At 50.2% G+C, this 66,058-nt stretch overlaps 1 protein-coding gene across 2 annotated transcripts; it reads left to right on the top strand.

The window, feature by feature from the left end:
* The first annotated feature begins 13,506 nt into the window (after positions 1-13,506).
* On the top strand, positions 13,507-65,098 carry NR6A1 (nuclear receptor subfamily 6 group A member 1). 2 transcript variants are annotated; one of them, XM_068120282.2, is made up of 12 exons: positions 13,507-13,609; positions 13,728-13,786; positions 49,601-49,684; positions 50,222-50,336; positions 57,965-58,065; positions 60,222-60,277; positions 61,394-61,644; positions 61,876-62,112; positions 62,249-62,500; positions 62,745-62,866; positions 63,654-63,848; positions 63,999-65,098. In XM_068120282.2, the coding sequence occupies exons 2-12, from the start codon at positions 13,738-13,740 to the stop codon at positions 64,085-64,087; spliced, it is 1,551 nt and encodes a 516-aa protein (XP_067976383.1). In that variant the 5' UTR covers positions 13,507-13,609; positions 13,728-13,737; the 3' UTR covers positions 64,088-65,098. The 2 variants fall into 2 exon arrangements, with proteins under 2 accessions (XP_067976383.1, XP_078636098.1); XM_078779972.1 differs by lacking the exons at positions 13,507-13,609; positions 13,728-13,786; positions 49,601-49,684; positions 50,222-50,336 and adding an exon at positions 56,237-56,394.
* The last annotated feature ends 960 nt before the right edge of the window (positions 65,099-66,058 follow it).

Here is a 66,058-nt window from a genome sequence, read left to right as displayed (position 1 = left end):
GCTAGGAAGCAAACTGGAGGGAATAAATGGCCAAGCGAAAGGAATTAACGAGGGACAAAGCCAGGAATGAAGCAAGAAAGTGTGAGAGGGAGGTTAACCGCAGGTTGGGCGAGGGGGTCGCATTTGTGCACGACGAGGTAGCGCAACTCGAGGAGCGCGGGAGAAGCGAGTTGGAGCAAGGCACAGCCGGGGTGGGACCGGGACAGAAATCGCGACCCGAGGTATGGGGAAGCCGGCGACCGCTGAAGTAGAAAAGGAAATTTTATTCGAACCAGCGGTCTTCGAGGGAAAGGAAAAAGAAATCGAATCAATCAAAGCAATAATGTAAATTGGGTTGGAAGAGACGCCGGACTTAGAAAAGCACTCGTTGGAGGAAGGAATGGAAATGGCTCAAAGTCTGTATTCGCATTGTGATGCCGTGCTTAACCCGAATGAAAGTTTGCATGTGGTGTTGGAGCGAGGAAGAAAAATCCCGAAGGTGAGCCGGGTGATATATGGTGCGAAAAGGTTTTTTTGGAAAAGTGTTTTAGCGCGAAAGGATTTTTCGTGCGCTTGGGATCGCAAAAGCACCCGGGCGTTTGTGGAAGGTCCTTGGTGTGCTGCGGTATGAATGGCACGCGTGTGAGGAAAAGGTGTGTGAAGGTGAACGGCGCACGTTTGCGGATGGCGCCGGAGCATGAGTGTGTTACAGTGAGTGAGAATGAATGCACGACAGAGTGTGATTGTGACACCGGAGAGTGAGATGGATGGAGAGAGTGTGCGGGGATGCACACCTGAGTTGGTTGTGGAGCGCGTTATTGGGTGTGCAAAAGATTGCACACCCCTGGGTAGGTGTGCGCTGAGTGGGTGTATGCGGGAGTACACACCCGTGAGTGGTACGGAGTACATACCGGGAGTGTGTGCGCAAGCGTGTGCATGGGGAGAGAGTGCGGTGACGGAATGTGCGGAGTGCGTGAGGATGACTTGGTGTGCGAATGAGAATGTAAAAAGGAACGCGTGGTGTGAGCATGCCGGGGAGCATCGACGTTAACCGGGACAGCGTTTAAGCTGACGGATAGCCGACGCGAGCTCTCGGTGCGTGGTGTTCGTTGTGTGCTGCGGGAACCGGTGGGGATCGGTGTCGCGTCGCTCCTGCTCGGAGCACCGTGCACGATTCGGTCCGGGCTCCGCCCTGCACGGTTGAGTCTGCGCTTTGCCAGGCAAAGCGGGCGGCCTGGTTCGAGGGGAGGTAGGAGGGGCCGGCGCGGCGCCCCCTTGTGGTGGCGGCGCTTCCACCCGGGGCAAGGCTGGGCCATCACGCTTGCAGCGCAAGGCCTTGCGTAGGGATGGTGCCTTGAACCTTTGGCCCAAACCAAACCTCCTCCCCTGAACCGAAGGCCGGACGGACTCAACCTACAGTAGACCCAAACTACCCGTATGCATTGCTCGGCTTTGCGAAGCCGAGCTGTAAAGAATGCATGGACGTACCGAGAGGCTCATAGTACAGTGGACTGGATAGTGGTATTGATTGAAATTGACACCCGGTGTTGGGGGGTGGTATCTCTACCATCCCTCACATTTTGGGGGCAAAGGAGCTTTAGTTTTATGGGGTTACGGCGGTGAAAAACCTATCCAGGGAGGGCTTGGTTATTGTTAGGGATCTAGAGTGACCATAGGGGACAGTTAGATTTAAGTAGCGACATCATACCTGTAGAGGGGACGTAGAGAGATTAGTTGGATAATAACAACGAGGGAGTGCTTAGCATAAGGGAAGACGGGGAGCACGAGTTTCAGAAGGGAGTAGATAGCTTAGATGATGCTATGTGTTTGGAGTGAGAGTGATGAAATGAGAAATTGAATGCGAGTATTTGTGGTGAGCATGATGATTGGCATGATATTGAGTGAATGGTCCTGGAGGAAAGGAGGGTGCAAGTGCCACCAGGTGTGTGGGCACCAGGTGTGCAAGTGCAGTACAGGTGAATGGAGAATGGTTGCATGCAATAGATGGCATGGAATAAATGGAGTATGGAATGGATGGTGTGGAGTAAGTAGTGTGGAATATGTGGAGTGGAGTGCATGGTGCGGAAGAGTGGATGGGGGAAGATGGACCCCTTCACGAGTACCGGGGGAGGGTAGTTTAAATGTAGGTAGAGGGAGTAGGTAAATTGTGGTTGGATATTGGCATCTGTGGTGCGAGTAGTAGCACAGAAGTGTTGTGTTGGGTGCATTAGTGGAGTAAATTGGCTGCTCGTGTGGCCTGTTAGTGAGTGTGATTGAATGGGCACTCCGCCACTGTTAGTCTGTCGGCCAGGTGAGGCCGCAGGTAGGCTCTGGGAGCCAGTAGTGTTCAATGGGGCCCAAGGATCCGGAGGACGGACCCGGGTAGCCCGACGCCAGAGAGGGCGGTAGGGGGTGAGAGCGCCAGAGGGCCTTCGCCAGGTAGGTTAGGGTAAGGAGCAGGTAAACTCGGGAGGCAACTGCAGTGGCGGAGGTGTGCGGGTGAGCGGACCTGCTGGGAGCGCCACACGACCCAGCCCTGAAATTTTGCGAGGGCACAGTCTGTATGAAGTCTGTGCGTGGGAACGACCTTGGCGTGCAGCTCGCTCTTCCAGCTGCCGAGCCCAAAGCGAGCAGGCCACGCTCGTCCACTCGCCGTCTGTTCCACACCAGCACACACGTCTCCCAGCGCAAGAGTGCTATGAACTCTGACCACTCGCCGTGAACTCCCGAAGCAGAGCGAGATATCAAATTGTGACTGTTCACCACCAAAGCTAGAAGGTCAGAGCCAGCCACGAGAAGACGAAGAAGAGAGAGGCCAAAAGGAAGAGAACACGTGAACTTCTACCGTTCGTTGTCGAATCCTGAAAATCAGAGCCAGCCACGAGAAAATGTCGGGGAGACGACCTCTCACCACCAAACCCAGAACATGCGAGGAAATCAAGAAGCAAGAAGAGAGAAAATATCGGGCAGAGCGATCTTTTATACTCGGGGCTCTGAAGTCATCCGTGCCTGCTCCACCAATCCCATAGTCCCATCTTAGCAGTCTTTGCGCCAATCAATCCCCGGACCAATCACTGCTCTTCGGGGCGTGGCCGCACGGCCCTGCCTGATTGAGGTGGTGATGTAGCGGCTGTGGCACCAGCGGTAGTGTTCAATGCCTGGTTTCCGGTCGCTTTTTATTTAATGTGGTTAATGCGCGTTTTCTTGGCTAGGTGTGTGTGCTGCATGTATCATAAGGAACAGAGGAAAAACAAGCGTTACGCATAGGTCCGCCATCAGTGAAGTGATGTGAGTTGACAAAGTGGAAGATGCAAGGTGGCCATCTTGGATTTTGACATGGCGACCCAATTTGCAATAGCGTTCTTCCTTTTGCCTAGATACACCCACACACCAGATTAGAAGTTGGTACTTCGCTTATTTTTCAAGATATTTCGCTCACAATGTTCAGACATACATGGCGGCGGCCATCTCGGATTTTGACGTGGGTTGCACCCACACACCAAATTAGAATTCGTTCCTTCGCTTACACACGCACGCACGTACGCACGCACGCCTGCCCGCATGCACGGATGGACGCACGCACGCACGGACAGACGGAGGGGAAAACCATATTCCCCCTTTCGCTCCGCGGTGCAACAGGGGACAATAACAGAGGCCATTTACATATAGGGGATTTACCATTAATCCCTAACTAATTAACAAAACCCCACCCCTCATGATGGGAATGAAGATACGCTCTTCCACGACATGCGGTCTGCCAGATCCTGACTTATGATACATGAGGGTTTCTTCTTCGTCACGACAGTCGGAGCGCACTACCCATGCAATTATACCTGGACTAAGGTATTGCCTACCCCCCACAAATGTAACAATATATATATTGTTGCGGTTTTGAGTTTGTACAGTGAGTATAATAAAGGTTAAAACTTCCCCCTCATAGTTAGTTACACAAGCAACATGTAGCCTCGCGATAGTGTAGTTATTTCTAGTATTTGTGAGCTTAGTCCTTTTCCTACGTTAGTTCTGCGTTAAGTAGAGTCAGGAGAATAGGCCCTACTTCTACCGACTTTCTAGCTTCCCCTAGCCTCATGCCCCTTTGCGCTGACTTTGGTTCATTTTGGGCGAATTAACACGAGGCAGGCCTAGGAGGGTCGGGGCGGAGCCGAATGAGGAGCGGCAGAAGCTGACGGTAAGCACAAGCCGCCAATCAGGGCTCAGAGGTGGTGGCGGCGGCGCTGCGTCACAGGTTCGAGAAGGTTCGAGAAGGTTCGAGAAGGTTTGGGGGCCTACATATATAACCCATCGCACAAAGCCCCCAGGAGGACTAGCGCGGGAGGACTTGAGGACTTGAGGACCAGCTGATGAACGGATAACTCGCGCGCACTGACCAACCAAGAGGAATCGTTGAAGAGGAGTTGTGAGCGTCAGAGAACTGTGAGAGATACGCGGGTGAAGAGAGACGCGCATGAACCGGAATACGCGCTGTTATAAGTGACACTCGGTTGAGTTGGAGGCCGATCGATATACAGCGCATTAAGTCGCGCGAGTGATAACGGCTGTGTAATCGCCAGCCGCACTGAGAGTCCCGCATTTGCCGTTCCACCTCATCGGCTGCCTTTGTTCGGGAGACGCACTACGAGGTTCCTTCCACCGCCTGCTGCCATCTTCGCGGGACGTGCTGGGACCGTGGAGAGCCGGACGGGGCCGTTCCTGGACGACCACGTCGATGCGTCTGGCTGGGGCATCAATCCATCTGCAATTCCCTGTGTGAGTGTGACGGGCCCGAGTCCGGGGGATAAGATAAGACTGATTAAGTGCTGGCCTGTGTCTCTGCGTCCCCGATCATTGTATATACGTGTGGGAATAATTAAACCTGTGTTCTTCCTTTTTTCCCATTCGATCGTTCCTGTGGTTTCCTCATTGGCTAAGCGGGGTACGAATAGAACCGCTCGAATCGGGTTCCACTACTAAACTGCATGGACCACGTGGTACTCAATCCGCTCGGCATACCCAAACCACACGTGGCTCGTGCGAGGCTTGCTTCCTCGCTTCCGTGGCGGCGCAGGGAATTAGGTACGAGCGAGAGTTGGTCCCGAAACCCTACTCTGCGTTTGCCCGGAAGGGGCATTTCAAGTCTTGGTTCCGTCAAGCCCAGAAAGAACAAGGGGATTAATCCCCCCTTTGGTAAGGGGAAGAAGGGCGGCGTAGAACCGTAACAATATATATATATATATATATATATATATATATATATATATATATATATATATATATATATATATATATTGTTACGGACCGCGGATTGGATGTTATTTACTGAGCGGAGGTAACCGCGGCCGAACAGTTGCTCCCCTTTTCTTCCCTTACACTCACCCGATTCACCCAGACGTTGGCCAAATCACGCTATGCTAAATCAATGATGGAAAGGACACGACGACTGGGATAGATGAAACGACGCAAGGGGTACAGTTCTCAAGACCTCCAGAGGAGGGTATAATTACAGTGGTGGAGAAAAGGGGGTAGATTACAAGGCAGAGTGAGGTAAAGACACAGAAGAGATGGGCACTTAAATACAGTCTTATCTTTTCCCAGACAGACCACGGACAAACGGACAAGGTAGACTTACACAGGGATTGATGGCAGGAAGGGACAGGTAGGTCGATGGCACAAGGTGCACCTTGGCTCGGGGACAGGATAAACACAGTCCAAAGATGCAGGGAGGTGTCACAGCGCTCGGAGGGGACGTCTTGCTTTCTCTCAGCTCGGCGTGCATCTGACGTCACCTCCCTCTCACTGCGCATGCTCAGCGGGGAGTGACACGCCCTCGGCTGGTTGGTTCCGCCGCTTCCATTGGGTGCGGGGGTTACCGGGCTCTGCCCTTGACGAGGAGCCGACAGGGAGCTCCTGTTTGGTAACCCCGTCGAGCACATGTCCGATGGCGGCTCGTTGGGAAGGCCTGGTGCCCTCCCACCACCCATACCAACCAAGCCGGAGTGAGGACGCGCACTCCCTGCGCTCGTTGTTGTTGTTGTTGTTGCTGAACTGTGAGGAAGAGCTGCGGGGAGGTATTGGGAGGTCCTAAACTTCCTAACGGTGCCATACAATCACATTCTGGTGCAACGAAGGGTCAGAATTAATGGAAACGAATCCTTAACTGACATAGACTAAGAATAACTAGCAAGATGTCCTATAGTTGTCTTACATGAGATGCGGTGAACCTGGGTGCGACATTTAATGGGGGAAATAGGGGGAGGTCGGGTCTACAGAGTGTTGTTTACAGAAAATGGGACTAGGGAATGGGGGATTGGGGAGAGTTGGGAAGTATTGAGGAAATAGGGGAATATTTACAAGCGGATATGGATGGATGCAAATCCCATATCCGCAATATATATATATATATATATATATATATATATATATATATATATATATATATATATATGTATATATATATATATATATATATATATATATATATATATATATATATTATATATACTGTATATATATATATATATATATATATATATATATATATATATATATATATATATATATATATATATATATATATATATATATATATACTAGCCAAAAGCACCCGGTGTTGCCCGGGTTCTTTTTGAATGCATTTACTACTATAATTTAGCTTTTACTCGCGGCCGTAGAAGATTGACTACTATAATTCACCTCAGCTTTTAATTGTGAAATGGGCCCAGCTCGGCCGAAGTGGCCTCGATCGGCCTCGCCACCTAGCCTATAACCTTCCCGGGGCCCATCCCAACATTTTTGGTTCTTTTTGAATTAATTTACTGCCATAATTCAGCTTTTACTCGCTGCCGTAGAAGATTGATTACTGTAATTCAGCTCAGCTTTTAATTGCGAAATGGGCCCAGCCCGGCGAGGTGGGCCTCGATCGGCCTCGCCACCTAGCCTATAACTTTCCCGGGGCCCGTCCCAACATTTTTGGTTCTTTATGAATTAATTTACTGCCATAATTCAGCTTTTACTCGCGGCCGTAGAAGATTGACTACTATAATTCAGCTCAGCTTTTAATTGCGAAATGGGCCCGGCCCAGCCGAGGTGGGCCTCGACCTGTCTTGCCACCTAGCCTATAACCTTCCCAGGGCCCGTCCTGACATTCTTTGAATTGGAGGTTTCCTCCTATCTTTCACCGTTCAGGAGATTAGCTTGTGCAGACAAACAAACAAAAACTTTCTTATATATATATATATATATATATATATATATATATATATATATATATATATATATATATATATATATATATATATATATATATATATATATATATACACAAAGAATTAAGTTAAGCACCCCTACACAACGAATTAAGGTAAGCACCCCCTAATATATATTCTTTGTGTATATGTATACATTGGCATATATTCTAAGGTATGTGAGATCAAATAATGATTGGTATGACATTAGCAATTATCCATTGATGAAATTGAGTGATCAAAGTGAAAAAAAGTGATTGGTTGAGTCAGTGATCCGATCACGTGGGTCCTACACACGTTATTGACGCAAAGATCGCTAGAGGTCTTCTCAGAACAATGACTGTACGTTAGAAAACATAAACGTCATCCACACTGTCCGTGATGGACCTATAGCTCCATACTTAAATTGAGGTGAAAATATGCCTAAAATTCCCCAAAAATGTCACCTTAAATTATTCAGAATAAAATATTGAAAACGGCATGATTGTTATGTTTTTATGTGACCATAATATCACTTCTCCAGAAAATATAGCAATATCATGGGTATATTACACTGTTTTGACGACAACAAACTTGTAATGTGCGAGGTTGTAAAAAAACGGGGGGGGGGGGTGCTTAACTTAATTCTTTGTGTATATATGCACATCAAAGGTGGGCGGAGGTTATGTTTTCACCCTGTCTGTCTGTCTTTCTGTTTGTTTGTGAACAGGATATCTAAAAAAAAACGAGATGCTTTCATTTTGGTGAAGATTAAAATCCGATTCCGAGAACTTACATTCTTTAAGTGATTCTTTACCATTGAGTGATCGGGCGAAAAACGATATATATATATATATATATATAACATTAAAGCGCGGCGTTACGCGCGCTGCTTGCGAGCAAGGAGGAAGCGGACAAGCGGTAACTTATAAGCGTCTTTATTTCAGGAGCTCACTGTAACACTGGCGTGCTCCGGGCTGCGCGCCCGGTGTATAACATGAGGCCACGCCTACCCCTTGGGCGTGGCCACCGCCCACTTGGTGCGCGGAATGATGTCACCACGCCAGTGGGCTTTTGTGTCCGCCACACGCGCCCCCCCAGAATTCCCGCGCACCTCGAGGGCCAATTTGCGGGGCAGACGAATGACCCGGCCGAAGCGCCCCCTGGCGATCGGCGGCGTCCGGGGTGCAGGGATGCCAGGTGGGATGCCCCTGGCTGCCCCTGGGATGGGTGCAGGACCGGGGGGCGGCGTGGCGGCGGGGCTGGGTGGTGCCGGGGGTCCGCCCGCAGGGGGGCGGCCCCGACGTGGGGGTCGGGCCACTGGCGGTGGATGGTCCACGTCGAGGTGGGCCGGCTTGAGGCGGTCTACCGAAACGCGGTCAGGAGTACCGCCGATGTCCAGGGTGAAGTGCTTCGCCCCGGTCTCCAGCACGCGGTAAGGCCCGTCGTACAGGGGCCGCAGTGGTGTCCGGTGGGCATCATGGCGGACGAAGACGTACTCCGCCGTGCGAAGCTCCGGGGCGACGTGCATCGGTGGGTACCCGTGGCATGCCATTGGCACTGGGGCGAACCTCTGGGCGGTCTCTTGCAGAGCGGAGCGCTGCTGTGCCGCGGACCATGGTGCCGTGGAGTCGGGGAGGAACTCGCCGGGCACCCGCAGCGGTTGCCCGAAGACCAACTCCGCCGCGGATGCGCGCAGGTCCTCCTTGGGCGCCGTCCGGAGGCCCAGCAGGACCCAGGGGAGCCTGTCGACCCAGCCGCCGTCGCGGAGGGTGGCCCGGAGCGCGGCCTTCAATGAGCGGTGAAATCGCTCACACAGGCCGTTAGCCTGGGGGTGGTAGGCCGTGGTTCAGTGCAGCCGGACCCCGAGCCTCTGCGCGACCGCCCCCCAGAGCTCCGAGGTGAACTGGGGGCCGCAGTCGGACGAGATGTCTGAGGGGGCGCCGAACCGGGCGACCCAGGTGGCGATGAAAGCCTGCGCGACATCGGCTGCCGTTGTCGACGCCAAGGGCACGGCCTCCGGCCACCGGGTGGTGCGGTCCACCATGGTGAGGACGTAGGTGAAACCCCGCGAGGGGGGCAGAGGTCCCACCAGGTCCACGTGGACGTGGTCAAACCGGCGTTCCAGCACCGTGAACGGGGCCAACGGGGCCTGGGTGTGCCGGTGCACCTTGGCGCGCTGGCACGTGAGGCACGTCCTGGCCCAGCCGCTGACGGCCTTCCGGAGGCCATGCCAGACGAACTTGTTGGCGATCAGCCTTTGGGAGGCCCTCGCACCGGGTGGGACAGGCCGTGGATGGCGTCAAACACCTGGCGCTGCCAGCCCGCGGGCACGATGGGGCGAGGACGCCCGAGGGAGACGTCGCACAAGAGGGCCGCGCCCGCGCCGTCGAACGCCACCTCGGTGACGCGGAGGCCCGTGACAGCGGTCCGCAAGGCCTGGACGTCGGGGTCAGCGGCCTGGTCCACTGCCATCCGGGCATAGTCGATGCCGAGGTGGACTGCGTGGGCGACGGCCCGGGAAAGGCAATCCGCCACCGGGTTGTCCTTCCCCGCGACCTGCTGGATGTCCGTCGTGTACTCGGACACGGCCGAGAGGTGACGCTGCTGCCGGGCCGACCATGGCTCGGTGACCTTGCCCATCGCGAAGATCAGCAGCTTGTGGTCGACGAAGGCAGTGAACGCACGGCCCTCGAGCAGATGGCGGAAGTGCCTGACCGCCAAGTGAAGCCCGAGCAACTCGCGGTCGAAGGTACTGTAACGGCGTTCGGGCGGGCGAAGCTGCCGGCTAAAGAACGCCAGCGGTTGCCAAGCTCCACGCACCCATTGCTCGTGCACCGCACCCACCGCGTAGTCCGAGGCATCGGTGGTGAGGGCGATCGGTGCATCGGGCGCCGGGTGCGCGAGCATGGTGGCATTAGCCAAGGCGAGCTTCGCGCCCGTGAACGCCGTGTCCATCTGCTCGGTCCAGGTAACGTCGCCTTTGCCCGGCTTACCTCGGAGAGCTTCGTGCAGGGGGCGCAGGAGCTGGGCGATACGGGGCAGGAACCGATGGTAAAAGTTCACCATGCCCAGGAACTCCTGCAGCCCTCTGATCGTGCGGGGGCGCGGAAACCCCTTCACCGCCTCCACCTTGGCCGGCAGGGGGGCGGCTCCGTGCCTGGTGACACGGTGCCCCAGAAAATCTATTATGGTGGCGCCGAACCGGCACTTTGCAGGGTTCACAATCAGGCCATGCTGGCCCAGGCATTCGAAGAGCATGCGGAGGTGGCGTAGGTGCTCTTCGCGGGACGCGCTGGCGACGAGGATATCGTCCAGGTAGACGTAGACAAAATCCAAGTCACGCAGGACGCTGTCCATCAGTCGCTGGAACGCCTGAGCCGCATTCTTCAGACCGAAGGGCATGCGCAGGAACTCGAAGAGTCCGAATGGCGTGATGGCCGCCGTCTTCGGGACGTCCTCCGGCCTGACGGGGACCTGATGGTAGCCGCGTATGAGGTCCACCTTCGAGAAGAAGGACATGCCCGCCAAACGGGTGGAAAAGTCCTGAATGTGGGGGACGGGGTAGCGGTCGGGAGTCGTGGCGTCATTGAGACGGCGATAGTCCCCGCACGGTCGCCATCTCCCGCCGGGCTTCGGCACGATGTGCAGCGGCGACGCCCAAGCGCTCTCTGAGCGCCGAACGATGCCGAGTCGCTCCAGGGTAGCGAATACCGCTTTTGCCACCGCCAGCTTCGTCGGCTCGAGGCGGCGTGCCCGGGCGTAGACCGGTGGCCCGACGGTGGGGATGTGATGGGCCACCCCGTGCTTGACGGCCCCCGCCAAGAAGGTGGGCCGCATGAGGGCCGGGAAGCCGGCGAGGAGGCGGGTGAATGCGTCCGCTGCCGGAAGCGTACAGACCAACGTGGCCGGAACCGAACCGTTCGGCAAGCCGCTTGGCAAGCCGCTCGTTGAGCTGGGCAACGCACAAGCGAGCGAGCTGAACGTCTCGGCCTGGACAAGACGTCTGCGCTTGACGTCGACCAGGAGCCCATTAGCGCACAGGAAGTCCGCGCCAAGCAGTGCCATGGGCACGTCGGCGGTGACGAACGTCCATCGGAAAACCTGCCCTCCGAACCGCAGAGAGAGGCAGCGTTTTCCGTACGTACGGATGGGCGTCCCGTTCGCGGCAAGCAGCACGGGGCCCCCACCCGCGGTGTGCTTGTCTGACGTGCCGGCGGGAACGACACTCACCTGCGCTCCCGTGTCGCACAGGTAACGGCGCCCGGAGAAGGTGTCCGTTATGAACAGCAGGCTGCTCGAACGGCCGGCGCTCATCGCCACTATTGAGCGCCGGCCCGGGCGTTTCCCGACCTGTTGAAGGAGCATGGCGGATGACACTGCCGAGCTTCGTGGCCGAACTTGGCGTGGAACCAGCACCAGGTGGTGGAGCTGGAGGAGCGCGGCTGGCTCCGCTAGGCCGGTGGAGTTGGCGGGTTTCCCCGCGGTGGCGGTTTTCGCCGTGGCGGTGGGCGGGGCGTGGCGGCTGTCACGAGGTGCGTATCTGCATGCTGCGTATGCTGTATAAGCTGATGCTGTGGATCAGCAGCATCAGCAGCAGCATCAGCAGCATCAGCCACGAGGGCCGTGACAGCCACGCCGACTCTCGCCCGCGTGTCCGAAGCGGCGAAGTACTTGTCCGCCTCGGCTGCCAATGCTCGGGGTTCCGTTAGCCCGGTCCCGGCCAACGCGAGGCGAACCTGCGCTGGAAGTTGGCGACGGGAAAGCGCCCGGAATAGAGAACCGGGGGCTTCGTCGCCCAACAGTGACAGCATATAGTCCATTCGGACCGACGGGCGCGTGTCACCGAGCTCGGGGAGATCCAGGAGGCGGTCGGCCCGTGCGTCGTCCGTGAGGCCGAACGTGGCTAGGAGTAGCCGCTTGAGTGCCTCGTACTTGTGGCCGTCCGGTGGGTGGCGAAGGACGGACACAACTCGAGCGGCCGTGCCGGGCCCGAGGGAGGCGACGACGTGGCAATAGCGCGTGTCATCGCCGGTGAGGCGCCGAAACTGAAATTGGGCTTCGGCCTGGACGAACCAGACTTCGGCCTGAGCCTCCCAAAATTCGGGAAGTTTGATGAAGTTGGCCATGGCAATGGCGTCGCGTGTGGAAGGATCGCTCCGGCAGATCCAACGTCGAGGGGGTCACCAGTAAAGCGCGGCGTTACGCACGCTGCTTGCGAGCAAGGAGGAAGCGGACAAGCGGTAACTTATAAGCGTCTTTATTTCAGGAGCTCACTGTAACACTGGCGCGCTCCGGGCTTCGCGCCCGGTGTATAACATGAGGCCACGCCTACCCCTCGGGCGTGGCCACCGCCCACTTGGTGCGCGGAATGATGTCACCACGCCAGTGGGCTTTTGTGTCCGCCACAACATGATATTTCAAAAAGTTGTGGACGATTTATGACAAAACTTGTTGGATGAATTGGTTAGGTGACAAGAACAAGCCCATTCGATTTTGGTTCAGGTCCGAATCCAGATCCGGCCTATCAGTCTGATACAAAACGTAAACTGTTCATACCTGGCGGAGGTATGCTCTCTACTTTGTGCTGTCCTACTTTGGAACGGTATTTGTTCCTAAGTAAACTAGAACGGCACTCAGTAGAGACTGAGTCTCCACCTGGTTGGCCCGATCACTCAGTGGTGAAGAATAACTTAAAATTCTACTAGCTGGATCCGGATCCAGATCTTCACCAAAATCGAATCGAATCGTCCTTGTCAGACAACCAACTTGTCCAACAAGTTACGTCCAAATCCGTCCACAATTTTTTGAGATATCATTACGCGAAACTTTATTGAGAAATCTTTCGGAAATACTATCAATGTTTAAGCAGGTATCAATAAATGAGACATTTCCAGATAATGTCTTTAATCATTTCTTACCGTTGTTGGTTTCAGTACATTTTGTCGAAAGTGAAACGAAGTTGTATTGTTTTTAAACAATTTTGTCAATATTGGAAGGATATGTGGTCAGAATAAACAAACCGAGACAATTAACAAATGCAAATCGTAGAACAGATACAAGTTGAAGATATGAGCCTCTATTGGTATGATCAGCATTGCAAACAACTTGACACTAGAAGAGGGGGTTGGAGAGGAGGAAATAAAAGAAAGATTCCACGAAAGGGCCCAGAGAATGAGTGAAGGAGAGTTATCTCCACGTCAATCTTCTCTGACCCGCCCCCTCGGGCACTCCCCGCCCCTCAAGCTGCCCATCTCTCTCCCCCTCTCTGAAACCGCACACTGTATCTCCTCCTCCTTTCACCATCTCCCTTCACACTCCCGGTCAATCTTCCCACTCGTTTCCTTTTCGTTCCCGTTTCTTCCTTTGTTTTATCGCGTTTAGCCCCACACGGTTATTTTTTGGTCGAGGTTCGTGATATTGACCTGTACATGTATATACCTCTCACCTCCCCGCGATTCTTTCTCCCTCTAATCCCGAATCGTCCGCTCCTCACAATCCACCCTGTCCCTCTTTCTCCAACGCCAGCTTCCCTGCAATGGAACACGACGCGCAGTTTATGCAAACAACAGACGGTGCAACGTTCGGTCAGTTTGCTGTTCTTTCTTAATCGACACGGTGAATGATTGTTTTGATTTGTTTCGTCATTCCTTGCATTGTCATACGCCATCGGTCTTTTGTCTTTACTTCATTCGTCCTCAACCATTTCATTCCTTTTTTTTCAATCCCGACCGGCTGTCGCTCGTACCCCCATTCACTCGAGTCGATCGTGCCCCCATTCCCCCCCCCCCGAGTCTCTCTTGCCCCCATTTGCCCGAGTATGCTCGTGCCCCCATTCCCCCGAGTCTCTCTTGCCCCCATTCCCCCGAGTCTCTCTTGCCCCATTCCCCCGATTCTCTCTTGCCCCATTCCCCCGAGTCTCTCGTGCCCCCACTCACCCGATTCGCTCGTGCCCCCACTCACCTGAGTAGCTCGTGCCCCCATTCCCCCGAGTCTCTCTTGCCCCCATTCGCCCGATTCTCTCTTGCCCCCATTCGCCCGATTCTCTCTTGCCCCCATTCACCCGAGTCACTCATGCCCCCATTCACCCGAGTTGCTCGTGCCCCCATTCACCCGAGTTGCTCATGCCCCCATTTTCCCGAGTCTCTCTTGCCCCCATTCACCCGAGTCGCTCTTGCCCCCAATCGCCCACATTGCTCTTGCCCCCATTCGCTCGTGTTGCTCGTGCCCCCATTCGCCAGATTCGCTCCGGCCCCCATTCGCCCAAGTCGATCTTGCCCCCATTCGCCCGAGTTGCACATGCGCCCACTCACCCGAGTCGCTCGTGCCCCCATTCACCCGAGTCGCTCGTGCCCCCATTCGCCTGATTCTCTCTTGCCCCCATTCGCCCGATTCTCTCTTGCCCCCATTCACCCGAGTCACTCGTGCCCCCATTCACCCGAGTTGTTCGTGCCCCCATTCACCCGAGTTGCTCGTGCCCCCATTCACCCGAGTTGCTCGTGCCCCCATTCACCCGAGTTGCTCATGCCCCCATTCCCCTGAGTCTCTCTTGCCCCCATTTTCCCGAGTCGCTCGTGCCCCCACTCACCCGAGTCGCTCGTGCCCCCACTCACCCGAGTCGCTCGTGCCCCCACTCACCCAAGTCGCTCGTGCCCCCACTCACCTGAGTAGCTCGTGCCCCCATTCGCCCGATTCTCTCTTGCCCCCATTCGCCCGATTCTCTCTTGCCCCCATTCACCCGAGTCACTCGTGCCCCCATTCACCCGAGTTGCTCGCGCCCCCATTCACCCGAGTTGCTCGTGCCCCATTCCCCGAGTCGCTCATGCCCCCATTCCCCCGAGTCTCTCTTGCCCCCATTTGCCCGATTTGCTCATGCCCCCTTTCCCCTGAGTCGCTCGTGCCCCCATTCGCCTTTGTCTCTCTTGCCCCCATTCGCCAGAGTCGCTCTGGCCCCCATTCGCCCAAGTCGATCTTGCCCCCATTCGCCCGAGTCGATCTTTCCCCCATTCGCCCGAGTCGCTCATGCCCCCATTCGCCCGCATTGCTCTTGCCCCCATTCACCTGAATCACTCGTGCCCCCATTCGCCTGAGTCACTCGTGCCCCCATTCACCAGAGTCTCTCTTGCCCCCATTCACCTGAGTTGCTCGTGCCCCCATTCGCCCGAGTGGCTCTTGCCCCTGTTCACCCGAGTCGCACATGCCCCCATTCGCCTGAGTCGCTCATGCCCCCATTCGCCCGAGTTGCTCATGCCCCCATTCGCCCGTGTCGCTCTTGCCCCCATTCGCTCGAGTCACTCGTGCCCCCATTTGCCCGATTCGCTCGTGCCCCCATTCGTCCGCATTGCTCTTGCCCCCATTCAGCCATGTTGCTCTTGCCCCCTTTCCCCCGAGTCGCTCGTGCCCCCATTCGCCTTTGTCTCTCTTGCCCCCATTCGCCAGAGTCGCTCCGGCCCCCATTCGCCCAAGTCGATCTTGCCCCTATTCGGCAAGTCGATCTTGCCCCCATTCACCCGAGTCGATCTTGCCCCCATTCACCCGAGTCGCTCATGCCCCCATTCGCCCGCATTGCTCTTGCCCCCATTCACCTGAATCACTTGTGCCCCCATTCGCCTGAGTCACTCGTGCCCCCATTCGCCTTTGCCTCTCTTGCCCCCATTCACCCAAGTCGATCTTGCCCCCATTCACCCGAGTCGATCTTGCCCCCATTCACCCGAGTTGCTTGTGCCCCCATTCGCCCACATTGTTCTTGCCCCCATTCGCCCGTGTTGCTCGTGCCCCCATTCACCCGAGTCGCTCGTGCTCCCCTTCGCCCAAGTCGATCTTGCCCCCATTCGCCCGTGTCTCTCTTGCCCCCATTCGCCCGAGTCGCTCGTGCCCCCATTCGCCCACATTGCTCTTGCCCCCATTCGCCCGTGCCCCCATTCACCCGAGTCACTTGTGCCCCCATTCACCCGAGTTGCTCGTGCCCCCATTCACCCGAGTTGCTCGTGCCCCATTCCCCGAGTCGCTCATGCCCCCATTCCCCTGAGTCTCTCTTGCCCCCATTTTCCCGAGTCGCTAGTGACCCCACTCGCATGAGTCGCTTGTGCCCCCACTCACCCGAGTCGCTCGTGCCCCCACTCACCCGAGTCGCTCGTGCCCTCACTCACTCGAGTCGCTCGTGCCCCCACTCACCCGAGTCACTCGTGACCCCACTCACCTGAGTCACTCGTGCCCCCACTCACTCGAGTCGCACGTGCCCCCATTCACCCGAGTCGCTCTTGCCCCCATTCGCCTGAGTCGCTCATGCCCCAATTCGCCCGAGTCGCTCATGCCCTCATTCGCCCGAGCGATCTTGCCCGCATTCGCCTGAGTCGCTCGTGCCCCCATTCCCCCGAGTCGCTCGTGCCCCCATTCCCCCGAGTCGTTCGTGCCCCCATTCCCCCGAGTCGTTCGTGCCCCCATTCGTCCGAGTCACACGTGCCCCCATTCGCCAGAGACGCTCGTGCCCACATTCGCCCTAGTCGCTCTTGCCCCCATTTGCTCGAGTCACTCGTGCCGCCATTTGCCCGATTTGTTCGTGCCCCCATTCATCTGCATTGCTCTTGCCCCCCTTTCCCCCGAGTCGCTCGTGCCCCTATTCGCCTTTGTCTCTCTTGCCCCCATTCACCAGAGTCGCTCTGGCCCCCATTCGCCCAAGTCGATCTTGCCCCCATTCGCCCGAGTCGTTCGTGCCCCCATTCGTCCGAGTCACACGTGCCCCCATTCGCCAGAGACGCTCGTGCCCACATTCGCCCGAGTCGATCTTGCCCCCATTCACCTGAATCACTCGTGCCCCCATTCGCCTGAGTCACTTGTGCCCCCATTCGCCAGAGTCCCTCTTGCCCCCATTCACCCGAGTTGCTCGTGCCCCCATTCGCCCGAGTCGCTCTTGCCCCTGTTCACCCGAGTTGCACAAGCCCCAATTCGCCTGAGTCACTCATGCCCCCGTTCGCCCGAGTTGCTCATGCCCCCATTCGCCCGAGTCGCTCTTTCCCCCATTCGCTCGAGTCACTCGTGCCCCCATTTGCCCGGTTCGCTCGTGCCCCCATTCGTCCGCATTGCTCTTGCCCCCATTCACCCGCATTGCTCTGCCCCCTTTCCCTCGAGTCGCTCGTGCCCCCATTCGCCAGAGTCGCTCCGGCCCCCATTCGCCCAAGTCGATCTTGCCCCTATTCGCTCGAGTCGATCTTGCCCCCATTCACCCGAGTCGATCTTGCCCCCATTCGCCCGAGTCACTCATGCCCCCATTCGCCCGCATTGCTCTTGCCCCCTTTCACCTGAATCACTTGTGCTCCCATTCGCCCGAGTCACTCGTGCTCCCCTTCGCCCAAGTCGATCTTGCCCCCATTCGCCCGAGTCTCTCTTGCCCCCATTCACCCGAGTTGCTCTTGCCCCCAATCGCCCACATTGCTCTTGCCCCCAATCGCTCGTGTTGCTCGTGCCCCCATTCGCCAGATTCGCTCCGGCCCCCATTCGCCCAAGTCGATCTTGCTCCCATTCGCCCGAGTTGCACGTGCGCCCACTCACTCGAGTCGCATGTGCCCCCATTCTTCCGAGTAGCTATGCCCCCTTTCGCCAGAGTCGATCTTGCCCCCATTCACCCGAGTCGATCTTGCCCCATTCACCCGAGTCGCTCGTGCCCCCATTCGCCCACATTGCTCTTGCCCCCATTCACCCGCGTTGCTCTTGCCCCCATTCCCCCGAGTCGTTCGTGCCCCCATTCCCCCAAGTCGTTCGTGCCCCCATTCGCCCGAGTCGCTCTTGCCCCCATTCGCACGAGTCGCTCATGCCCTCATTCGCCCGAGCGATCTTGCCCCCATTCGCCTGACTCGCTCATGCCACTATTCGCCCAAGTCGCTTGTGCCCCCATTCCCCCGAGTCATTCGTGCCCCCATTCCCCCGAGTCGTTCATGCCCCCATTCGTCCGAGTCGCACGTGCCCCCATTTGCCAGAGTCGCTCGTGCCCCCATTCGCCCGAGTCGATCTTGCCCCCGTTCGCCTGAGTCGCTCGTGCCCACATTCGCCCGAGTCGCTCTTGCCCCCATTCACCCGAGTCGCTCTTGCCCCTGTTCCCCCGAGTCGCACGAGCCCCCATTCGCCTGAGTCGCTCATGCCCCTGTTCGCCCGAGTTGCTCATGCCCCCATTCACCCATGTTTCTCTTGCCCCCTTTCCCCCGAGTCGCTCTTGCCCCCATTCGCCCGAGTCGCTCATGCCCCCATTCGCCCGCATTGCTCTTGCCCCCATTCACCTGAATCACTCGTGCCCTCATTCGCTTGAGTCACTCGTGCCCCAATTCGCCAGAGTCTCTCTTGCCCCCATTCACCTGAGTTGCTCGTGCCCCCATTCGCCCGAGTCGCTCTTGCCCCTGTTCACCCGAGTCGCATAAGCCCCCATTCGCCTGAGTCGCTCATGCCCCCGTTCGCCCGAGTTGACCATGCCCCCATTCGCCCGAGTCGCTCTTGCCCCCATTCGCTCGAGTCACTCGTGCCCCCATTTGCCCGATTCGCTCGTGCCCCCATTCGTCCGCATTGCTCTTGCCCCCATTCACCCGCGTTGCTCTTGCCCCCTACCCCCGAGTCGCTCGTGCCCCCATTCGCCTTTATCTCTCTTGCCCCTTTTCGCCCGAGTCGATCTTGCCCCCATTCACCCGAGTCGATCTTGCCCACATTCGCCCGAGTCGCTCATGCCCCCATTCACCCGCATTGCTCTTGCCCCCATTCACCTGAATCACTTGTGCCCCCATTTGCCCGAGTCACTCGTGCCCGCATTCGCCTTTGTCTCTCTTGCCCCCATTCGCCAGAGTCGCTCAAGTCGCCCAAGTCGATCTTGCCCAAGTCGATGCCAAGTCGATTCTGATGTCGATGCCATTCGATGCCGTTTGCCATTCGCCCAAATAGATGCCATTCGCCCAAGTCGATCTTGCCCCTATTCACCCGAGTCGATCTTTCCCCTATTCACCCGAGTTGCTCGTGCCCCCATTCGCCCACATTGCTCTTGCCCCCATTCGTCCGTGTTGCTCGTGCCCCCATTCACCCGAGTCGCTCATGCTCCCCTTCGCCCAAGTCGATCTTGCCCCCATTCGCCCGAGTCTCTCTTGCCCCCATTCGCCCGAGTCGCTCGTGCCCCCATTCGCCCACATTGCTCTTGCCCCCATTCGCTCGTGTTGCTCGTGCCCCCATTCGCCCACATTGCTCTTGCCCCCATTCGCCCAAGTCGATCTTGCCCCCATTCGCCCGTCTCTCTTGCCCCCATTCGCCCGAGTCGCTCGTGCCCCCATTCGCCCACATTGCTCTTGCCCCCATTCGCCCGAGTCGCTCGTGCCCCCATTCGCCCACATTGCTCTTGCCCCCATTCGCTCGTGTTGCTCGTGCCCCTATTCGCCAGAGTCGCTCCGGCCCCCACTCGCCCAAGTCGATCTTGACCCCATTCGCCCGAGTCGCACGTGCGCCCATTCACCCACGTCGCCTGTGCCCCCATTCGCCAGTCGCTTGTGCCCCCATTCACCCGAGTTGCACGTGCCCCCGTTCGCCCGAGTCGCACGGGAAAGGATAATCAACATATTTTATGGCCTTCATAGGCATCCCACAACCAAGTTGAATCAATAAGAAATGTGTCCAATGGTAAAAGAATGAAAATGGAAAATGCGGGTAGCTTTTCAAAAAATATCTATTTTTTGCTGGCATGGGTTTCACATTGCAGGAACTTTTCTTTCCTTACTTTTTTTTTTTTCCACCCTCACTTTTGTACTCCTCCCATCCCTATTCATCTCTGAAGGGCTTCAGAGCCCTATGATAACGTGTACCGAAAGGGCGTACTCGATTTTCACTCCGTTTGTATTGTTTTCTTGTTGTACACCTTCCCTTTCCTATTCCATCTCCATGCGCTGCATGACGTCATCGCCGGGCACCGAAGGGGCCCTGGTGATGACGTGCACCGAAAGAGAGTACTCAGTTTTTACTCTGTTTGTTGTACTCCACTCCATTCCGTTTCCATCTCCAGGCGCTGCATGACGCGCACTGAAAGGGAGTAGTCAGTTTTCACTCTGTTTTCTTTCTTGTTTGTTTATCCGGGCGATATCTCAGCCATCCTTTGAGCTAGAAGCTGAAATTTCGGCACAATAGTGAAAAAATGCTTTGGCCAAAATGGTTTTATTTTTATTTTTTAATGAATCAATTAATTGATTATATTTATTTAATTCTTTGATTATTCACCTAATTAATTAATTTTTTTTAAGGTTACAGATTCGGCTGAAACGGTGGTGGTTTCAGTATTCTATTCACCAATTGATTAATAATTTAATTATTTTATGATTATTATTAATTTATATTCATTATTAATCACATTTATTTTCTTTCTCATCTGGGCAATATCTCGGGCACCTTTTGAGCGAGGAAGCTGTTATTTGGACATGACAATGACCAAGTGATTCGGCTATAAAGGATATTTTTGATTTATCAATTAATCAATTACTTGACCAGAGGGAGATATGACCATAAGCTACCAATTTCTCAAGGGAGCCAAGCTGGGCTTCCCTCTGTGGCGGCCATATTGGACAAATCCAAGATGGCCACCATCGAAAGTAAGGCGTTGCAATAACTAGAGAACCAAAAGTAGTAGAACCATAAATAACACCACTTTGTAGGAGTTTTCGAGTATGAGGAATCTATTTCTGGTGTTATTTTGCCGATTCGAGATGAAGATCATATGATGAGTCACAGTTAAGGTAAATTAAGGACCAAAATTAGGGTATTTTGAACCAGCAAATTATTGCCAGGAATCCGGTATTGATCACTTAGGCTAGGTAATGTTTGGTGAAGCATATGTAAATATATGTATATGTTATCCTGCCAATGATTAAAATGATTTTACTATTTGTATTATAATGTTTGGAATCAATATTAAAAGACGAATGAAATAGTCATATTGAAGGAGCTGTGCTCCAACTCGAATCGAAAGAATGGACGCGACAAAAAGCTGGAATTCGTCCGAGTTTCTTTATTGCATCAAATCAACTCGGGTACTTTGAAAAGCCCGTTTATCGGGCAGCATTATATACAAGCACTCGAATATCTCATGCCGGAGCGTTTGCCCTTAAAAGGCGCGACTGGGCATGTCCGGAAGACCTGGGCGAGTCTGGACATGCCCGGGAACGGCGAGACTGGGTGTCGCCGGACGGGCCGGGCGTGCCTGGACATGCCCGGGAACGGCGAGACTGGGTGTCGCCGGACGGGCCGGGCGAGCCCGGGAAAGGCGAGTCCGGGCATGCCCGGGAAAGGCGAGACTGAGCGTCTCCGGGCGGTCTGGGCGAGCCCGGCACAGCGATCGCTCCGTGGTTGCGTCCTCGGCAGGTGTAAGGCGATTGTGTATGTTCAGCGGCAACCGCTACACACGCCCCCCCAGAATCGACTTGCACCGGCAGGGTCAATTTAAGGGGGGTCCTGATGACCCAGCCGAAGCGACCCCTGGAGGGTCGTGGGGGGGGGTCCGGTGTGGGGGTGGGTGGTCGAGCGGGAGGCACCGTGAACGGGGGGTGGCCTCGCCGCGGAGGAAGGGCCAACCGAGGTGGTTGGTCGATGTCCACGTGCGCCGGCTTGAGGCGGTCCACCGAAATCCGGTCCGACCTGCCGCCGACGTCGATGACGAAGGACTTGTCGTCCCGTCGCAGGACCCGGAAGGGTCCGTCGTACGGCGGCCTGAGTGGCCCCCGGTGTGCGTCATGACGCACAAAAACGTACTCCGCTGTGCGAAGCGCTGGGGGGACGTAGGCCTGGGGGTCACCGTGGTGGGACGTTGGCACGGGGGCAAACCGTCGGGCGGTCTCCTGGAGGTCCGAGCGCTGGCGAGCTGCGGACCAGGGACTGGTAGCGTCGGGCACGAATTCGCCCGGGACGCGTAGCGGCTGGCCGTAGACCAGCTCGGCGGTGGATGCCCGGAGGTCCTCCTTGGGGGCCGCGCGGAGGCCCAAAAGGACCCACGGTAGCCGGTCGGTCCAGCCGCCGTCCTGAAGGCCGGCCATGAGCACGGCCTTCATGGAACGGTGGAACTGCTCGCACAACCCGTTGGCTTGGGGGTGGTAGGCCGTGGTACGGTGGAGCCTGACCCCCAGGTTGCGGGCGACCGTGCCCCACAGCTCGGAGGTGAACTGCGGTCCGCAGAGATGTCCGCCGGTGCACCGAAACGAGCGACCCAGGTGGCGATGAAAGCCTACGCCACGTCGGCGGTGGTGGTGGAGACGAGGGGAATGGCCTCCGGCCACCTGGTGGTCCTGTCCACCATGGTGAGCAGGTGTGTGAAACCCTGTGATGGGGGGAGGGGGCCCACCAGGTCCACGTTGACGTGGTCGAAACGCCGTTCGGGCACAGTGAAAGGTGCCTGCGGGGCCTGGGTGTGTCGGTGGACCTTGGCCTGTTGGCAGGCCGTGCAGGTGCTGGTCCAATCGCGGACATCCCGTCGAAGGCCGTGCCAGACGAATCGCGCCGACACCAGCTTCTGGGAAGCTTTCCGGCCCAGGTGGGAAAGGCCGTGGAGGGAGGGGAAGATGCGGCGTTGCCAGGTAACGGGCACGATGGGGCGAGGCTGGCCTTGGGAGACGTCGCAGAGCAGGACAGTGTCCGCGAAGGGGACGTCGGCCAGGCGGAGGCCCGTGTCCGCCACCCGGAGGGCTTGCACCGTGGTGTCGGTGGTCTGGTCAGCCGCCATAAGCGCGAAGTCCACGCCGAGGTGGACCGCGTTCGCGCTGGCCTGAGAAAGACAGTCGGCCACAGCGTTGTCTTTGCCGGCGACGTGCCGGATGTCCGTGGTAAACTCCGACACGGCGGAGAGGTGGCGCTGCTGGCGGGCCGACCACGGCTCCGTGACTTTGGCCATTGCGTAAACCAACGGCTTGTGGTCGACGAAAGCCGTGAAGGGTCGGCCCTCCAGGAGGTGGTGGAAATGGCGAACGGCCAGGTGTAGACCGAGGAGCTCGCGGTCAAACGTGCTATATTTGAGCTCGTTCGGCCGGAGTTGCCGGCTGAAAAAAGCGAGTGGCTGCCAAACCCTGTTCACCCATTGCACATGTACGGCGCCCACCGCGTAGTCAGAGGCATCCGTGGTGAGGGCGATGGGAGCGTTGAGCACCGGGTGAGCGAGCAGTGTTGCGTCGGCGAGGGCCCGCTTTGAGCTTGTAAATGCCGCGTCCATGGCTGCGGACCAGACGACGTCGTGTTTGGCCGGCTTGCCCCGGAGGGCTGCATAGAGGGGCCGCATGAGCTCAGCAGCGCGGGACACGAAGCGGTGATAGAAATTCACCATTCCGAGGAACTCCTGCAGGGCCTTGATGGAGCGGGGACGCGGAAATGCGGTGATGGCCTCGACCTTGGTAGGCAGCGGCACGGCCCCGTTCTTGGTGATGTGGTGGCCCAAAAAATCAACGGACGTCGTGCCGAAGTGGCATTTGGCCGGGTTGACGATTAGGCCGTGCTCGCTGAGGCGCCCGAACAGTGTTCGGGTGGAGGAGGTGCTCGGCCCGGGACACGCTGGCGGCGAGGATGTCGTCCAGGTAGACGAAGAGGAATGACAGGTCGCGCAGCACGCCGTCCATCAAGCGCTGGAACGCCTGAGCCGCGTTCTTGAGGCCAAATGGCATTCGAAGGAATTCGAATGAGCCGAACGGCGTGATGACGGCCATTTTTGGGACGTCGGCCGGCCTGACAGGTACCTGGTGGTATCCCCGTATCAAATCGATCTTCGAAAAAATGACCCGTCCTGCCAAACGGGCGGAGAAGTCTTGAATGTGCGGGATCGGATACCTGTCGGGGGTGGTAACGTCGTTAAGGTGGCGGTAGTCGCCACATGGGCGCCAGCCGCCCCCCGGCTTCGGTACGATGTGTAGTGGCGAAGCCCACGCGCTATCGGAGCGCCGCACGATGCCGAGGTGTTCCAAAGCGTCGAACTCGGCTTTGGCCACGGCGAGCTTGGCTGGGTCGAGGCGGCGGGCTCCGGCGTAGACCGGCGGGCCCGTAGTTGGTATGTGGTGCTCGATACCATGTCGTACCGCGACAGCCGAAAACGTCGGCCGCGTGAGGGCCGGGAACTCCGCGAGCAGGCGAGCAAACTTGTTCGCCGCCGGGAGGGCGCATGCTAGCTCGGTCGGCGCGGAGCTGCCCAATGTGCATGCCAGGGAGCTGAAGGTCTCGGCGTTGACGAGGCGACGCCATTTGACGTCAACCAGCAGCCCGTGTGCGCAGAGGAAGTCGGCGCCCAGCAGAGCCATGGGCACGCTTGCGGTCACAAAAGTCCAATGAAAGCGCTGGCTGCCGAAGCAGAGGGTGACGTTGCGTGGGCCGAAGGTGCGGATGGCCGATCCGTTGGCTGCCACCAAGGAGGGGCCGCAAACCACGGACTGCCTGTCCTGATCGGAGGCGGGTATGACGCTCAGTTGGGCACCGGTGTCACACAGGAAGCGCCGTCCGGACGCTTTGTCCCTGATAAAAAGTAAGTTGCCCGTGTTGCCGGCGCTCATGGCTGGTAATGAACGCCGGCCCAGCCGTTTCCAGACTTGCCGAAAGTGCACGGGGGTCGGCATGTCCGGGCCTTTTGTCCGAACCTGGCATGGTAGTAACACCACGCCTGGTCAGGTGTAGGCCCCGCTCGTCGTGTTGGAGGCGGTCGGCGCGGCGTAGCGGCCGCCAATTGCGCCGGCAGTTCGGCTGCCGACCGTGCCGGGTGCTCGGGCGCCATGGGCGTTGCTTCGGACGGCGGCGGGCTCCAGGTGGCTGCCCCGATGCGTTGGCCTGCCGAGGAGATCTTGTCGGCTTCCCTGGCGAGGGCACGGGGATCCGTGATCTGCGTGCTTGCCAGGGCGAGGCGTACCTGGCTAGGCAGCTGACGGAGGAACAGCTCTTGAAAAATAAAATCCGGGGCGTGCTCCCCGAGCAACGAGAGCATGTAATCCATTCGCTCGGACAGGTGCGTGTCGCCGAGCTTGGGCAGGTCGAGCAGGCGCGTGCGCGTTCCGCCGATGAGAGGGCGAAAGCGTCAAGGAGGAGCTTCTTGATCACGCCGTACTTGTCAGCGGCTGGCGGGTGCTGGAGGAGGCTGAGGGCGCGGGCCGCGGTGGCTGAGCCGAGTGCTGCTACCACATGATGGAAGCGGGTGTCGTCGGCGGTGATGCCTCGCAAGGCGAACTGGGAGTCCGCCTGGGCGAACCAAACCGCCGCGTGAGCCTTCCAGAAGGTAGGCAGTTTGAGGGCAACTGCCGTGTCCATGTCGGTAGGTCACCAATGAAGGAGCTGTGCTCCAACTCGAATCGAAAGAATGGACGCGACAAAAAGCTGGAATTCGTCCGAGTTTCTTTATTGCATCAAATCAACTCGGGTACTCTGAAAAGCCCGTTTATCGGGCAGCATTATATACAAGCACTCGAATATCTCATGCCGGAGCGTTTGCCCTTAAAAGGCGCGACTGGGCATGTCCGGGAGACCTGGGCGAGTCTGGACATGCCCGGGAACGGTGAGACTGGGTGTCGCCGGACGGGCCGGGCGTGCCTGGACATGCCCGGGAACGGCGAGACTGGGTGTCGCCGGACGGGCCGGGCGAGCCCGGGAAAGGCGAGTCCGGGCATGCCCGGGAAAGGCGAGACTGAGCGTCTCCGGGCGGTCTGGGCGAGCCCGGCACAGCGATCGCTCCGTGGTTGCGTCCTCGGCAGGTGTAAGACGATTGTGTATGTTCAGTGGCAACCGCTACAATATTATGAATATCACCATTTTTGAAGGAACCTCTCATTTGGTACAACTGGGAATGTAATCCAATTCAGATGCACAAACAAAACTTTATTCAAGAAACAGCAATGACAATATGTGTACATCGAATGCTAAAAAATAATATTAACCATTGTTTGGAAACGAAATCTGCAATAAGAAGAATATAATGGTATTTTTTATTTATTCACTTGTATGATCAAACAATGTCATCCAGCATTACCAGCATTTGTCTATCAGTATCCATCCACCCATTATTGTGCATTTCACTGGTTTGTATCTATATGTCATCATTGTTTATGCAGCCACCCTCGCACTTGCACAGTGCTGAACAACGAAGGCCTGCCCTGCAGCATTTACAATTCCCCCTACATGCTTTCGTGCATCCACAGTGCAGGAGGATGGCACAAGCCTTACTTGCATCAGCGAGGGTGGTCCAGAAAGGGATCCATTGCTTGGTTTGCTCATCCTGTTCCCATCCCCATTGATCAAATACAGGGATTGCCTGGTGACAAGCGGTTGACTGCTTCCAGATGAAACTAGCTTGAAGCAATGATCTCTTGACATGTTGGAAGAATGCTGCCTGGGTTGGCGGAATACTATCGAGCGAACGACTGCCATTGGAGAAGAGATGGTGCCTAGCATCGTTGACAGTTGCCGAACCACATGTCTTGCTGTACATAAGGACAACAAAACGTTCAATGTACTGCATGTGGACAGATTCCAGTGTGAAAGATCCTGGATCTTCAGTAAGCATGATCATTGTTTCTGTTAGGGCTGGTATGCTGTTCCATGCAGTCCATGCTGTTTTCTTGCCACAACGAAGAAACTGAGAGGTCGTATCGCAGCCCGTTAGGGTATGAAAGAGTGGTAGAACTAACGATTTTGATGGACCGAGCTGTGACTGGATGCTGTGGACTGGGATATCTCTGTCGTTTTTGCCACTGCTAAAGCCAATCCAAAGCTCTGAAAGTTCAAGTTGTTCAAAGAAACTGATGGTGAGAACAACTATGTCACTGTCGACAGTGCACACGAATGCTTTATCATGACCATGAGACGAGGCATGAGCCAGATGCAGGATGATACGCGTATCTGCTTCTGCATGGTTGCAGGGTTGGAGTGCTGATACATCGAATGGCTTGTTGGAGAGCACTGTCTCAGACTCGGTGCTGAGGAGGAGTCTTCCATCCATGTCTGTCTTGGCCAGTTGTCTCCTGACAAAGGAGAAGAGCTCCTTTTTATTTTCTACATTATTCAGGTTTGATTGCCAGTCCCGTTTGGGGATAGGTGTGTTGCCGTCTCCATCTGGTTTGAGTTGAGTATGTGCACCTGACCCACGCCGCTGCTGTGTCTGTGATTTCAGGTTTTGCTCAGGGTAGGTGTCCCAGATTGCATCAATACGTTCAACTGTGGTAGTCATCTGAGCTTTCAAGAAAGGCACAATGTGCAGGGGTGCATACTCAGCAAATGTTATCGGTCATATGAGACAGACAGCCCAAGGCGATGGGAATTCTCGATTTGGTGCTTGGGCCTAGCGTCTCCATGCAGTTTGATACCATGTGTTATGTGCTCCTCCCCGACCCCCTGGTCACAGTGTACCTCCGAGCCCCGAGAGGAGTCACGGCAGAAAAATGTGGTATTCTGTATGTCAAAGATCAATGGAGAAGCCACCCCAATTGTTACTCACAAACAAATACTGTATTAAGATCACACAAGAATAACGGTACAACACTAATAGTAATCAAAAGTACAATCAATATCCTATGATGGTACCATCAGTTTTGTAATATATAACTCACTGCGCTCCAAGTGAGTGAACCAAGAACATTCCCAATGTCTCTTATTCCCGGCTCCAAGCGAAAGTTGATGTGCTCCAGCGATCGCCAGAACGATGTCCCATCGAGACCAGAATCCTGTTCAGATGGCAAGAACAGTCCCGCTGCCAACACGGGGCACAGGCGCCCTCAAGGCGACTGGGAAATCCAAAGGCACCCTCCAGGCGACTGAGAGATCACACCCTCGGGTATGGACGAATTAACCTTCAAAAAGCCACGTCACACACACACCCTAGATCGACGTCTGAATGCGGTGAAAATGGTCGAAAAGAGACGAAACCGTGAGCGAAGCACAAGTCCTGCACGAGTCAAAATGGCCGACGACACGCTCTTGAGACGTAACGGCCCGGCGATAATTCTCCTCGGAATCCACCGCCAAAAACCTGACATGCAGGTTGATCGGTCACAGCGATGACAACTCTGTCGCAGGAATCCATTTCCCGGAAACCCGAAAGTTCGCTAGTGACTCTTGCTCGCCAACATTCGCTTCCCAACTCGGAGCAACTCGGCAGTCCGACTCCCTCGCTCCACCTTCTTTCTCCCTCTTCTTCTTCTTCGTTGTCCGGTTCCCGATCCGGTTTCCTGTTTCTTTTAACATTAACTTTTTTACCTTTTGAAAACAGTTCATGAACAATAAACCTTTTGAACACAATAATAGTACATGGAATCAGAAATATTTACAGTGGATGCAAACCACCACAACGGAAGTGACTAATCCGTAACACATAGTAGAGTGGATTTCGTGTTTCACGATCCTTACTGTGGCGGATTAAGGTGTTGTCTGAGGAAGATGCATACTTGACAGTGTTAAATATCAGAAGTTGGGAAAGAGTGCAAGCAATCTTTGCTCTAGTACCCAGTGCAGCATCGCTGCCAGATTGAACCCGGCTAGAATGATCTAGGTTGGCCTTTATACCCTGAAGAACAACATTCATGAAACTAAACACTGTTTCTTCTACAGGTGAACTGAGGCAATGGGATGAGAAGGAACCATTGAATGGCTCTTGTTTCACAAGGATTCGCTTTCTTAGTGCCATAGTGGCCCGGATCAATAAGAGAGCTTCATCTTGGTCGATCTGTGAGGAATGATAGGTTTGAGCGAGCACGGCTCCCACCTTCCTCTTGTGGCTAATGAAGACATCCCGCCCTTGAGCAAACTCCGACCACTCAGGAAGATGATTAAGCATATGATCTTTGAATCTAGTAGCATGCGGCTCTCTACCTGAACAGGGACACCCTTTGCCTGACATTGTCTTGTATAAGTCTCGTAATGCAGACAAATTGAACACTTCAGTACGAGAATCATCAACATACAGTCACGTGAAAAAGTAAGTACACCCCATGTAAAGAGTACACCCCTTTTTCCCTTTTTCAAGGGAAAGTACACCCCTTTTTCAACATATTTCAACATACAGCTATTTGATCTTCATTTCAACAATATTGATAGATAAAGGTGATATAAGAGAGATAAAGGTGATATAATATAACAAATATCATGAAACATTTACATTTTGTAGTCCATTGTATAATTTAAATAAACATAAATGCAAATTTCGCATGTGGAAAAAGTAAGTACACCCCTGCATTTATCAGTACTTCAAATACCTAAAATTAGAATCAGGTGCACCAGCTCAGGTGCAAATGATTAGAACATCGTCAGAGAGGATCTTGGAGGAACCTGTCTTATTTAAACCTCAGACATTTAGTTTGGTTTGCTCTTTGTTGTTGAAGTGTGTGGCGTCACCATGCCTAGATCAAAAGAGCTCACTGAGGCCTTCAGAAAGAAGGTTATAGATGCCTATGAGTCTGGGAAGGGATTTAAAAAGATCTCCAAACAATTTGAAATCAATCATTCAACTGTCCGGAGATCATTTACAAGTGGAGAAGATTCCAAACAACTGCCAACTTGTTCAGGCCAGGCCACCCCAGCAAGTTCAGCCCAAGAGCAGACCGCAAGATGCTGAAAGAAGTCTCTAAGAACACCAGAATGTCATCACGGGACCTACAGGTAGCTCTTGCCACTGTTGATGTCAAAGTCCCATGAGATTACCATGTAGTTACCATGAGTAACTTAAAAAGTAAAGTAAGTATCATTACCATGAGTCCACCATGCACAAATTTGATCTACATGGGAGGTGTGCCGGGAGGAAACCTTTGCTGTCCAGAAAGAACATCAGGGCAAGACTAAAGTTTGCCAATGAACACCTAGGCAAAGACCAGCACTTCTGGAACAATGTGCTCTGGACAGATGAGTCAAAGGTCGAGCCATTTGGCCACGGTACCAGAAGACATGTTTGGCGAAAACCAAAGACAGCATTTAACCACAAGAACCTGATACCAACTGCAAAGCATGGTGGTGGAAATATTATGGTTTGGGGCAGCTTTGCTGCATCAGGGCCTGGGCAGCTCACCATCATAGAGTCCACTATGAATTCTTCATTGTACCAGAGGGTGTTTGAGGATAATGTGAGGCCATCTGTCGAAAAGTTGAAGCTCAACCGAAGGTAGACCTTGCAACATGACAATGACCCTAAACATACCAGTAAATCCACCAAGGAATGGCTGAAAAGAAAGAAATGGAGGGTTCAGGAATGGCCAAGTCTAAGCCCGGATCTAAATCCCATCGAGATGTTGTGGGGGGATTTGAAACGAGCTGTGCATGCAAGAAACCCCTCAAACATCGCACAGCTGAAAGAATTCTGCATGGAGGAGTGGGCAAAAATTTCTCTCAGTCGATGTCAGAGACTGGTAGATAGTTATAAGAAACGCCTACTTGAGGTTGTTTCTGCCAAAGGGGGCAATACCACCTATTAGAGCCAAGGGTGTATCGTATTTTCCGGTGTATCAACCGCGGTTTTTTACCGACGGGAAAACCCTAAAAAAAAGGGGGTGCGGTTGATACACAGTAACAGAACAATTTGTGCATTGAAAAACTGTCATATCAACGGGACAACAACAACAACAACATGCATTTTAAGGCCATTTTCCCTGCTAGAGCGGGGGTTAGCCTTGCGGTCCCCATGACAATCTTCTCCATTTTGCCCTATTTTCTGCATCTCTCCTTGTTAACCCCCTTGCCCGCATTTCTTCTTCCGCCATCTTTAGCCAAGTCTTTCTCGGTCTTCCCCGTCCTCTACTTCCTTCTACATTAATTTCCATCACTCTTCTCAACCAGTCACTTTCATCCTTCCTCAACACATGACCAAACCATCTCAACCTGTTCCCTTTCACAGCATCAATCACAGGCAATATTCCCATCATCTTTCGCAATTCATCATTTGTCTTCCTCTCTCTCAACGATACTCCGCACATCCATCGAACCATTCGCATTTCCAGCCTTTCCAGCCTTTGTTGCTGCTCTACGTTCATTACCCATGTCTCGCTCCCATAAATCATAACACTTCTCACACATGCAGCATACACCTTTCCCTTCAGCTTCAGCGACACTCTCCTCCTCATCAGCACGCCACTCAGTTCCCGAAACTTCTTCCATGCACATCTCACTCGAGCAACCGTTGCCGAGTCTGATCCACCTTCTCCATTCAGCATGTCTCCGAGGTAGCAAAATGTTTTCACACCTTCCAGCTTCACGCCGTCTCCAAGATCCAACTCAACATTTCCTCCATCTGCAGCTCCCTCTGTGCACACCTTACATTTGAATGTAGCTGCCACACTGGTAAATGACCCTCTCAGACCACTACATTTTTGATGAACCCACTCAGCGCACATTGTACATTGAATGGAGTTCACTCCGACACCCTTCCTGCACATAGCACACGGCCACTTCCCAGTTCTTTCCACCTCACCACATGCTTTACCACTTGCCATCACCTTCGTCTTTCCTATATTCACCTTCAGACCTTTTGTCTCCATACATTCCTTCCACTTGTTCATCTTTTCCTTCAGTCCATCCATACTTTCCGCAATCAACACCAGATCATCTGCATACAACAACTCCCACGGTAAACCCTCCTTTACGTTCTGAGCCAGCACCTCCATCACAGCTACAAATAGTAGTGGACTTAGTACCGACCCCTGATGCACTCCCACCTTCACCTCAAACTCACCACTGTTCCCATCCTTCGTCCTTACAGCTGTGCGCGCTCTTTTTACATTGCCATCACTACTCTGATCAACCATTCCTCCACTCCTAACTTCCTCAATGCCCATGTCAATACTTTGCGTGGAACCCTATCGAATGCTTTCTCCAGATCAACAAACCCAAAAAACAACTTTTTCCTCTTCTCCATGTACTTCTCCTGCAACTGCCTCACAATGAAAAGCGCATCTGTCATTCCTCTTCCTGGCATATATCCAAACTGCATTTCGTCGTATCAGTACTGATAAATGTAGGGGTGTACTTACTTTTTCCACATGCGAAATTTGCATTTATGTTTATTTAAATTATACAATGGACTACAAAATGTAAATGTTTCATGATATTTGTTATATTATATCACCTTTATCTATCAATATTGTTGAAATGAAGATCAAATGATTTGAGGTTTCCGGTCTTGCTGGCGAGGGTTCGTTATTCTCAGCTCTCCATGCTATCCATCGAAATCGAAGTTAAGTAATTGTTCCCATTTGTATTTTCGTTATAACTATTTATTTTATGGTGTATATATTGTCTCCCGACGAAGATTTTCGGTGCAAATCTTTCATACCTGTATTGAAAATCGTGTTAATTCGGGTCGTGTTTAGAGGCCTTGTAGTTGTACAGTGAACACTGTACAACCTTGAGGCTTTGTTTTTCTCTCAGCGGTCCGTGTTTTTGTGATCCAATAACTTTCGTTCTCTGTTTTCCCAATCTTTTCACCCCATAGCCCTCTTCCTTGTGTAAATCACAACTCAAAAAAATCCAAAAAAAAAACATTTCCTTCTCTGTTCTCATTCGTTTATTCATTCTTATTCGTTCGTTCGTTCGTTCTTCGACCACGTGTTTCTCCCCCATTTCCCCAGATAGATTGTCAAATTTCAACTCGTTATTTTATCGTCCATGCGTTATTGTTTTGATTATAGTTACTTTTGGTTTGAATTTCCTGTAACTTGTAATTATTTAATCGTGTTCTGCTCCTTGTGTGCGGCCTTGTAGTTGTACCCCCGTCGGTGTTTGTTATCTTAATCGTGTTTTGCTTGGCTCTTAGTTTTTTTCCCTTCTACCCCGAACATAATACTCTGTCTAACGTTCTAAATCCCCACCTCCCCCCCTCCCCACCCCCAAAAACCACACAAACAGAAAAGAAAAAAAAAACATTTATTTTCCTTTCTCCACGTGTACTGTTGACTCATCCTGTATTTTCTGTCCAGGTGTGCTGTTCGCCCCGCCCCCATTAACTCCTTGCCATCCACCATTTGCCCTTCACGTGACTCGTGGTGGTCCCTCTCGGCTCTCCCCCGTTGGTATTTTTGTGCACATAAGATTGTTCACGGTTCTGTTTAAATATTATTTAAATATGTATAACCTTTCCCCTTCAGTGTTTTACTCAGTGGTATTTTACAACACGCTGTTTTTCTTCCTATTTAAAAGGCTTTTCTCAATTTCCTCTCCAACTCATTCCACCTCAAAAAAAAGAAATTCAATATCTTATACGTCTCCCTCACTACATGGTCTAAATTCACATTCATTCCATCCCTCCTCCATCATTCTGAACCGGATTGCTAACTTGAAAATCACAACAAACCCAATTTGTTTTCAATGTTCGTCTTTCATTAATCATCCACTTTCTAAACTCCCCTCTTGCCCCTCCCATCCAAATCCCTCCCCTTGCACCTACACTCCTAAACTCCCCCCTTGCCCCGCCACTCTTAAACTCCCCCCCTGCCCCTCCACTCCTGAACTCCCCCCTTGCCCTTCCACTCCTGAACTCCCCCCTTGCCCTTCCCCTCCTAAACTCCCCCCTCACTCCTCCCCTTCAAAACAACCCCCCCAACCCCTCCCATTCAAATCTCCCCCCATACCATTCCTCTCCAATTCCCCCTCCTCCCCACTTCGTCTCCCTTCTATCTCATACCTCCACCCCCCCCAACCTTCTTCTTTCCTCTGCCCCCCCTCAAACAACCCCTCACTGTGCCTCATCCCTTCACCTTCAAACCTTTCATCCTCCTCATCCTTCCCTTTCTTGGAACTCTTCTGCAATCGCTGACACACTAACAACTGCTCTCCCTACCTCCCCCTCTCATCCTTCATCTTACCCTACTCCTCCCCTCCCCTGTCCTGTACCCGATGCTCCCCCTCTCTCTTCATTAACGGTATGGACCTCAAACATCCGGGGCCTTCGCTCAAACCTGACTGATCTCTCCATACAGGTTGCTTCTGACAATCCAGACTTGATCTGCTTAACAGAGACTTTCCTCCTTCAAGATGTCTCTGATTCCTTAATATCTCTTCCTGGTTACTCCCTCCTCCGGTATGATAGACCTGAGCCTCGGCCTGGTGGTGGGGTGGCTATCTTTATCAAAAACTCTCTTCCTCACTCTCCTTGCACTGCCCTCTCTCCTCCTCACCCCCAGGAGTACCTCTGGCTACGGCTTCCTCTCCGCTCCCACCTTTTGTTCATATGTGTTCTGTACCGTCCCCCAAACAGTGATGACTCCATCTACATTTCACTGTCCGACAACATGGACCAACTTCTATCCACTCATCCCAACTCTCTCTTCCTCATATGTGGTGACTTCAATTGTCATCATGCCACCTGGTTGGGTGTGGGTTCCTCTCTCACCAGTCATGGCACCTCAGCAAAGGACTTCTGTGACTCACTGGGATTGACACAATCTGTCAATTTCCCGACCCGGATCTCAGCCAATGGAGTATCTTCTCTTCTAGACTTGGTTATGACTAACTTCCCTGCTAATGTCTGCTGCTCTTCTTCTGCTCCAATCGGTTCTTCTGATCATGTGCTTGTCAAAGTGGACATCTCACTGGCCATTCTCAGAGAGCCTCCTCAGCGTCGACGAGTCTGGCATTTCACTCAGGCCGACTGGGACGGTCTTCAAGCAGCCATCAATCGTCTGGATTGGTCTCCCATCTCCACTGCCTCTGACATCAATTCTTCCTGGGAATTCTTCCAAAGCAAACTGATCTCTCTCATGCACAGATTTATCCCATCTCGCCTTCAGTTGTCTTACCCTTCCTCCCGTCCATGGTACACTGAATCTTGTGGTGAGGCAGTTGCCCTGAAACAACTTGTAGACTAGGCTAAATTTCCAGAAATGCATCTAATACAAGTTATAGGGGCATTTCTGAGTAAAAGTTGGTAACAAGTGTTTTTAACCTATTTTGGGGGTGCTGATCATGAAAACATAGGATACCAAGCTGAATTTTTGGTATTTGATGCTCAAATCTGGAAAAAACTAAATGGCCGCCAAAATATTTAACTTTTAGCCGCTGAACTCAGAATCACACAGGAAGACATTTCAACAAGTACACTTTACGTGAAACAAGATGAATATTTCCGGGCAATCAAATTTGTATATACTATTTTAGCAGAAATCGATGTTTCGGCCATTTTCCAAGATGGCCGCCATCAAATCTTATATTGACGATATCTCCAGTTCTAGTGAACATAGAATCATTATTTTGATGTCTAGCCCCAGGTTATCGAGGTCAAGGAAGCATATGAGCGCACTATTATTAGTGTTGGACCAAAGCTATATACTGAAACAGGACACATTCAAGGTGGTTGCTCACAAAATAGCTCTAAATATCGGCTAACTGCAGCTAAAATGATATCTACAGACACTTACACATGGACCCTTGTGCCACACAGCTCATATAATAAACAACACGATTACAAGGCAATACAACTTTACTTTTGATCTTCATTGATTAATACGATTACATGCAGTGAACAATCACATATGAACGTTTAACTATATACAGGTAGCACAGTCATGACGTCTTTTACGATATGCAGGCTCGACGGTAAGTTGAATAATGTCGTTAACACATTACACATTGTCATTAAAGCAACCGTCCTGGTCAGTTTCTTGCCGACATACACATGCAGCTGTGCAGCCAAGTTTTGCTTTACGGCAGCTACAGCGCATGGTACGACACCGTGACCTGCAACTGCAAGAAACAAGTTCAAGACACGACTCAGGAATTGGATGGAGTGTCATCAGCACTGGTTGCAAATTGGTAGCGACCCTTTTCCATCCCAACTCCGTGACATTCGGCAGGTTCGGAAGTGGGCAGTGTGCCTCCTTCCATATCAGAGATTGGTAATGCACACGCTGGATGTGGAATTTGAGAGCATCGCTCGTGGGTGGCATCGCTTCTGGTTTGCAGGCCTTCTCAAACATGACCCGACGAACGCTATCTGTTGTCTCCAGATTGTTCATCCCGTAGATTTTGCAGACAAATATTTCTGTCGATTTTGACACTTCAGGGGTCAAATTCCCTACTCCCAAACCCACAAGAAGGTGGTGATACTCAAGGAAGACTTTCCATGCTGAACGTTTCGTGTGTCCACAGATGTGCGATGTCGTGTCCGATCCCGTAAGAGCGTGAAATGGCAGAAGTGATTGGACTGAATTTGATGGCAAGTTGTGATATAATGGACCTATGGGTATGTACTTTCTCTTCTGGGCAGTACCAGCCATCATCCATAGATTTCTGCAACTGACACGCGGAAAATGTGCCACCAACAACAGCATGACATCAGTGTCTCTCGCACATACAACTACAGTGTCCAGCCGACTATCTATGACATGTAGAATTATGCGTGTGTCCGCTTCTTCGTGTGTTGCTTTTAGTGGAGTGAGGTCAGTATTGCCACGTGATGACCTGATTTCACGCTCATCGTCAAACCCCCCTGCAACCACAATCTCTGTATCACCAGGAGCATGTGCCAGAAGTTCTTCCGAGAGGAAGCGAGCAAGGGCTGCCTTGTTTTCTGGAAGGGCAATGAAGTTTATCCAGGAGTTAGGCAGTGGCACCTCCCGTCCTTCTACAATACGACGTATTGGACGACTTGTCTTTGTTCGTTTGGTTCTTGTTCCTGCTTTGATCGACTCATCTCGGTATCTGTCAAATACAACGTCTATGCGAAGATATTGCATTCCTGACTGGAAGATTGATCTTGTGAAAACGTCTGCCAAGTCTCCAAATGTCTTGGCAGCAACCGGTTTCCCAATGGCCACGACTCGAGCCTGTCCATCTATAACAAGACAAGCTGATTTCCCGTGCAGATCGAGCGTAGCAGGACATGGAACATCTGCTGTCAACATATCAGCCAGCAACGATTTGTTTCCTGTCCTTAAATTGCCATTGAGCTCTGCCAGCGAGACTGGTACTCGAAGAAGTTCGTGGTTCAACACGTTGTCCAAGTTGATCGTGCGGCCAGATGCATATGCCGTTACCAAACGTTGGAGGAAGTTTTGATCAGCTTTCAGAACAGTGCGTTTGTTCTTTTCGGCACTGTGTTGTACTACCTTATAAAGATCGTCGAATGTTGGAGCATTGTTCTTCTTGATGGTGTCATACAATGAGTGCTGAGGCACTGAGGTTTCTGCGTCTCCAACAAGTCTATCCTCCACAAATTCATCCAGTTGTTTCTGACCCATGACTCGTGCGTTCAGTAGCGATGTTTGGATTTCTTCGCTAGCAACGTCTTTTGTTGCAATGTTTTGCAGCGCAGCGTGATGCGTATCAGGTGCAAACACATGGAAGCGTTCCAATATGCTGAGCAGAATGTTCTCGTCTGCATTGTCACGTTGTTGTCTTGCTGGTTTCGATTCGTTATGGCTGAGCAAGTCTTTTGGATATATCTGCAACATTTCACGCGTATCTGCTGCAATATGTGCTCTCAGGTTGTAAGACAATGCCCATCTGTTCAAGGCTGTATTGGTTTTGGTGATACCAACGATTCCTCCGGCCCTTTTACCAGTTCCATTCAACCACTCTTGTGCCTGGTCGGGATCAACCTGATTGAACTTACGCGCCGACCGTTTGACCACAAAATTTCCTTTTTTGAATTCTTCGAGAACTGACTCTGGTAGGTTTCTCATTTCAGCCAAGTAGACAGGACCCCAGCGTCCATAGTTTACATGGTCATACCTGAGAAAGAAAGGTAGCATGCAGGTGAATGAATGGATGTGAAGGTCCCAAAGTCCATCTCGTTGGGCTCTTGTGAACATAAGTAGAATTGCTACCATTTCCAGGTATCCCCACCAGAAAGAGAAGTTGACATTGTCCTCCTTTCTGCGTTCCAGGAAATCTGACATCAATGATGAAAACGTTGGGTTTGTCAGCAAGGTGACAAGGATCTCAACAGCTGCCAGGTCGGATGCAGCCTTGGATATTTGAATATGCAGTTGCTCGTCGGCTTCTTTCACATAGTCTAGTAGATTGGGTCCTAATAGTCGCCATAGGGCCTGGCATGTAATTTTGTGTGCTCGCATGGCTTTGTTGAACTTTTTGCCAGCCAATGCTGCTTCAATGGTGTTCTGTCCCATTAGACCAGCTTCAACCCAGGCCTCTGCCAATCCAGATCCGTGCATGTGTTCTCCAATAACTTTTTAAAAGTTCATTGAAATGTGTAGCCCTCCTAGACGTGGAATGAGTCTCTTCTTGTACTCCGGATTGCACCACTTCAACTCCATGAGCTTGCAATAAAGTGCTTGATCCACACTCAGTACCGTGTATTCTTGTCCGAAGCGAGATGAAACTTCCAAACATCGCTCCACGACTGTTTTGAGTGTATCAAACTCGTGCGCTGGTGCCAGGATTATGGGCATATAGCCAACTGTAGTTTGTGGAGGATCATTTTGTGTCAGGGACTCATTGAATACTGTCCAACTGGTTTCCGTTGTTGAGTTGAGTCGCATGAAATTGAACGCTAAATCCACCGATTGGGCCCTTGCTGCACAATCAGTGTCCTTGGACGGTTGATGATACCAAGTTTTTTCCACTTGGCCACTGAAAGATGGTTCGGCCCTGACGGCAGGCATAGTTGCAGCATTTAAGGTGTCCATGACCTCTGGGACATGCAGCATTCGGTCTTTAGAAAGAACCATGCTGTCCCACTTCACGTCTGCGGATGGTCCTCTCTGCCACGCTGCCAGCTGAGTGGCATGGAAGGTTTCTTTTCCGTCCAATGTCTCATCCAGTATGTCGATATTGTCAGCAGTGTAGAACAGAAAGCGGTCAGGAGCTAGATTAGGTGGTATGACGGCACCGGTGTTTGGATTCATAGACTTAATTGTGGACTTGGCTAAGGTTGTGTCCAACTGCAACACTTGATGGTAACTGAGGGTGTGTCCTGCCTTATGGAACATTTCCACCAACTCCTTAGATCGTGTAGTTTGGTGCAGGGTGCTGCCGAGCCCTATATGTTTCGGCGTCAGTTTACTGCCTCCGCTCACTCCATATACCATGTCCTGAGCACTGCTGAGGACTTGTTGTTCTAGTTTCGTATCATCTTCTTTGGCAACGCATGGTTCTATTTCAAGCTGACACGGACCACCATATAAGAGCTTGAGGAACATGTAGACAGTCTCTGGTACGCAACTTAGTGCGTTTCCGATGCTCATTTCAAATCCCACGTGGCCAGGCTTATCAAGCAAATCTCCTCGAAGTTTTAGGGCAACATGCACCAGCGACAGGAAGATGTCCTCTTCAGGCCCGAACCTAGGCATTGTTAGTTGTTCGTCTGCTTCATCCGTCAGTCCAGATACAGCATTGCCGGTATACTTAGATGGTACCAACAACGTTTCTCTCTGAGATGTCCCACCATCAGGTCGAACAAAGAGGATGGTATCACCTACTCGAGATTGCAGTTTTTCCCTGAATGTTGTCCGACGACTTACAAAGGACTTCGGAATAACTGTGTTAGCTTCCTCTGAAAGATTTACATACCGATCCCAGACGTCACTTAGCCTCAGCACATGACCCTTTTGGGCTGCATACATAAGTTCTGAAGAAAGCCATATCAAAGGTAAGTCTTGACTGGTGTGAAAATCTTCTTTGACTTTGGATGTACTTCTTTTGAACGAACTTAAGCAAGGAAGGTGATATTTACCTTCTGCTGCGATGAGGTCACTAACGCCTGCCAAACTGAAGCATAGCTTGTGATGTAATTTAGATGCCTCTAAAATATCTTTGCTGACATTGAATGTCATAACTGAACTTAATCGTTGTTTTGACGTACGATCCTGACAAAACATGCACAGCGTCCAGTCAACTGGCTTGACAGAGCTCCGACGTATGACACGACCTTGGGTAGACCCAACAACTGAGCTGCATGTTGGTACATTTTCTCGGTCCTGATGATGATCTTCCAGTCTTTCTAGGCGAAGAAGTTTATTTTTATCGGTGAATTGGACATAACAGTTTTTGTGCCATACGATTGAGGTGGTATTCGAACCCAACGCCAGATCCAGACGCTCAATTATATTGCGGTTTTTTGGGTCGCGTAATTTCTTTCTGGTTTCGTAAGCCTTAGCGAGTGTGGCTAGACCTTGATTGCTGGCAGATCGCAAATCCCCATCTGTTTGGCATAAAATGCATAAGGCGAAGTCAATCGATGATGGTCGTTTCAGAGTAGCAACAGGATCCATCTTGATTTAGTCTGAAAATAAAAGAAAGAGAGGTTGCATGTCACCGTCCCGGTAAATAAACCGTCCTTAACTAGACATGATAACAACCTTAACTAGAAAATACAGTTGACAGTGATCTGAAAGCAATGTAATGCCAATCAAGGTAAAACGGCAATAAAAGCCAATATGGTGTATGAAACATCTTCCATTGAAAGCCTGCAATTCAGCTTGGTATCCTATCTTTTCGTGGTCAGCACGCTCACATACAGCTAATAAGCATAGATACCAAGTGCTACTATGACATTCCTATTTTTAAAAGAAAATTAGAAATGTCAATATCGCGTATACTTTTTTTGACGGCCATTTTGTTTTTTGGCTGATTTAAGCCCTAAATATGTAATATTCAGCTTGGTATTATTTTTTATCGTGATCAGCACCCTCATATACAGCTAATAAGCATGGATACCAAGTATTACTACGACATTCCACTTTTCTGAAGAAAAAAAACAAATATCGCATAAACTTTTTTGGCGGCCATTTTGTTTTTTGCTGATTTAGGCCCTAAATATGCACATTTCAGCTTGGTATCCGTTTTTTTCGTGATCAGCACCCTCATATCCACCTAAAACGCCCGGATACCAACTTTTACTCAGAAATGCCTCTGCCAAAAAAAAATCAGAAATTTAGCCTAGTCTATTGCCTTTGCCTTTTGGAAGGCTAATCCAACTGAAGGAAATCTCAGTTCCTTCCACCAAGCTCGGAACAAGTGTGTGTCTACCCTCAGGAGTGCCAGGAAGCACTATCTCTCCTCACTCAAGAATGAACTCTCAAACCTGTCTCCTTCCTCCAAATCCTGGTGGCGTCTGGTCAAATCCGTTTCTGGTGTTTGTTCCCCCTCCATCCCCTCCCTTACCTCAAATGGCCACACAGTTGACATCGCACGTGACAAAGCCGAATGCCTCAACTCTGTGTTTGCCTCAAAATCCTTAGTCCCAAACCCATCTCTCTCTGTTCCCACCTTTCCCAGTCGAACCAAACTGCTCCTGGACTCTGTGACCTTCTCTCCTGACAAGGTGGAGGAGTTTTTGTCAAACCTCGACTCTGATTCTGCAACTGGACCAGATGGCATCAGCCCACGGGTCCTAAAATCCTGCTCTGCCGCTCTATCTCACCCTCTCTCTGTTCTTTTCACCCTATCTTTTGCTCAAGGTCATCTGCCAGCATCCTGGAAATCAGCAAACATTACCGCTTTACACAAAAAAGGTGCAAAAACAGATCCTTGCAACTACAGACCAATCAGCCTGCTCCCAATTATCAGCAAAGTCATGGAATCCATCATTGCTTCGGATATGAAATCTTTCCTCTTCTCCAATGGCTTGATCTCTGATCATCAATTTGGTTTCAGACCAGGTCACTCTACTCTGGACATGCTGCTTCAGCTGTCTCAACAATGGATGGAGGTCCTCAATGCCAAACAGGAAATCAGAGCTGTCTCCCTTGACATATCACGTGCCTTCGATACGGTCTGGCACCCAGCTCTGCTCACCAAACTCTCCTCCTATGGTATCCATGGAAATCTCCATGCATGGCTTGCGGACTTCCTCTCTGGTCGTAGTCAACGTGTGGCCCTGAATGGATTTCTCTCATCTCCCCTTCCCGTTCAAGCTGGAGTTCCCCAAGGCAGTGTGCTGGGCCCTGTGCTTTTTCTGGTCTTTATCAATGATCTCTCCGACTCTCTGGAAAATCCTCTGTATCTCTTTGCTGATGACTCCACTCTCTGCCGCTCCATTCCTCTTCCCTCAGATCGGCAGTCTGCAGCCTCCTCACTCTCTGAAGACCTGGACAAAATCACAGACCGGTCAAACATGTGGAACATGTCTTTCAATCCTGACAAATCTCACACTCTTACTATGTCTCTCGGAAAAGATCGACTGGACAACCCTCCCATCTACTTTCTCAACAATCCTCTCCAAGAAGTTCTGTCGCTCAAGCTTTTGGGTCTCACCATCTGCCATGATCTTTCTTGGGAAAACCACATTTCCAAGCTGGCCTCCAAAGCCAGTCGCCGACTGGGCATCCTCCGTCGTGCGAAGTCCTTCCTAGGCACACCTGAGCTCCTCACCACATACAAGGCTTTCATCCGCAGCTCAATGGAATACTGTTCTCCCCTATGGGTTGGTGCTCCTGCCTCACACCTGGCTCGGCTTCACGCTGTTGAATCCAAAGCTTTCAGAATCATTGGAATCTCCCGCGATGAAGCTATCTCTGAGGGCCTTTCACTCACTCACCGCAGGCAGGTAGGTGGTCTTTCTGTCTTCTACCGACTCCTCTCCGGCCTTGCTCCCCCAGCTCTCTCTGTGCTCTGTCCCCCAAATATTCCTACAGGTCGCACAAGATCTGCCAGCCACCCTCTGATGGTTAAACTGCCGAAATCTCGGCTCTCTGCTCACCTTCACTCTTTCATTCCTCTTTTCTCCCGCCTCTGGAACAAACTCCCACACTCACTTCAATCACACTCCTCCCTCCAGGTCTTCAAAACAGCTGTTCACCACCATCGTAAATCTCAACTCAAAAAAAAAAAAAAAAAAAAAAAAAACATTTCCTTCTCTGTTCTCATTCGTTTATTCATTCTTATTCGTTCGTTCGTTCTTCGACCACGTGTTTCTCCCCCATTTCCCCAGATAGTTTTCACTCATTAACCTTCAATGTTTACACTTTCCCCTCAAGTTATGTATTCCGTCATATTTTATAACACCTTTTTCTTCTTCTTCTTTAAAAGGCTGCTTTCGACTTGCTCACCAAATCAATTCATCCCAAAAAAAATATCCATCTCCTATAGTGCCTTTTTTCTACATTCCCTAAACTCTCCTGCACTCCATCCTCCATCCAGCGTCCTTAAACGTATTTTTAACTCGAAGGTCACAAGAAACTCATTTTGCAATAAATGTTCGTTTCCCATAAATCGTACACTTTCAAAAATCCAATCTCACCCCTCCCCTCCAAATCTTCCCCATTACCCCTCCCCTCCAAATCTTCCCCATCACCCCTCCCCTCCAAATCTTCCCCATCACCCATCCCTTTCAAATCTCCCCCCTTGCCCCCTCCCTCCTAAACTACCCCCTCACCCCTCCCCGCCAAGACGCCCCCTCGCCCCTCCCCTCCTAGACTCCTGCCTCACCCCTCCCCTCCAAATCTCCCCCATATCCCATCCCTTTCAAATCCCTCCCCTTGTCCCTTCCCTCCCAAACTCCCCCCTCACCCCTCCCCTTCAAATCTCCCCACCCTCATTGCTTCTCAATTTCCCCCCTCTCACTCCCCCTCCTCAAAGCGTCCTCCCCGCTTCTTCCCCCTTCAAACTCTCACCTCCATCTCCCCCAACCTTCTGCCTCGCTCTCCCCCCTCCTCAAATAACACCTCATTGTGGCTCACCCAATCACCATCAAACCTTTTGTCCGCCCCATCCTTCCCTTTCTCCGAGCTATTCTGAAATCTCTGACACACCTTCAACAGCTCTCCCTATCTCTTCCACCTCTTCCACATCTTACCCTACCCTCCTCCCCCCTGTTCTGTATCTGATGCTCCCCCTTCCTCTTCATTAACGGTATGGACCTCAAACATCCGGGGCCTTCGTTCAAACTTAACTGATCTCTCCATACAGGTTGCTTCTGTCAAACCAGACGTGATCTGCTTAACAGAAACTTTCCTCCTTTATGATGTCTCTGATTCCATAGTATCTCTCCCGGGCTACTCCCTCCTCCGGTATGATAGACCTGAGCCTCGTCCTGGAGGCGGGGTTGCTATCTTTATCAAAAACTCTCTTCCTCACTCGCCCTGCACTGCACTCTCTCCACCTCACCCCCAGGAATACCTCTGGCTACGGCTTCCCCTTCGCTCCCACCTCTTGTTCATATGTGTGTTGTACCGTCCACCAAACAGTGATGACTCCATCTACATCTCGCTGTCTGATGATATGGACCAACTTCTATCTACTCATCCCAACTCTCTCTTCCTCATATGTGGTGATTTCAATTGTCACCATGCCAGTTGGCTGGGTGTGGGTACCTCTCTCACCAGCCATGGCTCTTCAGCAAAGGACTTCTGCGACTCACTGGGACTGACACAATCTGTCAATTTCCCGACCCGGATCTCAGTCAACGGAACATCTTCTCTTCTGGACTTGGTTATGACTAACTTCCCTGAAAATGTCTGCTGCTCTTCTTCTGCTCCGATCGGATCATCTGATCATGTCCTTGTTAAAGTGGACATCTCTCTGACCATCCTCAGGGAGCCTGCTCAGCGTCGACGAGTCTGGCATTTCACTCAGGCCAACTGGCACGGTCTTCAAGCAGCCATCAATCATCTGGACTGGTCTCCCATCTCTACCACCTCTGACATCAACTCATCCTGGGAATTCTTCCAAAGTAAATTGCTCTCTCTCATGCACAGATTTATCCCATCTCGTCTTCAGTTGTCATACCCTTCCACCCGTCCATGGTACACGGAATCTTGTGGTGAGGCTGTTGCCCAGAAACAACTTGCCTTCGTCTCCTGGAAAGCAAATCCAACGGAAGGAAATCTCATTTCCTTTCACAAAGCCCGAAACAAGTGTGTGTCCACCCTCAGGAGAGCCAGGAAACAATATCTCTCCGTTCTCAAGACCGAACTCTCTTATCTGTCTCCCTCTTCCAAATCCTGGTGGCGTCTGGTCAAATCCGTTTCTGGTGTTTGTTCCCCCTCCATCCCCTCCCTTACCTCAAACGGCTACACAGCTGACTCCGCACGTGAAAAAGCTGAATGCCTCAACTCTGTGTTTGCCTCTAAATCTTGTGTCCCAAACCCATCCCTCTCTGTACCCACCATACCCAGTCGTACCCTGCTGCTCCTGGACTCCGTGTCCTTTCCTCCTGACAAGGTGGAAAAGTTTCTGTCAACCCTCGACTCTGATTCTGCAACTGGACCCGACGGCATCAGCCCACGGGTCCTAAAATCCTGCTCTGCCGCTCTATCTCACCCTCTCTCTGTTCTCTTCACCCTCTCTTTTGCTCAAGGTCAACTGCCATCTGCTTGGAAATCAGCCAACATCACCGCTTTGCACAAAAAAGGTGCAAAAACAGATCCTAGCAACTACAGACCAATCAGCCTTCTCCCAATTATCAGCAAAGTCATGGAATCCATCATTGCTTCGGATATGAAATCTTTCCTCTTCTCCAATGGCTTGATCTCTGATCATCAATTTGGTTTCAGACCAAGTCACTCTACTCTGGACATGCTGCTTCTGCTGTCTCAACAATGGATGGAGGTCCTCAATGCCAAACAGGAAATTAGAGCTGTCTCCCTCGACATATCACGTGCCTTCGACACGGTCTGGCACCCCGCTCTGCTCACCAAACTCTCCTCCTTTGGTATCCATGGAAATCTCCATGCATGGCTGGCGGACTTCCTCTCTAGTCGTCGTCAACGTGTGGCCCTGAATGGGTTTCTCTCATCTCCTCTTCCTGTTCAGGCTGGAGTTCCCCAAGGCAGTGTTCTGGGCCCCGTGCTTTTTCTGGTCTTCATCAATGATCTCTCTGACTCTCTCGAAAATCCTCTCTATCTCTTTGCTGATGACTCCACTCTCTGCCGCTCCATTCCTCTTCCCTCAGATCGGCAGTCTGCTGCCTCCTCACTCTCTGAAGACCTGGACAAAATCACAGACTGGTCAAACAAGTGGAACATGTCTTTCAATCCTGACAAATCTCACACTCTTACTATGTCTCTCCGAAAAGATCGACTGGACAACCCTCCCATCTACTTTCTCAACAATCCTCTCCAAGAAGTTCTGTCGCTCAAGATTTTGGGTCTCACTATCTGCCATGATCTTTCTTGGGAAAACCACATTTCCAAGCTGGCCTCCAAAGCCAGTCGCCGACTGGGCATCCTCCGTCGTGCGAAGTCCTTCCTCGGCACACCTGAGCTCCTCACCACATACAAGGCTTTCATCCGCAGCTCAATGGAATACTGTTCTCCCCTATGGGCCGGTGCTCCTGCCTCACACCTAGCTCGGCTTCACGCTGTTGAAACCAAAGCTTTCAGAATTATTGGAATCTCCCGCGATGAAGCTATCTCTGAGGGCCTTTCACTCACTCACCGCAGGCAGGTAGGTGGTCTTTCTGTCTTCTACCGACTCCTCTCCGGCCTTGCACCCCCAGCTCTCTCTGTGCTCTGTCCCCCAAATATTCCTACAGGTCGCACAAGATCTGCCAGCAACCCTCTGATGGTTAAACTGCCGAAATCTCGGCTCTCTGCTCACCTTCACTCTTTCATTCCTCTTTTCTCCCGCCTCTGGAACAAACTCCCTCACTCCCTTCAATCCCACTCCTCCCTCCAGGTCTTTAAAACAGCTGTTCACCACCATCTCTTATCTTCCCCCATCCAAAACCTTGATCTTTTCTACCCCCGCTAATTCACCCCAGATCCACCTTGTTTGAAATTCCAACTTCTTTCCTGGAAGTCCTGGCAGTGTCCATATGTTTTATACCTCTCCCACCGCCCCCTTCCCATGCCCCACCCCCCAAAGCCCTCGCCCTCTCTCAGATCTCTCGATGTCTCCATGTCTCTCGGTCCCTGCTCTCAAATGTTGTGTTTGTGTCCTTCCTCCTCTCTCCCCATCTTGTCTACCGCTCCCGATGTTATATGTTTTATGTGTCGGTTTGTCTTTCTGTGTGATTAATGTTCGCTCTTTCACGAGCCTCGATCTTGTATACAAAAAATAAAAATAAAAAAAATCTCATCTTCCCCCATCCAAAACCTTGATCTTTTCTACCCCCACTAATTCACCCCAGATCCACCTTGTTTGAAATTCCAACTTCTTTCCTGGAAGTCTTGGCAGTGTCCATATGTTTTATACCTCTCCCATCCCCCCCCCCCCCTTCCCATGCCTCCCCCCCAAAGCCCTCTCCCTCCCACAGTTCTCTCGATGTCTCCATGTCTCTCGGTCCCTGCTCTCAAATGTTGTGTTTGTGTCCTTCCCCCTCTCTCCCCATCTTGTCTCCCGCTCCCGATGTTATTTGTTTTGTGTGTCTGTTTGTCTTTCTGTGTGATTAATGTTCGCTCTTTCACGAGCCTCGATCTTGTATACAAAAAAATAAAAAAATAGCTGTATGTTGAAATATGTTGAAAAAGTCAAAACTTTACACGGGGTGTACTTACTTTTTCATGTGACTGTATATTACTGCAATGCATTGATAATGATTAAGTTTGGATAACATAGCATGGCACTGTATTCATTGATCCAATATGGACGAAAAACATGTATTGTTGTCAAAAAATGTCTTTAAATGCGACCTTATGACATGGTCTTCATCTCGAATCGGCAAAATAACACCAGAAATGGATTCCTAATACTCAAAAACCCATACAAAGTGGTGTTATTTATGGTTCTACTACTTCTGGTTCTTAAGTTATTGCAACGCCTTACTTTCGATGGCGGCCATCTTGGATTTGTCCAATATGGCCACCACAGAGGGAGACCAGCTTGGCTCTCTCGAGAAATGGGTAGGTTATGGTAATATCTCGCTCTGGTCCAAAAATTGTGCTTGTGGAACGATGTGAACAATTATGATTATGCCCCCTGACTAATTAATTATTTATTGATTAATCAAGTAATCAATTGTTTTTTTTTTATGAATCAATTATTTAATTAATTTACTAAAAGTTACAGCTTCATATGAAACACGAGTGATTTAGGTATTCTATGAGCCAATTGATTAAGAAATTAATTATGTTATTATTATTATTTATTTATTTCAATTAGGCAATTAATCAATCAATTATTGTACACCTCTCCCTCCCAATTCCATCTCTAGGAGCTGCATGACATCATCACCGGGCACCAAAGGGGGCCCGGCGATGTCACATGCTGAAAGAGAGTTCTCCGTTTTCACTCCGTTTGTTTGTTTGTCCGGGCGATATCTCAGCCATCCTTTGAGCTAGGAAGCTGAAATTTGGGCACAATCGTGAGCAAGTGCTTTGGCAAAAACAGTATTTTTAATTTTTGATTAATCAATGAATTACTTAATTATTATCGATTTATTAATTACTTATTTATTTCCTTTCTCATCTGGGCAACATCTCAGGCATCTTTTGAGCTAGGAAGCTTATATTTGGACAGGACAGTGACCAAGTGATTTGGCTATAAAAGATAGTTTTGATTTATTGATTAATCAACTAATTGATTGGTTAAAGTATGCTATTAGCCAATTGATTAATAGATTAATTATTTTACGATTATGCTTTATTTAGTGTATTTACGCAATTAATCAATCAACTAATTTACACCGCTCCCTCCCAATTCCGTCTCCATGCTCTGCACGGCGGCACCGCCGGGCGCCGAAGGCACACTGGCAATGTCGCGAGCTGGAGGATAAGTTATTTATTTATTTAGCATGGCGGTGTACTTTGAATGTAACTACACTTGTTTCACATTTATTTGCTTTTTTTTTTTTCCACATCTGCTTCAGGGATTGATGGGGAACTTTCAGCGCAGCAGTGCTTACCCATGGATACTTTTTTTTAAACAAAGTTATATGATGATGAAATGGAAAATGCAGCCGGCGTTCCAAAAAAAATCAATTTTCTTTAGGCAGGGATTGCAGGGTGTTTCACATACTCTGAATAAACGGCCTTGATCTCGCTTCGCTCGACCTCAGTTGAATTAGGTTTACCGGCCGCGGCCATGACAAATGCAGTGAAGTATCCATGACTAATACGGCTACTCCAAGTAGGTTAAAGGCCCCAATTATTCCCACATTATTGTGGTGTTTGGCTGGGGAGAGTATTTGACCCAAAATTTTCATGAATCGACAACTGGCCTCACCTGATGTTTCACTGAAGTTGATTTTGGCAGGAATTTGTTCAGGGTACTGGCTATAACTCACACATTTATCATGAAAGGCACTGTGGGATCTTTAAAGTCCACCAACGAATGCAAGCTGACATGACATCCAGCCTAGCGGCCATCCGAGGAACTCTCAGCAAGGTGACACGTCCATCCGAGGTTTGTCTGCGAAGCAACACCCTATCAGCGAAGCACCAATCTGACAGTTTACAATCGGGTCGGGAATTGAAGCTGGATGAGACAGCTCAGGGGCAAGTGTGCGACCTCTGCACGATCTTGTCGGACAAAATGCAGCACTGTATTTGCCAATTGAATGTAACATAACATAGTATAAAGTGCATGTTGCATGTATTTTAAATAATTTCTTTCATCTCTCCTCTTTTCAACAGCACTTCCTGCACCTTTGACTCCTCTCTCTTCCCCTCTCACTCCTACTGCAGAACCACAGGACCACAAACCTCCAAGCTCTCCATGTAGGATTTATCTGTTTCTTTTCTCATAACTTTTATGTCCTCTTCCCCTACAAAACCAAAGCAACACATCAACTGGATAACTAATGACCAAATGATGATGGACTGTAAAAATGCCTACTTTTTGGGTTTAACATTGGATGTGTTGAGAAGCATGTTGTATCTTGGCAGAAATGTACCCTTATCTCCCCTGCCCTCTTATCGATCACTGATGCCCCTATACCCCCTGGCTCCACTGTGTCTTGTAAGAGCAGGCAACAGTTAACCCCATAACCTCATAGACTGTTTGCAGAGTTTATAGCTATAATTAACATTCCTCTTTCATGCTTACTCTGTTTTCCTCTCCTTGTTCGTTCTTTCACCTTTCATTACATCAAAGCAAGCTTTAAACCCTGTAAAACTCATTCCTTGCTCTCTTATGTACATGTACATACCTTTTCAACACAGTTTTTGATCTTCATTGTGTTGAACTTTGACCTTTATGTAATGTGTCTGCATCTGCCCATTTACCTTAACCCTCTCGATCATTCTTTCCTCCAGTAAGGCTATGTTTGATTTGTGGTGATCGAGCTACTGGCTTGCATTATGGCATTGTTTCCTGCGAAGGATGCAAGGGATTTTTCAAACGTTCAATCTGCAACCGCAGGGTATACAGGTACGTATATCTCCGATGTCTATCTCTCAATCTGCTCCTCTCGGACACAATGGCACATTTATTCACCGATTCTTTCAAGTATCCTGCAGGATGTTGGCCAATGGCATTGAGCTGCAGTCCGTTGACCACTCGCATTACTTAAACATTCTTTTATAACTTTTTTAACGCCATGGAGGAATACTTGAACCTGTGTATCAGATGTAAGTGATCCGACAGGATGGTGCAGAGGTAGCACACTTTCTTTTGAGCTGTGTCATCTGGATTTGATTCTTGTCCTGAATATAAACTATCAGATAAGTGTTTCCCTGGCAGGGTGCTAAATCACAAAGTGTGTCAACCTTTGCATGAATGTTAAGCTGGGTGTCCCATCTGCTAACATTACTTAGTGGACGTAAAAGATCCCACGGTGTCTATCAGGAAGGAGAGGCGAGTTGTCGCGAGGACACTCAACGAAATGCAAATTCATAACACCTTCAGTGAAATGATGGGCTGGCAAGATGTTTCTGAGTTGTCGAGCCTGTGTCTGAATCTCGGCCCAGCTTAAACTGTCATTCTGGTGTTTCAGAGGCAGAGTGAGGCATCAATGCGTGTGCCGTCGCTCGGATGGACATTCAACTTGGCATCCCGTCTGCCAGCATTATTGGTGGATGTTAAAGATCCCATGGTGTCCTTCATGAAGAGTAGGCGAGCTATCGCCGGCACCCTGAAAAAATTACTGCTCGAGCCTACAGGGGGCACTGCATCAGTGCCACTGCCATGCTCTCAGCAATGATGCAACCAGTAGCCATAGGCTGCATACATGATTGAAGTGGAATTGTAGGCTTAGAATGCCAGTCAAATGGTCAGTTAAAAGCCAGGCACTGCCTGAAAGACGAAGGCCCAAAACCTCCTGTGGCCGATGTCTGGTCTAGTTACGTGGAATTACATGGGGGTGTGGGAGGGATGTCTGATTTTATCAAAAATAGCATTACGTAATTGTCGAATGGCCCCATAATGGTGTTAAATAATCCATGATCGTGTGACGAATTGGCTCGTTCTGATATAACCATGACTGAGGCTGACATGGATAAGAGGTGTGGAGTTTATCTTTTAATAGCGCATTAAATGTGTGTGTGTTTCCCAATTGCACTGTTCATCGTTTAAGAGTGCTTTAAATGCGGGTTTCCCAATCAGCCCATAACCGGATTATTAAAGCCAATTCACTCGCGCTTAATATAAGTCCCATATCCCGAATGACCGAGGAGGTGAAAGTGGACAGAGGGAAAAATATATTTTGTGTGTTGCAGATTGTGACCACAGTGCGATCATTCTTGTTAAATACAGCACAGCACTGTTAAAGAAAATCTCCACTCAGCAAAACAGGCCATTTAAAAAAACGCCATTTTAATTATAACTTTGAAATCCCAGATCACAATGAAAGTGAAATAATAATGGAAATAAGTAAAACCAAGCTTAGACCTCCACTTTCCTTGTCTTAACACTCTCGAAGCACAGTGGTCGTAGTAGGAGATTGGGGTTTTGAAAGCACATCAAATTAACACTGAAGTCAATGAGAAAAAATATTTTACTTTCACTCTCCAAAAAAAGATTTTAAAAGGAATAACTTTTCTCCCTTGCCAAAGGCTGACACATATTCAGGTGGCAGGGACTGGATCTCGCTCTGGGCCATACCCATGTCCGCAGCAGGTCTTCAAGTATGAAAATGGGGTTTCTGGTGCAAAGATTTCACCAAAAGGATTGTTTTTGGTATATATGGTTGAGGGTCATGGAAGAGTTAGTACTAGTACACTGAATGAATCAGGATATTACAGGACTAAAGGAACAGCAGAGAGAGAGAGAGAGAGAGGGAGGGAGGGAGGAAACACCAACAGCAGAGCCGGAGGCCAAGACAGAAGGAGGCGGAGAAACAATGGGTGGAAGGAAGAATGGGGGCAGGAGAGGATGCATGGGGTGGACAAGATGGAAAAAGAAGGAAACTCTCAGGAGGGAAATTTGGAAGGAGGAGGGATTGGGGTGGGGTGGGGCATTCCGCAGGCGGGAAAAAAAGAGGAACAAGCGAGTGGAGGTGAGAATTGTTCCTTGATTTAGGTAGTTTCACCAGAAGGGGTTTGATGGTAGACTGTGTGTGCCCCGCAGAATCCTGGGGGAGACAAAGCACAGAAAGAGCAGAAGGTGCAAAACCAGAAAGGAGGTGGAAGAAAACATAGCGACCACCGACCTGTCGGCGATGGTGAAATGATGAGCCTAAAGATTCAGCTTCATCGCGGGAGATTCCAAAAATAGGAGCACTGAACCTGTAGCTTATCTGGGCCCTGGCCTAATGTTGCAACCTAAATGTGGTAGCATTCTGACTGGTGGGTCTGGAGAAGACTTTTGAAGGAATTTAATAAGTCTGCCATTTTGACCTACTTAAAGTCACGTGACCGGAACGAGCTTTGCAATCCCCGTTACCAGTCAGGAGCAGAACCTTGCTGCCAATTTTCAGCCAGATCGGCCCAACGGTTTGGCCAGAGAAGTCGAAATAGCAAATGGACATTCGTACGGTGCATGATGACAACACCTTACCTGGAATTCCAATTCCAGAAAAGCTAAAAATCTTGAAGGCCTTGGTTTCCACAGCATCAAGCTGAGCAAGATGTGAGGCAGGGGAGCCAGCCGAGAGGGGAGAGCAGTACTCCATCAAGCTGCGGAGCAAAGCCTTGTGGGTGGACAGGAGTTCAGGTGTGCCAAGGAAAAACTTTGTATCACGGAGGATGCTCAATCAGCAGCTGATTTTGGAGGCCAACTTTGTAATGTAGTTTGCTCAAGAAAGATCATGGCTGATCATTAGACATAGGAGTTTGAATGACTGAACTTCCTAAAGAGGATTGTTAAGAAAGTAGAGAGGAAGGTTTGCCAGACGGTCCTTTCAGAGAGAGAGAGTGTGATATTTGTCAGGATTGAAAGACATATTCCAAGTGTTTGATGAGCTTGTGATTTTTTTTCAAGGTCTGAAAAGAGGGAAGACGCTGCAGCCTACTTGTCTGAAGGATGAGGGATGAGGGATGTCATGGCAGAAGGTGGATTCATCAGCAAATACACAAAGGGTATTTTCCAGAGAGTCAGAGAGATTATTGATGAAGATTATGAATAGGACTGGTCCAGAACACTGCCTTATGGCACTCCAGCTTGAAAGGGAGAGGAGATTAAAGGATTCCGTTGAGTGCCATACGTTGGCTACGAGAGTAGAGGAAGTCAAAAATTAATGTGTGGAGTTGGCCTTTGATGCCATAGGCAGATAGTTTGGAGAGTAAGGCAGGATGCCAGACTGTATCAAAATCACTTAACATTTGTCCAACCTCAAGAATATCCAACCCCGATAAATGCGTTCGCTGAATGCGTTCATGAGTTATCACACTCGCAGACACAGAAACAAACATACAAACGAAACAGACATATGACAAAAAGTTTCAATTTTCGTCAGAACAAGTAATGTCGTGCATAGAACGATACTTGCGAAATCCCTAAAATATGTTGTTGACCTTTGGCCTATGTTGACCTTTTGGCTTATGTTGACCTCAAAAATAATTGGTGGTTGGATTTCAATGATCAGATGTGCAAATCCTCTTAAATTTCAAGTCGGATGAAAATTGACGATTTTAGAAATTTGGCCTATATTGACCTGTTTTTTTTTAAAATACAAAATCGAGGCTCGTGTAAGAGGTAACACATTAAACAAAAAACATGAACACACATAAAACATATAATAAAGGGAGCGGGAGACAAGATGGGGAGAGAGAGGGAAGCACACAAGCACAATAACAGTAGAGAACAGGGACATCGGGAGATCTGTGGAAGGGAGAGGGATGGGGGGAGGGGAGGGGAGTAGAGGTACACGGTATAAAGCAAATGGACACCACGAGGAATTTTAGGATTTGGGGTGTATTAACGGGGGTAGAAAACATCAAGGTTTTGTATGGGGTGAAGATAAGAGATGGTGGTGAACAGCTGTTTTGAAGACCTGGAGGGAGGTGTGGGATTTAAGAGAGTGAGGGAGTTTGTTCCAGAGGCGGGAGAAAAGGGGAATGAAAGAGTGAAGGTGAGCAGAGAGTCTTGATTTTGGCAGTTTAACCATAAGAGGGTTGCTGGCAGATCTTGTGAGTCCTGAAGGAATATTTGGCGGACAGAGCACAGGCAGAGCTAGGGGAGCTAGGCCGGAGAGGAGTCGGTAGAAGACAGAAAGACTTCAAACCTGCCTGTGGTGAGCGAGTGAAAGGCCCTCAGAGTTAGCTTAATCCCGGGAGATACCAATGATTGTGAACGCTTTAGTTTCAACAGCGTGAAGCCGAGCTCGGTGTGAGGCAGGAGCACCGGCCCAAAGGGGGGAACAGTATTCCATTGAGCTGCGGATGAAAGCTTTGTATGTGGTGAGGAGCTCAGGTGTGCCAAGGAAGGACTTCGCACGACGGAGGATGCCCAGACGGCGACTGGCTTTGGAGGTCAGCTTGGAAATGTGGTTATCCCAAGAAAGATAATGGTAGATAGTGAGACCCAAAAGCTTGAGTGACAGAACTTCTTCGAGAGGATTGTTGAGAAAATAGATGGGAGGGTTTTCCAGACGGATCTTATCACCATTAAAACTCAAAATAATTGGTGGTTGGTTGAATTAAGTGACAGGATATGCAAATCCCCTTCAAATTTCAAATCAATGAGATGAAAATTGAGGATTTTAGAAATTCTACCCAAGTTGACCTTTGGCCTATGATGACCTTTTGGTCTATGTTGACCTAAAAAAATAATTGGTGGTTGAAGACCGGGGCCACATGGCCTATGTAACCCCACGCACAAAGTTGTATTTGTACCCTGAGTTTGAAGTTTGCAACTTAAAAGATGTGGCCGTGCATAGAACACATACAAACAAAGAGAGAGAGGGAGGGAGGGAAAAGGGAGGGAGAAGGGGGGAGAGAGAGGGAGAGAGAGACAGGGAGAGACAATGGCATTTATATATAGTTAATTTGACATCTGTGGGAAAATTGTATTGCCACACGACCCAGCCCCGAAATTGTGCGAGGGCACAGTGTGAAAAATTTGTGGGGGTGAGACCCAAACTCGGAAGGCACCACAGTGTGGGCAATGGGAATTCGGGTTCTTAGAACCACATAGTTTAAGGGAGGCCGATTGGCAGGGTACGACCCCGGGTTGTTTAAAAGTAAATGTTAGTGGAGTAGTTAGGATGAGAAATCCCTTCGCATCATCCACAGCCATTCACCAAGGAGGACGAGCTCCACACCGAGGCTCTGTAGGCCGATTGAGTAGTAAGACGCATCACGACGTAAGTGGGACGTTGTTGTGTTCCATTCCTTCCTTCCTGGGAGGGAGTTGGGGACGAATTTGGCATAGAGGGGGATATGGGAGACAAGACGTAGAGACAGATTGTAAATACAAGGGGGGCTAGGGTAGTGTAGCCAATGGTGGGGGGTACGGACAGCTAGGGACGAGTTTGCTCTGCTCTCTCTACCTCGTCCCTCGCACCACACCAGGCATGGTGGTGCCTCGTCACCTTGTTTTTCGTGGCCACTGCGTCCTTTCCGTTTTGCTTGTTGTGCCTTGTCTTCCCTCCCCGCCCCAGGACCATTTTGGAGGCCGAACTGTGCAGCACCGTCACACCTGTGCAGCACCTTGCTGCCATGTCCTTGTTTCACACCTGTGCAGCCGACCTGAGCAGCACTTTGCTGCCAAGCCATGTCTTTTGCTGTACCGTTGCCACGTCACATGTATGGACCACAATCCTTGTGGCCTCGCACCTCTGCTGTGCAGCATCTTGCTGCAAAATCATCTTGCACCTTCGGACCACTTGTTTGAGTGGCACTGATGCCACGCAGTTGGACCACGTGGGAGTGGCCATGCTGGCCAATGGAAAAGCATTGTTTACTATCGTGTGCCAGGTATGAAGAAGATGTGTAAGCTGAGATGGTCCTGATGCTTCATATGGCCTGTATGCCGGTCAGGGCCAGCCGGTTTTGTTAGCCGCACACAGAAGACGCAAGATGCAAGATGCCAGCAGCAAGTGCCACAATGAGTGCGTTTTGTTTTTCTCTCCTCCAATTTCTTCCCAAAGTACAGGTCCTGGGTCATAGAATTGTAAATATACGTGCATGTAAATATAAGAATGTGCCCACCGGCTATGTGTTTAGTTTGAAATTCCGGAAATACTCGGGTAGTTGTGGGTGTGAATCTGTTAGAGTAGCTGCTCAACGCAATAGGGGGGGGGGCATATTTAGTGTTAAAAATGTCGCACACATGGGTCAGAGTAAATGCTAGGGGAATTACACCTATGTGTCACATTTAAAAGTAATGGTTAAATTTGCATGCCAGGCTCTACCGGTCGTTCCATTGTTGGGGTCGACTCTGGACGACTCTGGTGAGAGAGGGGTGTAGTGTTACGGTTTTGTGAATAAAGGATGTCCCCCCTCGTAGGTAGATGCACCACAACATGTAGCCTCGTTGTAGTTCAGTTATCTCTTAGTAAATGTAAGCGTAGTCCTTTCCTGTGCTAGTTTTGTGTTGAGCAGGCCAGTGAGTTAGGTGTTCTTTGAGCTGAAATACCATGTGCTCGGCCTGGAACAAGTCTGGCAAGGCCGAAGGGAGGAGCTGCAGGGGGAGTGGCCGGTAAGCCGTGATCCGCCAATCAGAGCTCGAGGGAAGTGGCTCACAACGGCAGCGAGAGGAGGGGCTTGGAACATTCGGGTAGGACCGGGGAGGGGCTATATAAAACCCTGCCTCGAGCCCCAGGAGCAGACAAGTCAGGGGACAAGTCAGCAGCAGACAAGTCAGAGTCGAGGAATGAGCAGAGACTGTGAGAGCCAGAATCGGGGGGAGAGAGAGAGAGTGCGTCAGAGCTGTTGGCCCACCGCGAGTGGATTGAGTCGCTTGTTATAGCCGCTGTACACGAATTCCCTGTGCCCTGCGCTCTGCTGCCTGTATTAATCACGCGGTGTGGAGACGATCCACCCCGGAGCCACCGACGCCGACGACCCTCCTACCTGGGCTCCCTGCATACGTGCCGTGACCACCAGAGGGCCACGCCGGGTGAGCTGTCCGGGAGCGACCGACGGCAAGGCGCGTTTGGCGCGCGAACTTTTCCTTCCTCATTTTTCCCCGCATGAGTGAGTGGGCCCTTTGTCTGGGATTAAGTTACAACTGCTTAAGTGCCTGCTCTGTGTCTCTTCGCCCTGTACATTATAAATAATCCCGTGTTCTTCCTCTTATTTGATCGTTCCCGTCCTTTCACTATTGCCTTAGCATCGCACGAATAAAACCGCTCAAATCGGGTTCAATAAAAGTAATGGCACGAGTCACGTGACACGCACACCGCTCGGGCGTATTCGATTAGTGTGGCTTGTGCGAGGTCCGGTCCCCGTTTTCGTGGCAGCGTGGGTACCAAAAGTACGTGTGGCATCGACCCGATACCCTTTTACACGTTCACTGTGGGAGTGGCGACTCGGCCTCGTGGACACGAAGACCCAAGGGGGAAAAGGGGCTTAACCCCCCCTCTGTACGTCGACGGGCTTCGGGGGATCCGCAACAATATATATATCTTCATGGAATAGTTGCAATAAACTATAATAATAATAATAATTGTATTGCAGGTGTGCAAGAGGGCGTAGTTGCGCAATGTCGAGGAGGCAACGGAACCGCTGCCAGTACTGCCGTCTCTTGAAATGCCTGAGTATGGGAATGAACCGCAAAGGTATGGTTTCACCTGAAGGACCCTTAACGAGCAACAAAGATCAGTCGCACAAGATTTGTCTTCACAAACAATTGAGCTAGTTTGGAGCTTTCATGTACCTGAAATGTCATCTCGATGAAGCTTCTTGCCAGCTGTTTGTAAGAACGCAGATGAAGGTTGATCTAAAATTAATGTCAACATCATTACTTTAGTAGCAGACAAACTGCAGTGATCGTGAGACTTTATATTGATATTGCTTTCAAAGCAAGCCTTGAAATACATTTTTTATATTTTATATACAAAGTCGAGGCTCCTGGAAGAGCTAGAATACAGAACTGATCGGAACATAACAATAAGAACATCGTGGTAAAGGGAATGAGAGGGGTAGAGACACACTAATAGTAGGGTAGAGGGAGACAACTGAGGGACACTTGGATAAAGTACACAGGAAGTGACCAACGGGGATGAAACAGAAATTTAATTTAAAAAACAAAAGAGATGGAGATGGAGTAAACCACAATAACCTGGAAAGGAAGGGATGGGTTTGAGGAGGCTTACTGAGGGTAGAAGAGATCATGAGTAAGGATTGAGGATGATCTGGGGTGGTAGCGAAGAGGGGGGGGGGGGGGGAGAGTGAGGAAGGCTTAGGGTTTGGTGTGAGGCAGGAGTGCCATCCTAAAGTGGAGAGCAGTGCTCCATCAAACTGCAGCAGATGAAGATCTTGTTGGTTGCCAAAAGTTCAGATGTGCCAAGGAATGGCTTTGCATGACAGAGGATACGCAGACTGTGACTGGCTTTGAGGCCAACTTGGAAATATGGTTTTCCCAATAAATATTATGGCTGATGGTTATGTGATGGCAAAACTTTGAGTGAATGAAATTCTTCAAGAGGTTTGCGAAGGAATTAGATGGCAAGGTTCACCAGATCATCCTTTCAGAGAGACATCGTGTGAGATTTCTCAGGATTGAAAGACATATTCAAAGTGTTTGACCAGCTCCTGATTCTATCAAAATCTGCAGAGAGGGAAGAGGCTGCTGCCTGTCTGTCTGAAGGATGAAAGATTCTCGAGCAGCGGGTAGATTTATCAACAAAGAGACGAGGACTTTTATAGAATTGGAAAGATCGTTGATGATGAGGAACAAACTGGGTCTACGACACTGGCACGACAGGGAGAGGATTAAATTGAGAGCATACACTGATTACGAGAGTAAAGGAAGTTGGGAAGCCTTAAGGAGGTGGTCTTAGATGCCATAGGCAGAGTTTGGAGGTGCGGTGCCAGACTAGGTCAAATGCTCAATATAACCAGACGGCCTTGATCTATCTCATGTACGGAATTGAGGGTCTCCATCGATGGTTGAGCAAAAGTAACAGGTCCAGGGTGGAGTGATCGGATCTGAAAACGAACTAATGATCTAAGATTAGGCCGTTGGAGAAAAGAGAGGATTTGATGTTAACTGCATTGATGGATTCCATGACTGATTACAATTGGAAGTAACGCAATCGATCTGAAGTTAAGACGATCTGTTTTGGCACTATTTTTGTATATTGCTGAAATGTTGGCTCAATTCCACAGTGACCTAGAGCAAATGATAAGGTGAACAGAGCATAAACGATTCGCAAGAGCAGCAGCGCATAATTTTGAAGAGGTCCCGCCATCTAGCCAATTGGTATGGTGAGCATTGAATTTTCCATATATGAGGAAGAGGGAGTTGGAATGGGTGGTTATAAATTTATCCATGTTGGGTGAGGGATATAGATCAATGGAGTTGTCACTGTTGGGAGGACAGGGGGTTTGGAGGGGCAAGAGCAGTGAGAAATGCAGTTCTTCATGCAAACTGCAACTCCGCCACCAGGATGGGGCTCAGGCCCGTTTAACCAGGACAGGGAGAGAAAGAGGAATTCAGGGAGGTCGTGGTAGGAAGGATTCTCTGAACCAGATATTGCCTGGGTTAATAGTGGTGGCTTGGATCGAAAGATCTATCAGATTTGAGCGGAGGTCTTGGTTATTGGAGGTCCATACGGTTCAGGCACGGGGAGGAGGCGCTGTTATTCAAGAATAGTCTTCTGCTTTGTTCCACACAAATGTGATTGAGGCTAGCGTTGTGTTATTTGTACAATGTTGTATGTTCTTTTTACCATGAGACAAGCTGTATGGGTTTAACCCTAGTCTCTCTCAGCCATCAGAGAGGATGGGATGCCTGGAGGTCGGAACAAAAGCATCGGTCCCGTGCAGGTATGACCTGAGCGATTTAACGAAAAGCTTTGGTTGAATGGCTATCGGTTCAACTTCAATGCATCCGGTTTTAAGTGCAAAATCAATCACCCATAACCATCAATAACTCCATTTGAGGCCCATACTATTTACAGAGCTCTAGGGTGTGTCAGTAAATCAATATACCTTGCTAGACTAGAACCGATCCTCGATGGGTCATCACTTTGATGTGGGATAATCGACTGAAGGTGCAGGAATTTGGAATTTGTTCAGGATGCTGGCAATAACTCTCCTCCCTTTCACGAAAGATACCGTGGGATCTGTAACGCCCACCAATAACCAGCGACGGCACATGAGTCCTGCTGAACGGCACACACACTGATGCATCTCCCTGCATGCGGAGCACCAGGGTGACAGTTTACAGCTTGGCCGAGATTCATATGTTCTTAGAATCATATATTACAAAACAAATTACTTAAAATCTTGCTGTTTCTTATTTCCTCAATGAAAGAACTTGTGTCGTCACAAAACGTGATAATTGGCTTCCTGTTTTTCCAATCAAAATGGCAATTGTGTCGGTTTGGAGTTGATGCCTGTGGCCAAGGCTGTTATTTTAAATGTAGATTTCTCCAGGTCGAACTCTGTGAATTCAAAATCCTCTGGAAATTGCTTCAATGCAGCATCCTTCATTATCACCAGGAAGGGCGTGTAGTCAATAACGGTCAAATACTTAGTACAGTATGTGGGATTTGAAGCTGGTTTCCAACATGATGGGCCAACAGCTCGGATGGAAACAATAGGCAGGCCACTCTGTATTAACTTGAAGGTACCCGATCTAACAGGTTGAGATGGTTTGGTCATGTGTTGAGGAAGGATGAAAGTGACTGGTTGAGAAGAGTGATGGAAATGAATGTAGAAGGAAGTAGAGGACGGGGAAGACCGAGAAAGACTTGGCTGAAGATGGTGGAAGAAGAAATGCGGGCAAGGGGGTTAACAAGGAGAGATGCAGAAAATAGGGCAAAATGGAGAAGATTGTCATGGGGACCGCAAGGCTAACCCCCGCTCTAGCAGGGCAAATGGCCTTTAAAATGCATGTTGTTGTTGTTGTTGTTGTTGTACCCGATCTAAACCCCTCAGATATCGGCTGATGAAATAGAGCGAATCATGACCGGCCAGGAGTTCGACGACGACTCCCCCAGCTCCGGCCCCAGCTCCATGCTATTGGACAATGCCTTTATGGGGAGCACGGTTGGAGGCGAGGGGTATACGGGATATGGTTACCATGGTGATGGGTACTCTATGAGTGGAGATGGTGCAGAAAACACTTGTGTTGGGGGAGAGGGAGTGCTGGGTGCTCGTCCATCTCCTGCTCCAACTCCAAGCTCTGGGTGAGGCTCTGGTACAGTAGTCATCTCAGTGCTGTACTACAATGTACCACAAAAAGCACCAAAACATTTCAGTAATGCCGCGAGATCATGCACCACATTGTAGCCGTACAACTTGACAAAATTATTGTTTTGATGGCTTGGTAGATTATGAAGATTTTTTTAAAAGTTACCAATAATTGCAGCATCATATCATATCTCTCTCTCCCTCTCTCTCAATTTGCCCCGCTGTAGGCGTATCCCAGATGGAAATGGTGGGGGAATAGGGTTGACCCCTCTTCGGGCTCCTCCTCCACCGCCGACTCTGAATCAGGGGGGAGTTATCCACCCCTCACCCTGTCCTCGTCCCCCACATCCTCCTTCCACCATCACTCCTCTGCCTCCTCCTTCTCCTCCTCACCCTCTTGTCGCTCAAATTTTAGCAGCAGAAGAACCAGAGCCCCTCGTCCCTCCATTGCAACCCCCCACTGGGTGAGTGAGCACCGAAACCTTTCCACTCCCATCTACTTTTTTTCTTCATTTATGATATGCTGTGTTATACTATTCATATTTTTCCCCTCCACTTTTCTCTACTTCCTACCCTCTTCATCTCTTACCACCTCCTCAGCGGGGTAAGTCGAACGGAGGTTTTAAGTGCCATTTGTGGCCTCGCTGATGCTTGGCTTGCTCGTCAGGCTCGCTGGCTTCGTCGGCTTCCTCTGTACGCCGAACTCAGACCTGGAGAGCTATCTCGACTCCTCGCCGCTGCTTGGCCCCAACTCCTGCTCCTTAGCTCGCTGTCCCCTCCTCCAACTCCTCCTCTCGCTGGTCTCTCGGCCTGGCTTCAGGGCTACAGCCCCAGCCCTCAGCACTTGGCCACGTGAGGCTCATTAATCCTGTCTGGTCCATGGACCTCTCTCACACATCCCCTGCGTTACTTTGGAGCACTACACCTCCCTCTCCCCAATTAATGTCACAGGTCCTGTAGGCAGATGAATTATTCAATAGAAATTCCCTCGTGCTGTGGTATTTGTGAAGCTTTGACGTTATGTGTGGCTTCGCAGATCATTTTAGGGTGCAGTAATTGTGTGTGAGGTTTCGTACCAAAACTTCCTGTTATTCAGTTTTCCCGAAGAAGGAATGGCGGTGGCGGAAAGGCTGGTGTTTATCCTGAGAAGGACGTCGGCTTTGCGCCTTTCACCCGAGGAGCTTGCTTGCATGAAAGTCATCGCTTTGCTTAACCAAGGTGCCAGATACTGACCCCGAACCTGTAAAAGTGAAAGATACCTCGGCTACACTAGGGCGCTGATGAGATTGTAGCAAATGCCAGGCAACATTAGGCCACGGACCGCTTGGCTTCTTTTCGCAGGAGCATTCAAAATGAGCCGTCTATGTCGACAATCTGAGAAACATCGAAGAGCTGAAGGAAAAGACAAGATCTGAGTTTAGCAGGATCGACGGTGACGCATTAAGGGACATTCGTGCATTCCGAAGTGAAAAAAATTCAAAATTACATCGGTATTAATGGCGAACGATTCACTCAGCTGTGTTTTAATGTGAAAGTGAAATAAGGAATAAAAAGATAAATATCAAATCCCACTTTTCCACACTCTTTACATTCACAGATGAGTGCAAATTGGACAGCCAGCTTAACATTACCTCTGCAGGATGGAGTCCATCCCCATGAAGCTTGCCCTTGCAACAAAACGTTCATATTTTTCGGTTTACTTCATTCACGGATGATCATTATTGCAAATCATAGTTTTGAAATAAAATATTTTTAAAAAATTAAAATTAGAAAAAATAAAAATAAAACAACAGAAATTCCATTGATATTTGAAGTAAAACCTCAAACAAAAGTAAAACCTTATGACCATCCATTATTATTATGATTTTGACTGTTATGGCTCCCAAATGCAAATCTTTATTTACATTTTACTTCGTGATAAAAGGGTACACGATTAATTTTTTTAAATGACAAAAAGATCCCATTTTAACTCTCTCCCCCTTCCCACCCCATATCAACCAATCAGAAGTCCCGGGACTCGGGGCCGTGGCCAGTATAAACAAGCGCTATTGGATGCTGTGCCAGGAGTTCATTGAAGGGCGACAAGGAGGAGGGGGTGGGGGGATGCCTGGGGTAAGAGGAGCAACCACAGTAGGTGGCCGACCCTCACCTCGCTTTCCTGACCTCATGGTGTGTCTCCCAGAAATCCGTTACGTTGCTGGTAAGTTTGACACGCGTCCAACAATTCACACTCACGTCGCTTCACCTGCCATATTTCTTCACTTCCTTCTTATTGTTTTTCAAATCCCAATTTTTAGTCTATCGATTTATTATTAGCGTTTGCACTCTTCTTTCCTCCATGCTTTCACAGCCAAAATGGTGTCCATTCCTTTGGAGCAGCTGCCTGTCATGTTAAAGGCCGTGCTTCATTCCTGCAAGCCACGCCCACTAGCGGATTAGCCACGCCCCAGCCAACCGACCTCTTCCCCACGGTGAACCAAATACCAAATCATTTATGCGGAATGTGTATGGTCCATCCTTTTCAGTGGAGGAATTTCGACCTTAAGTCTACCTCATGTCACTTTCTGATTAGTTTAATTTCACAAGTTCAGCACGTAGCTTTACTTCACCGAATAGTTATGCTGGTTCCAGCATGATCATTGGTTATGGGTATTTGTGATGATTATAACTACTTATTCCAGTGCAGTGTTAGAAAACGATCGGTGCAACACGTGTTAGAAACTTAACTTGCGCCCATTAATAGACGTTAATGAGTAAAAGTGTGGAGTTTGTTGCAGTTCGAGTTGCTTAGTGTAATCAGTGTTGTTTGTGAAATGAATTGAAGTTTTTCTTGATATGAAAAAAAAAAAACCCCTTATTTTCTGACTTTAAACTTTGACGTTGCTATACCGATATCTACCTCAGTTGATTCTGAAGATTTTACCTGTAAACGCTACAAATAGCACGATTACCTCAATACCAGCTGCCTGTAGGGCAGTATAGCAATGGCTGCCTTTTGTCCAATTCTACCTCAACTCACTACTGAACCGGGCAAGTTAGGCTCGGTGGTACCTAAAGGTGGTGCGTTTTTGGTTTTGTAAACTATACAGCTGGTATATGCACGATTATTATGTCCGGTGGCCGATTGTGGAACTGGCCACACGAACGTTCCGAATGCGGCGAGCCATTCACCCTGGAGTTGATCAGCAACACTACCCAGCAACAGTTTGAATTATTACTAGTGCGATTAACCTCATTTTTAAGATTACGGAATAAAATAACTTGCTTTGTGGACTCTGACCTTTGACACTTGATTGTAATTTCCTTTTTCCCCCCATTTACTTTCATTGCACCCCAATTCTTTTCCACATGAATTCTCTGTCCTGCATATTCCCCATTCTATCCTTCTCCCTCTTTGGTCCCATATTTTTCTGTCTCAGGAATTGATCAAATAAAGAGAATTCCACATTATTTGTCTCTTGAAGCTGATTAACAATCGAGCAAATGGAGTCATTTTGAATATGATTGCACGTTTTTCATTTACAATATCTCATTGGATGGTACATTACTTGAAGGAGAGACATCTCGGTGCAGACAGCGACAGAGTAATGAAGTTATATAGCTGGTGTGCTAAGAGGTCAGGCTCCCTGGATATAGTGTGGTGAGTTTGTATAGTGTGGATATTGCTTTGTCTCACATGCGGCTCGTGTCCGAGTTTGTTTCATTGTTCGGAAGCGCTGACTATGCCCGGCTGATGCAGTGCCCCCGTAGCTTGTGCCAAGAATTTCGTCGGATTATCGGCGATGAACTCCAAGACACAATGGGCAGATGGGCAACCCAGCTTAATATCCATCCGAGTGACGGGGCACTGTGATGCAATGCCCTGCTTGTAAAGCACCAATCAGACAGTTTATAGTCTGGTCGAGAATCAAAATGTGCCACCACTGGCATCATTAACGGTTAAAATGGCAGCCTTGAGATTTTAGTCTTGAAATTGAGCCCCCAGTCGGCTCAATGTTATGTATCTTTAAGAGGTATATGTTATGTATCTTATCTCAATGTATCTTCAAGAGGACGTTAAATAACCAGGTGGGTTGACTCAGCCAGTCATCCTTCCGAGGTCGGCAAAACGAGTACCAGCTTACTGGAAACAGGGGGCACTGCATCAGCGGCACATCCACACTTCCAGTAATGATGCAACCTGCAGCCACAGGCTGCATACGAAATATATATATATATATATATATATATATCATCCTGTGAAGGTATGTAACATTGCCAAAATAATGGAACCCAAGAAAATTAATTGCATTCGACAAGATTTTGAAGATTTTCCCTCTTTTTCAAGATTTTCCCTCGAGCAGGGAAAATGGCCTTAAAATGCCTGTTGGTGTTGTTGTTTGTTGTTGTTGATTGACAACAAGACAAGAT

Source organism: Myxine glutinosa, chromosome 6 (assembly GCF_964187855.1).
Source record: "Myxine glutinosa chromosome 6, kmMyxGlut1.1, whole genome shotgun sequence".
Classification (NCBI taxonomy): domain Eukaryota; kingdom Metazoa; phylum Chordata; class Myxini; order Myxiniformes; family Myxinidae; genus Myxine; species Myxine glutinosa.
The sequence above is the reverse complement of the archived record's forward strand: the minus strand, read 5'-3'. Positions and strand labels throughout refer to the sequence as shown.

What these genes read in the sequence shown, in the direction of transcription:
- NR6A1 (XM_068120282.2), top strand. Translation starts at nt 13,738, where the DNA reads ATGGAACACGACGCGCAGTTTATGCAAACAACAGACGGTGCAACGTTC. An exon ending in GCTCCAACTCCAAGCTCTGG is followed by an intron (nt 61,645 to 61,875) that starts GTGAGGCTCTGG and finishes GCCCCGCTGTAG; the next exon opens with GCGTATCCCAGATGGAAATG. An exon ending in CCATTGCAACCCCCCACTGG is followed by an intron (nt 62,113 to 62,248) that starts GTGAGTGAGCAC and finishes CCACCTCCTCAG; the next exon opens with CGGGGTAAGTCGAACGGAGG.